Source organism: Solanum dulcamara, chromosome 6 (genome assembly GCF_947179165.1).
Source record: "Solanum dulcamara chromosome 6, daSolDulc1.2, whole genome shotgun sequence".
Taxonomy (NCBI): domain Eukaryota; kingdom Viridiplantae; phylum Streptophyta; class Magnoliopsida; order Solanales; family Solanaceae; genus Solanum; species Solanum dulcamara.
Window position 1 is genome coordinate 76,654,145 of NC_077242.1, and position 72,089 is coordinate 76,726,233.

Genomic DNA, 72,089 nt, shown 5'->3' on the forward strand with positions numbered 1-72,089 from the left:
TAGTTCACCAACTCCTAGCTCTAGCACTAAAAAGTCGTCTTCCACCACAAAGATTAGAGATTTTCTGAGGATGAACCCGCCAGTCTTCACAGGGTCTAAGGTTGAGGAGGATCCTCAAAATTTCATTGAAGAGATGTGGAAGATCTTGAAAGAGATGCATACTACCGAAGTTGAGGGTGTTGAGTTGGTTTCGTACCAGGTCAAGGATTTGGCTAAGGATTATCTGAATTCATAATTTTTGATTTAGAGTAAAATTATATGGTGAATTTTTTTTATAATATTATTATTTATTTGTATATTTGTTTTATTGTTATTGTGAAATATTGTTATAAATAATACCTATTATGATATAGCATAAAAATCGATTTCAAAAAATAATTAATTGTCTTAGTAAAATATTATTATAGAAAGATATGATTATATACATAAAAACCTACTAAAATATCAATAATACTAAAATCTGAAAGGTTAAATTTATTAAATTTAAATTATGAATCTGGTTATAGTCACTCATTTAATTTTTTTAAAACAGGTAACTTGTTTAGTGATAATAAAATAAAATTTCAAGATGTGTCTTAGGGTAAATATATCATTTCAATGAAATCTTTATGATTGGACATATGGTTTAATAATAGAGAAATATGGTAAGGTAGTTTTGGTTTCGTGAGAAGTGATTTAACACCTTTTAACTTATTAATTAGTTGATTGCAAAATTCTTTTAAGTGGGACTATCCATTGTAGATTCGTATTAGTCAGACTCCAAAGTAGGTATTATGAATAGTGGATGAAAAAGAAAAAAAAACTTAGTTCTTAGTTTAACATCATCGTAAATTATAGTGAGATGAATAAAATTTCTCTATTCTTATCCGAATTATAAATAAATAAATAATATGCGTTACGTATGCTATTACTTTCATTGAATATTTGCTAATATAGACTGAAATTTTGTATGGTACCCAAGTCATTTGAAGATTTAATATTAAAATAGACAAATACACAATAATTAAAGGGAAAATTGAACATTTTCTCTAATAAAAATAGGTAGATTGGAAGAGTGCAGCCATTTTATTTGGCAAAACCAATGGGCCAAATTGCCACTCAAGGCCCAATCTAATATTCATTCTCATGGGCCTTATTCAAATATATTGGGCTTACATATCACAAAATCTTTTAAATTTTTTAAAATTCCGTATTTAATGAAGTCACTTCAATTTTCGACTTTCGTTTGTCAGGATCGAGTCAAGAATATTGAGAAATAAAACCATCCGATTTGATTCATTTCTCAATAACTATGAGATGATCATCTTAGGACGATCCCAAGCAAGAGCTACCCTTCAAACGCGGGAATTTCACTTTTTTTTCGACAAGTTGCCTACCTACTTTCTTTTTCAGCCAAAAAATAAAGCATGACGAATTAATTAATATCTTACAGTAAATTCTAAAGTTACTCCAACAAAATTTATTAAAATTTACAGAGTAGCTAGGTTTAATTTTGTTTTCTCACTTGAATGTTAAAAACGTGTCTATTGATGTAATAAAGATTGAAAAAAAATCAAGCACTACTAACATGTGATTCTGTCATTTGGGAACAGATAAGGTTGTACATTTGGATATTCATGAAGAAAGTAGGGATGATATTACATACTATTTATTTTGATTTCACACTCGATATTTAGCACTCCTATTAGAGGTACAATTAAATTTGTATTCGTGCAGATATATCTCACATTGAAATGGATAAAATATTTTCTAGCAAAAGCTACTTTAGTCATGATTCAAACCTGAAATCTCTAATGTATTCTGCCCCTATTAATTAAAGAGTGTTTTTTACTTGAATATTCTGAACATGTCTATTGGAAAACTATTAATAGATTTACTCACGAAATACAAAAAAAATCAAGTTAATATAAAGATGATTTCGTACTCAAGAGTCAAATCTGAAATATCTTCTATTTGAACAGATATATTGAGAGTGCAAACAATTATATATATATATACACGAATCTAATGTAGTAATAAAGTTCTTTTTTTAGGTGGGTGATAGGTGGTGGGATGAAATAAAACAAGTATCAAACACCGAATGAAATATCAAATAGAAAAATAACACTTAATGACCATGAGGAACATGCTATTTTTTTAATTTTATAAGCAGCTCATTTGGTTGACTATCTGAACTTTTATCTTATTGGTGAGATTTCGATTCCCCACCTTATAATCCCCTAACTCATTTTTCCTTTCTCTTCCCCCAACTTTAAAAAAAATGCAGAAGAAGAGAAACATTTATTTTTGATTTCACACTCAATATTTGATACTTGCATTAGGGTACGATTAAATTCGTATTCGTGGAGAGAGATCTCAACTCTAAATTGCAATCTTTTTTTTGTTGGCGATGATTCAATTTTTCACTGTGTGGTCCCTACCCCCAATTTTTTTTTTTTTTAAAAAAAAAGAAAAGAAAGAAGAACATGTTTATTGTGTTTCTAATATATCTCCAAGCATTAAGATTACCAACAACCATTGCTTCACATATTATTGGCCCACTAAATTTTACCTTTTTTTGGTCTTACTCTTATTTCACTGCCTATAAATTACCTCCATTGTGTTACTGTTTATTCACAACTCTAAATTGCAATCTTTCTTATTATTAAAAAAATAAAACATTTCCAATCTTGGCATTTCCAATGGCTCGTTCCATTTGCTTCATGGCATTTCTGGTCTTGGCAATGATGCTCTTTGTTGCCTATGGTTTGTCTTCCATCATTTATTCCACTAAAACCTTATAAAATAAAATAATGTGTAAAATTACTCTATTTTTCTTGGTCAAAATAATAAGTACGTTATTTCTTGGTCAAAATATTAAGTACTTTATTTCTTGGTCAAAATATTAAGTATAAACGAAAAAAATAAAATAGAAGAGGGTTATGATCTCTAATTCTGTTCTTAAATCATAATTAAAAATATTGTAACTAAGTAGGCAGCGAATTGTTCAAATGAAGCCTAAAGAATAGTAAATTGATACATGCTTTAAAGCTATTTGTATACGTTTGACAACTATGAAAAAACTTGAAATAATTTGTTTGTTTATATTCCTCTAAAGATTATACGAGCAATATTTCTTTCGATTACGTCTCTATCGAGCAATGTTTGTTCTAACATTTGTTTCTAATATTTGTTACTACTTGTGAATGATTGTAGAGGTGCAAGCTGAGAAGAATGAGCACATTTGCAAATCAGTAAGCCAAACTTTCAGAGGAATATGTATTACCAATTATCCATGTAGAAAAGCCTGTCTTAAGGAAAAGTTTACAGATGGATATTGTAGCAAACTCCAAAGAAGGTGCCTATGCACTAAGCCATGTGTATTTGAGGAAATATTACAACCTGGAGTTACGACCCGTAGGAACAAGTTACGAACCGTAGAAATTTTTATGGGTATTAAAAATTGGTCGTAAACAAAGATAAGAGGCTCATTTTTTCATCTTTTTTCAAGGGTTGACAAGACGAATTGGGTCTACGATCGGTAAACATTTTGACGACCCGAAAGAGTGATTCGTAGGGACTTCCGATCAGATTTTTATGAGGGATAGTTTGGTCTTTTCCTGTCCTTTTCAGATCAAAACCTCAATGTTTTGGGACTATTTTGAGTCCCTTATTAGTACCCTATATGATTATACCCTCATTTAACGCTTAGTTTATTTGAGAGCAAAGATTGGAGAAGAGAAAGAAGATAGTGTTCAAGCGTTTACTCCCATCTTCCAAACTTTTGATTTTTCTTCGAATTACAGGTATGTAAGGCTGCTCATAATATGGATTGAATCCACCCATGTGCCCTACATGTTCTTTGAGTTGAATGTTCATATGAATTGAGTTTTCATGATACATCTATGTCCTAATGAGTTTTTACATCTACTAACTTGATTTTGTTATGTTGATGTTGATGAGTTGATAAATTGATAAATGCTTCATGTCTTCATTCCCATGAACCCGAGTTGATTTCTATATTACAACATTCTTATACTATGGTTGAGTCTAAGAGTTAATTGGTATGAGTTGTTATACATATTTTTGTTTTAAACTTAGATATTTTGAGTCTCCTTAATTGTTGATTTGGAATCTTGGTGAGTCACGATTTAGCCCCAAAGATTGACTGAATGAATGGAGAAATGATTGGATAGGATTATATGTTGTCATAAATGCATATCTAAACTACTCTTGAAAAATATGATTGGGATTGATTGGATAATATGATCGGTCGAGAGGTTTGATTGTGATAGAATTAATGAATTGATAAGGGTCCAAATGAGATTTGTTGAAATGATTAGATTGAACTGATTGGATAGAGTTTTATGAGCGTTGAGTCTTGAGAGAAGTATCGAGCACCAAATTGGGTAAGAGTAAGTAATAACTCAAACTCAATAATTACATTTCCAAACGTAGAGGAGGATTAAACCGTTAGAGTCAGATGTTTCCCAAATTACTGTCCTAACATGATAGGACTTGTTTGGTTATGGATCCATGATTGTTGATTCGTTCCTACCCTGGCAAGTTATGAACGAACGTGGCAACAACGTTGGTTTGTTGTACTATCACTGGCTCATAATTGATAGTTGTCGACTAAGAGAAACTCTCAATAGTACTCTGAGTCGAATTGGAATGGATTGGGTTGGATTGTATATGATTGGTATTGTCTAAATCATGTTCTTGTTTAGACTTAGGACATCTTGATTAAGTTGTTGCTTCTTCTAAGTTGAGATTCTAAGTTGAATTTGATTCTACCTTGATGTATGTTTTATTCTGCCATTTTACATACTCGTGCATTCCACGTACTAATGCCATTTGGCTTGCATCATTTCATGATGCAAAGACAGGTACTAGAGATCATTAACATGCACACCATTGAGGATCTATTCACTTCTAGCTAGTTGGTGAGTCCTCCCTATTTCTGGAGGATACCGCAATTATCTTTTCAGCTTAAGTTGGCTTTCCTTTATTTAATTTGTGGTAGCCATGAACCTATCATTGGCACCTCTTAGATTGTTGATAGAGGATGCATAGACTAGAGTATTGATGATGTTGATTTGTTTTGTTTCATTCTTACTAGTTGTTGATTGGATAGATGGTTGGCCTTTGGCCTTTTTTATGAGAAGTATTCTTGTGAGTTGAGTCTTATGCCGATAGAATATGATTGAAACAAGTGGTTTGCTTGAATACCATCAATGGTCTTCGAGTGCCGGCCATGTCTAGGATACCCTCTCGGGGCATGACACGACAGTAACGTATTTCTCAAATGCAGGATGATGTAGACTTCCTTGAGATATGTTTGATATTCGAGAATATCGGAAAGCACTTCGTCATTTTAAGTCGATCTCTGGGAAGAACTCTATTGACCACTCCTTCGAAGAACTAACATAGTTGATGTCCTCAGAAAATTATGTAATCCTCCTATTTATAGTTGTAGAAGGGATGCAGTCCAAATGTGAATGAACTCTTTTGCCTTCTTCTGATTGGTTCACAGAAGTGATTAAGGTTATCCAAAATATTCTGTGATAATGTTGTTTTTTGATTGATTGTTGAACTTTGACCAGGATTGCCATATTTTTTGAACACGTGGCATCCTCTTGTTGGTTTTGAACTTGACTGGGATTGCCAAGTCATCTTGACACATGGCATGAGCTTGGGCCTCAAGATGAAATGATCCTGGGCTTGAAATTAATAAATGTAATGACCCTAAAGGTCATTTTTGGAATTTTTTGTAAATTGACCATTTTGCCCCTCCCTGTAGTTTCCCTGAGTTTATGATTTGTATCGAGTGTTGGTTTTGAGAAAACTCTATGAAAAGTTTGGGTTTTGGAAATTGAGTTTCATAAGCCTGAAGTGTTTAAAAGTGGCATTTTAGGTCAATCGGAGCTACGAGTTTCGCAATAGAATTCTGTTGATTACAATAGCTCCGGAATAAGGAAATTGGTCTAAGAGAGTTTACGGAATCAAAATTGGGGTTGTAATGAAGAATTCAGGTCTTGAGTTGGGAATTTGATGAATTTTAGGTCAATGTTTGACTTTGGTGAACTTTTAGAGTTTCGATACTCAGAATGAAATTTCGACAACTCCGTTGTATTTTAAGGATGGTTTTTGGCCTAGGAAAGGTGTTCGTTGAATTTTTAGCGGTCCTGAGACCGTTTTGGTATTTTGGAGGCCTTAGTTGGTTTAGTTGTGACTTTTCAAGTTTCAAATCAAGTAGACATCGAATTCAAATTCTGATGGTTCTATTGAGTTTGGAACGTCGAAATTAGTGTAGTAGAATATAAAGTTTGTGTGCTCAAAATTTCAAACGATTTTCGAGGGTTGTTTCCAAGATTTGAGTGCAAGGACATGTGTTCTTCGCGATCACGTAGGCCTAGTCACAATCGCGAAGGGTTAGCTGAGTTAATCATCCCAATCGCGAGGATTTTTCCACGATCGCGACGGTCAATTAATGAGTTGATCAAAGATTACTTATCGCGATCGTGAACAGAGTAATACCTGGGCAGACTTGAAATTTCCCAAAAATCGGGATTTATCCCATTTCCTCCATTGTTGAACCCTACAAGCTCGGCCTAGGCGATTTTAAAAGGACTATCTGAGGATTTTGGTGTGGGTAAGTGTTCTTCACTAAAATCTTTCATTACCCAATGATTTTAACTTAATTTTCACTTCGAATTCATGATTTAAAAGCTTCAAAGTTGAGGGGTTTCACCAAGAACTTTTCCTTTCTTTAAATTGATGTTTGAGGGTTGATTTTAACTTTAAATTCAAATTGGTTTTCAGGATTAGTTTCTAAATAACTCGAGGCTCATTTTCAAGTAAAAAATTTCTGGATTTCTGTTCGTTTTTCAAAATAAGGTATTTTGGGTTGTTCTGGACAGTTTTGGGTCCGGTGTTAAAATATCGAATTGGGTATCGTTAGACTTGTATTCTAATTGGGATTGCTTATTTAAATAGATTATCTTAATTTGGAATGTCGGCGTAAGGGTAAAGCTTAGATTTCGGCGAAGTTCAAGGTTAAAATTGAGGCAAGTGAATTTCTAAACCTATGTCTAAGCTTGTAGGATCATGCATTCGTATTTTTACGTATTTGGAAATGATAGAAAGTGATTTTGGGGATTAGACGAGGTTAATTGATGTTTAAACAGATTGATATTGAAATAAGGGATACTATATAGCAAATGAGAGGATTTGTACATGTTGTGTTCAATATGAGTTGATACTTGACTTATCGTGGATATTTGAATATACTGTTGTGATACGAGTTGATATTTGACTTATAGTGGATATCTGAATTACTGTTGAGATATAAGTTGTGGTTTGTTGATATTATGATTATTATCATTCCATCATTGTATTTTACATGGACATTGCCTATTTGCTTTGATTCTGGTACTTTGAGATTGAATTTGATTCGATGATTATGCCGAAGGGAAATGGTTCTGACGAGAAATGATTTATGCCCAAGGAAAATGGTTCTGGCAAGAAATGAGTTATGTTGAAGGAAAATGGTTCCGGCGGATACATGGTCCATGTGTGGCCCCCATGAATTTTGGCCTGCTAGTCAGCGGATGTGTATCATATAGGAGTTATGCAGGAGGAAAATGGTTTCGAACAGTGATCCCGTTCTCTCATCTTCCATCTGTGGATTATTGAGGAGATTCGAGAGGTAGCTATTGATGATGACCATCTTTTCTTTTCCTCTTTATCTTTTACTTTGATCTATTTGAGATACAAAGGTTGAGATTTGTATTTACTTCAGTTTCTTATAATAGAAGGCTTGTACATGTGATAAGGGGAACTTTGTAATGTTTAAGATTTTCGCTTTTGATGTTTAAATTGCTTATTTTTAAACTGTTTCCACTTTTATTTTCGCATTTAGTGGGTTAGGCTGACTTGTCCTGTGGGAAAGGATAAGTTTCATCACACCCAAATTTCGGATCATGACAGTAAAAATGGACTTATGCATTTGTACAGTCCAACAAAATTTATGTGTCTACAAATGCCCCCTATGACATAGTGTAGATTTATTGAAATGAGACTATTATAGAAGACAACTCATTTTTATATCAAATGAAGCACACTTGATCAATAAGTTGTAATTTCTTAAACACGTAACTAAACCCGAGATTATTAAACCAAAGAGTGATGTTATACATGCGGCTGAATCGAAGTCTCATATCACATGGTGGATCTACCTTTCTGATTAAGTACCTTCGGAGTAGCCCGTTTTCAACACTTGAAGAGCAAGTTGCTGTCGCACTTCCTTTGCAGCTTTGCGAGAGAGACACTTGGAGTACCTCTTTTACATCTTCGGCAAGAAAGCACAACGCTCAAATCTCATGCTTCCTTTCAATTTGAAGAAGATCTTAGAGAAATCTTTTGACGACTTGATGGAAAAAAGTGGAACATCTCGTCCTTCACAGTACTTTGTGATTTCCAACTTTGCAAACTTATGCAGGAATATTTATTTCCTGATGTAGGAGTGACATAATTGCAAGTCGTTTGATCCTATCATCCAACATACCAAAATTTCAGATCAAAACTCCCTTCGGATTGATTTCTGAAGTCTATTTCTAAATCTGATATGTCAGTTTCATAGCTTTGCGTGGCTTTGGTAGAAAATTCATAACTAGCAGTAGGAGTGCCGAAATCTCCAGCTTCTTCTTCCGTTGGAAAGATGAATCAAATAACTACAACATGTGTAAATATCACGGCCAAAGGCTTTATGGATTTGCTTCAAAGTCAGCTCACAATTCTGTCCTCACGCTTCTGTGGAAGAAAATCCGTAACTCGGAGTAGGAGTGCCGAAATTACAAGATTCTTGTTCCATTATAATGGTGTACGATTCAATCAGTAATGTGCCACATCATTCGTATATTGACAATGAGGTCAAGAAATATGCCCAGCTCATTTTCATGTATCTATCTATGTTTCATTTTTATACGAAGAAAGGGTTGGATGTGCCCTCTCACCCAAAGTACAACCCGCACTCTGTTTTTGATTTATTTGACATAATTTATGTCAACGGTATACCATAACAGACTGAAGGAAGCTTGTAAGTATATTCAGTTTTCCCTCTCTTTATACTATCTTGCGAAATATTCTAACTCATTGTAAATTTATAAATTTTAGGGATTGTGGACTATATTTGGCAACTTATGCATTACATTTCAGTTCTGGCCATGTGATATCTAATTCATTCGATCTAGAGTTGATACATATGGAATACGCGCAACTACTATGGTATTATGGAATTCAGAAGATTGAATGTGAAGCAATTAGCGACAGTGAGGCACCCCCGAAATTTGACCGGAGTAGGACAAATTGTTATATTGGCGAAAGAATCACAATTCAGTAGAATTTAAGTTTTTATTTCAGTTAATGAAGTTACGCATGACTTTTATGTGCTTTTTTTATTTTTGCATAAATTGCTTGACAATATACTTTTGTCGATGTTAAATACCGACTCCTTTAGGTGCGAGGTGCGATCAACCGCGAAAAGTCAGTAATAAAGAATCCGCTCTCCGGTAAGCGAAGGAAAGCAGGTCAAAGCCTGCCAAGGCGTCAAGGCAGTTCGACAAAGGCAGAAAGAGTCTCCGTCCTGAACACAGAGCTGGTAATATTTTGAATCAACTAATATATTTAGTGATCGTACGCAATTAATGTCTTCTTTAAATTTAATTATGTTCTTATTCCCATTCAAAATATTTTGTATAATTATATAAAGACACGTTGTCTCGAATCAACTTTTGAATAGACTTATCATTAATAAATTTGAAAACAACCAGTCAAACAAAGAACTTATTCAAAATATACGAGTATAAGAATTTATACATATACAAAAAATAAAAGATTCAATTGTATACAATCACAAATATACAATATATATTTATACATATTAGACAGGTATAACAAAAGTGTATAAACTATTAAGTTCTACATATTTATATTGAATATTACTGAATGAATTATACTTATAAATAACATGCATCATAAAATAAGTTGTATATTCAGTTTTGACTTTTTATACAATTATATATGTATATAGATCCATATTCTGTATAAATATACAAACGAATGTCGTCAACAACATCATCATATTCATTTATACATTTTTGATTTAACCTGTATACTTATACAATCATAGTTGTTCCAACTTTCAAATTAGATTTATACAATTATCCTTAAATAAACATCTTAATAGAAAAACAACACTTAAACGATAAGAATTATTATTGTTTAGCTTTTCAATGAATTTATAAATTCATAATGTATCAAACAATTTATTACAATAGAAATATTCCAAATAGAAATGCAAAGCATTTTGAATTTAATAGAAGTTCAAATTATAAAACCAATCTATCACTCGTCAAATATCTCGAGGCTTGTTTCTACATGAACGCCTATTATGACCTGCAACTCCACATGTACTACATGTATTCTTTCACACCTCTCGAGTAGCTCTCTTGAACCCTTTGCGCGAGTCTTTTTCCTCGGTCTGCCAGGTCGTCTCCTGAAATGTGGAGGCAGAACTACATCATCCAAGATGTATTCCGGTACCACCCACTCTTTAATATCTGGTAAGGGATATATTGACATCTCATAAATCTTTAGGACGGTTTCTGATTTGTATAAATCAGAGCAATATTCATATGTGGTCTTATTGGCGCATACCACGGTGGGGTCTTTGACTGGGGACTGTTAGGTTTTTCAATTTCAATACAGCCCAAGCATGTTCACATGGTATTTCTTCATACTGGAACCTACCACAAGAACATATTTTTTTCTGAAGACACACTGCAAAATTTCTGCCGTCATCATTCACATTGTGCACGTATTCAGTCGATGGTACAACCTGTTATCACATTAACAAATAGTAAATTAAAGCTCTGTATATATAGTTTTATCTTTATATATGAAGAACAATATACAAAAAAATAATACATACCATCATTCTTGTGCACATAGCTTTATTCTCTATGAGTATATCCTGATACTTTTCAATCAATGGCATAAAAGCCCCGGTGGCTTCTTTTTTATAATCATGGTTCCATCTAAGTTTAACCTTCTCCAAAAATTCAAAGATTGGCAACTCTCTAGCTAATACTAGTGCAACATTTATACTCTCTGCAATATTTGATGTCATAGCCCATCCTCGATGAACTTCTGCATAACACCTACCCCAATTTTCATATCCAGCCAACTCTAAATATTCTTTCACTCTTACATCTATTTTTGCCACAGTCTCCATTAGACTATGAAATTCAACTTTTTTGCACTTCTTCGCCATTTTGTAGAATATAGCAGTCAGTTTTTCATCTGACTTTCTATATTTTTTGCACGTTACCCCACAAATGTCACATGCAAGTGTAATGAGGCACATCAATATACACTTTCGCAATAGTCTTTATAATGCTCTCATTTTTATCAGACATAACATACATATTATTACGTTCCCCATACGCCTCTTTTAGTTGTTCAAAGAACCACGTTCAAGCTGCTTCATTTTTAGGATCAATCACACCGTACTCAAGTGAAAATCTATGACCTACAAATCAATTCATATACAGATCAGTAAGCACATCTGTACATATACAAAAAAATTATATATACAAACATATATATTCAACATAAAATGCACCATACCTGCTCTATCTGTAGTACTTGCTGCAACAAAAGTTTTCTTATATGGTCCTTTTAGAAAACTTCGATCCACAACAACTACATGTCGGCAATGTCTAAATCCTTGTATAAAAGTACTCAAAGCAACAAATACGTACAAGAATTGATCATTAATAATTTTCTTCAATTGTATTTGAGATCCTGGATAAGTAATAGACATCATATACAAATAATCAGACAACTTGTTGTAGGATTCTGCAGGTGTACCCCTTAAAGATATCAATTCCTTCTCTTTAACCCTTCAAGCACACATGTAATTAACATTAACTCTGAGATCTAATCTCACATCATTTTTAATATTCGTAGCCATATGCTTTCGTTTGTGATCTACCAGCTTAGGTTTGATAATCCCTCCAATCACATTACTTGTTAGTTGTTTATGTGAATACACCTTGTCCTTCAAAGGACATGTATGCTCCTTATTGAAGGTCCTTATTTTGAACATTCCAGACTTATTAATATTCGACGCCTTCATTTGCCATTCACACTAATCAAAAAAAGAATTCTAGTGTATAGCTATAGGTGAATTTCAATCAACATATCAGTCTATACATATTATACTCAAATATATATAAATACAACACAATATGTGCATATTCAGTTCAAACATTACCTGATCGCATTTGACCTCTTAGTTCTATATTGAAATCGGTGTGAAATTGTATATTGCTCCATAACGGATTTGAGAGTTGCTTTATCCCTATATACTTGATCCTTTTCGACATACTTAAAATATGGATCTGAAATAACCTCATCACAACACGCTGCTTCAAGTCCCTCAAGCGGATCCACCAAATAAAAAATTGTCAACTAATTCTGTACAAGTTGACTCTAACATATCATTGATTTCAGTTATACAAATCGATCATTTGTTAAAATTATTACTAGCCTTCTTAAGCATTACATACACTCTCACACCCATGTCGTTGTGTATCCACATAGGTGTATTACTTTGTTCTACCTTGTAATCAATCTTCAGTCTCTTGCTAGTCACATCAATATCAAGCCGATTTGCAATTACATTATACAATTCCAAATATGATGCGTTCTCTTTAAAAAAATCCCCTCAATAATATAATCAACATAGCAATTTTCATCATCCCATTTATGAGAACGCATTATCAGTATAACTAAGGATCCCATTTCTGTGTACAGTTGAGTGCAATAAAAAGAGAATACATTATACAAATCAACAAATCACACGTTGACACAAAATATGCAATATCTAATCTTATATACAAACTAACACATACACAACTATATTTCAACCACACTCCACACAACTGTATACGTATATAAATTTGGTTACTACACAACTTAAATGGATATGTATAATTTAAACATCACACAATTTTTTTGGTACACATACGAGTACTATACAAATATTCAAGTGCTTCATGTTTAGTCCATATTTATATAATTTTTACACAGCTATAGTTGTATACATTTAGTCATAATAATATATATCAAAATTGTATAATGACACATTTTTAACAAATTGATTTGATCATTTATATATATACACTTAAGGAAGGTTATACAACTTTAGGTTACTCCACATTTACAATCATAACACAAAATTTGAATTATACAAGTGATCTCAATATACAATATACAATCGTACTAACATGAACTACAAGATTTCATATTTCTAAAAATCAATTTTTCAATTTAATATAAAAATTGAAAGGTAGATCTCATTTACGTTGTTTCTATACAAATCAGCAGTATATTTTACTCCCTAATTATTCAGAATATTCAATCTAATTTGAAATGTGATTGAAAATATATGCACATTCATGGAGAAATTATGCACGCAATTCATTCAATATACAAAAATAATTTTCGAAATCATATGATGAATTAGTATTATTTTCTATGATTGACTTACATGATTTGCTAAGTCAGATTACAATTGTTGAATGTTGCGAGCTTCAAAATCCTTTTACAATGGCGTGTTTGCTGAAGAAGAAGAAGGAAGAACGTGGAAAAAATTCTATTGAAATACAAATTGCGTGCAATCAGGGATTTGTTCCATATACGTAACTTATTTTTAGTGCCTTTTCAGTCATTTTAAAAGGAAAGAAATTTTGTATAATTTTATACTTAAATTCAATTTATACAATTTTAATTGTACCATAGCAAACATAATTTTATCATTCTAAGTAATTAGACAAACTATACCCATATGGAGTAATCAGGCTTAAAATGTTTGCCATATATAAAAATTTTCCTTAATAAAATGGACTTACGCATTTGTACAGTCTAAATTAATTATTCAACCCAAACAGTATGAATTTAATCCAAATTTGACATGATTTAAAAATAATAAAATTTATGTTTCTACAAAACTCTCTAATATTTTAATTCATATATGTTTATCTGATCAGCCGTCCTACCTTGGTAGGAGTAAGGTCTGCGTACACTCTACCCTCCCCAGACCCCACGTTGTGGGATTTCACTGGGTTGTTGTTGTTGTTGTTGTTGTTTATCTGATCAATTTATTTCACGATTCATCTTCTATACAAGTCAAGATCTCTAGTTTTGAATGAAATATTGTAATGACCCGTTTGGTCATTTTGAGAATGAGTCATCTCTCTTTCATAAAATACTCTATCCGGAAAAAAAAAATTTAAATTAAATTTTTAATGGGTTATTGGACTTTTCCATAACTATGGCTATTTAATTGAGGGATGAATTTAGATAAATCATGTAGTTAATGGACTAAAGTGATAGTTTAGTTAATATACTATACCACTTGTTCAATACATATAAAAATATATTAGTGGGATTTAGCTTTTATTTAATTATTAATTCATGATTTAACTACCCTAATTTGTAAAAGAAAACAAACGTGGAGAGAACTAGAAAAAAATACCTGCGGCGTGGAGAGAACCAGTTGTGTGTTTCAGGTAACCTTTAACTTCAATGTATATTACTTTGAAAAACTGTGTGCTTAATTCACTTTAGTGCTTGGGAAAAGTTATTATTATTTTTGAAAGAATTAGTGGAAAGGATGGTGTAATGATGATAAGTATGGTTAGTTATCCACTGAACAAGAAAACAAATCTACATTATGATTTCTAGCTATATGCCAAAAATTTCAATCTTTGCTTACCTGCACCGATTAGGGGAAAGACAAAAAAGAAGAAGTTTAATGTTCTTTTCATTACTAGTTTTTTTTACTGTAGGGGAAAACAATACGAGGAAAATATATAACGCTATTTATAATTTACTAATTAGGTTGGTTTTGATATATTGGTATATATTTAAATATTTTAGGGTATTATATTATAGGGATATCATTAGATCTATGCTATTTGGGGAAATTGAAACTTAACCCTAGGCTTGAGATTTAGGTAATTGATTATAGATTTGGGGTGAGTTTTTGAGTTTAGGCTAGGCATATTGTAATAAGGGTGTTGCTAGTTTCGAAATCTTATGATGGTTATTTATTTGATTAGATTACGTTGATTTGGAGGCCCAACGAAAAGGGAAGGCTCAAGTCCCGGAGTGATTGCTTGATTAATTAAGGCAAGTGAATTTCTAAACCTCAGTTTAAGCTTATAGATGCTTGTATTTCCGTGTCATATATACTAGGGAATAATGAGAATTGGACTGGGTTATTGAATGTATGATTGACCTTAAAAATGGAGATGAGGGGTATAAAATGGTGATCTAATGACATGTATTGGTGGAATTGATATGTTGTGATTTTGGACATGTGAAATGACTATGTTGATGTGAGATATGAAAAAAATTATTATGGTTGTCATGTTATTATCGTGAATTATATGAACATGAATTGATTGCACTGGTTCTGACATATTGTGTTGATACTGAAAATGATATGAAACAAAAGGGGTCGGGCCACACGCTCCGTGGCAGGTATTATGAAATAAAGGGGTCGAGCCACAGCTCCGTGGCAAGATATATATATTGAGGGGACGGGCCACACGTTCCGTGGCAGGTTACATGGACAGAAATGTCCCCCATGGGTTCCGGACTGTGATTCAGCGGATGTGTACCGATAGGACAGGCATGCATCATTTCATTACACTACATTGCACCTTTTTGATATTTGTGAACTTGTGTTTACCCTCATATTGCTCTGTGTGTGCTGAACTTGACTTGGTATGATTCATTGACGAGACTATTGATGAGTATTTGTGGACTGTATTATTGTTGTTATTGTACAAGTGTAGACTTCGGCTGATTTTATGCAGGTTGTAGTTAAGGAGGTTCGGTTGGGAGGACAGGAGTACTTGTATCTATTAAGTTTTGCTTAGTTTTAGTTATCCACTTGCTGAGTACCGTGTTGTTTGGTACTCACCCCTTGCTTCCACACTTGTGTAGGTTTATGAGCCCGGACTTGCTTGATTTTCTAGCATTTTCTACTACATCCGAGGCTATCATTCCGAGTGTCGAGGTAGCTGTTACATCTATCTAGCGGACACCTCTTGCTCTTTTCTTATGTTTTAGTCCTATTCTAGAGACAAAGACATTGTGACTGTATTTCTTTTCGTACTTCGATAATAAATTAGTGGCTTGTACACGTGACAACCAATCTTGGGGGATGTTGAGTTTCTTTTACGTGTTTTCGCTTAAGTTAAATTTTGATTCTTTTCTTTTCTTCCGCATCTACTTTTCATTGGGTATTAGGCTCTTTTCTGATTGAATTGCCTTTTACCATTTGGGCCAATCACATCTACATCGACATTCTTCGACGAATTTAGACTCAAGACTTTCATTATCTTGCATTAGTTTAAGTGCAATATTATATGCAAAAATATTATCCACCGTAATTTTTAATCGGTCTAAATTTATCTCATCACCGATAGAACTTATTGAAAGTTCTGCATTCACTTGAGTTTCGGGTTCACTGATTTCTTCAGAAATATCAGGATTACTCAAATCTTGACCTTCTTCAAGAGGTTTTTGTGTAGTATCATCTTTATTATTACTCACGCTCCTCTTTCTAGGATTTTTATCCTTTGAACCCAATGGTCTACCATGCTTCAAGCGTGTTTGGGATTCAGAAGCTATGATACTAGCAAATGGTCCTTTTGGGACATCAATTCAAATAGGCACATTCACTGCAGGGATATGTGACTTAGTTATTCATTTCAAATCAGTAAATGCATCTGGCATTTGATTTGCTATGTTCTGTAAGTGGATGATCTTCTAGACCTCCTGCTCACATGTGTGAGTAAGTGGATCAAAATGAGATAGTGATGAAACTTTCCACGCAATTTCTTTTTTGGGTTCTTTTTTCTCTCCCCTTAATGGAGAAAAAGTTATTTCATCAAACCGACAATCTGCAAATCGAGTAGTGAATAAGTCTCCAGTCAACGATTTAAGGTATCGAATTATGAAGGGTGAGTCAAACCCAATATATATGCTCAACCTTCGTTGAGAGCCCATTTTTGTACGTTGTGGTGGTGCTACAGGTACATATATTGCACAACTAAAAATTTGTAAATGAGTTATATTTATCTCATGTCTAAATACTAATTGTGATGGAGAGTATTTATTATAATGTATCGGTCTGAGACGTACAAGTGCTGTTGCATGTATGATAGCATGACCCCAAACAGTAATCAGCAATTTTATTTTCATTAGTAAAGATCTTGCTATCAATTGTAGGCGCTTAATAAATGACTCTGCAAGGCCATTTTGAGTATAGACATGAGCAACATGATGTTCAATTTTTATCCCAATTGATAATCAATAATCATCAAAAGCGTGGAATGTAAATTCTTCAGCATTATAAAGGCGAATTGCCTTATTTGGATAATCTGAGAATTGTGCCCTTAATTTTATTATTTGTGCCAACAGCTTCGCAAATGCCAGGTTGCGGGATGATAAGAGGCACACATGAGACCATCTAGATGATGTATCTATTAGGACCATAAATTATCTAAACAATTCACTAGGTGGATGAATAGGTCCACATATATCTCCATGTATACGCTCTAAAAAGTCAGGAGATTCGATGCCAACCTTCAGGGTTGATGGTCTAGCAATTAATTTGCCTTGATATTAAGCAACACATAAAAATTTATCATTCGTAAGAATCTTTGGTTCTTTAACTGATGTCCAGTTGAATTTTCAAGGATTCTTCTCATCATTATTGATCCAGGATGACCTATTCGATCATGCCATAGTACAAATGTATTTAGATCAGTAAACTTCTGGTTTACGATCAAATGTGCTTCAATTGCATTAATTTTTGCATAATATAGGTCAAATGACAAAGTTGGTAATTTTTTTAAAATATATTTCTGGCCTGAGACAATCTTGGTTATACCAAGATATTCAGTATTTATTTCATTTAGTGTCTTAACATGATATCCATTTTTGCGGATATCTTTAAAACTTAACAAGTTTCTTAGGGATTTAGAAGAGAATTGTGTATCTTCTATAACAATTTTTGTCTTCTTTGGCAAAATTATAGTACCTCTTCTAGAGCCTTCAATTATTTTTGAATTACCAGAAATTGTAGTAACATTTTCTTTTCTTCTAAGCAAGTTGGAAAAATATTTCTCATCTTTAAAAATACCATGAGTTGTTCCACTATCAATTACACAAATATCCTCATGATTGATTATTGATCCAAACAAAATTTGAGACATATCCATATTTTTCTTCAAAAAGAAAATAAAGTAAATATTATAATTAATACATTGTTTATTATACAAATTTTATTTATTTATATGGAATAGGAAAATACAAATATAATATTTAGTACAAATAAAATAAATAAAAAGAAAATGATTTAAATATTATTAGTCTTATCAATATTCATATTTTTCTTCTAAAAAATTAAAGAAATCAGCTACATTCAGATGCATAAGCTCAATATTATCCTCAGAGATAAAATTTATCTCTGGATTATTTTTTGCTCTTTTTGAGGATGCCTGGTATAGCTGAACCAAGCGTTTTGATGACCGGCAAGTCCGTGACCAATGCCCCATACCTCCACATCTATGACATACACTTTCTGATTTTTTTTTCGATAAAACTTCTGACCTTTTTGTAATATCCCCTAAAAACGTTGTATACGATGTTTCAATTTTTGCCTAAACATGATACAGTCTCTGTATTTTGGTCATAACTTTTCATAGAAATATCCAAATTGAGTGATTCAAATTTCTGAGTAACCACAAGATCATTACCTACAACTTTTATGAAGACCATATTTTAAGATTCGGAGGTTAAGTAGGTCAAATAAATTAATCTTTGTAAGGTAGGATGCTGTTACGAAAATGAGTGTTTATAGAAGAAAAATCATATCTCACTGTAGGTTTATCCAAATTGGTTGATTCTTGAACGATATGAAACTAGACTTCCATATCTACAATTCTTATGAAGACACCAAATCATAATAAGGAATTTATCTTATTCAAACGCAGCTCCCAAAAAGAGTATTCTGTCAAAGATAACTCATTTCACCTACCATAGAAAGATCTAGATACATTTGACATCACTCATGACATAAATTGTCCTCCATTTAACATCATCCATGACATCAATATATTCCACTAAATTTTCAGATTTTTATTTATAATTATTTTATTTATTGTTAGGTCATCTTTCCCACCTATAAATACCCACCTTATTTTCTCATTTTATTCATCAAGCTTTCTCAAGCAAATCTTCTCTCTATACACATTCTCAAATATAGTTTTAGTTCTTAGTAGTGAAGAAATACTATTCCGGTGATTCATATATTCCGGGTAGTACACAAAACGTTCCGGCAAGGAGAGAAGCTAGGACTCAAGAGTGTTCATTAAGTCTTCCGGTACCAACTAAAGCTTCGGTTTCCAGGTATGTAAGGCTTCAATGAGAGTATTCCTTCCACTCTCATGTCTAAATTATTTTGATTATATGATAAATTATATTTATTTTCTCTAAGCTCTACTCTAAGTTATGTGGGTATTTATCCATGGGTTCTTCCACCCATGTAGTCCAAAAACTCTTTCAATTAAGTCTCTTGATTTCAAGTAATATTTTCTTATGGTAATTCTTAATTTTACTTAATAATATGAATCATAGTTAAACTAATGATTATTGCTCTATTTTGATGCAACATAATTTCATATGTATGAATTGATGGTTTACAAGTAATTCTTTTATTTATCTATTTAAAGGTTCTTGAAATTCATGGTGGGTTGTTTAAAGCATGATTTTTAATTAATGGATTTCAAAGTATTTATGTATATTTATTTACATACATATTTGCAAGTTGAAGTGATTTGAACTCACCTAGTTTTACTATGTTTTTAATAAAGTTTGACTTGAAAGCTTTGACTCCAAATAAATATTTATGAAAGTAATATCTATGATAAAAAAGGGAGTCTTATGAAATGAAAGAATGATGAAATGATATGAATCATGGATTCTTTATGCAATAAGGACAATTCTTGCATATTTGAATTATCAAATGTTTTAATGAGCTATTCTACCGAATATGATGTTTGAATCCTCAAGTTATATGCTATGAATATTTTGAAGTATTAAACTATTCCGTGGGATTGACTTAGCACCGAATGAGGCATTGAGGTGGGATTCGGTAAGGGAATCCTAGTAGCAACCCCTTGTCTCATTAACTATGTGCCAACATAGGAGCCCTTGTAGGCTTAGGCTAATGGATCCATAAATAGCCCTTAAAGTTAAAGTTAAAGAAATGAATGAAATTGACGGAGTTCTACCTGGCAAGTAGTCTCCCCGGCCAACGTAGGGGGTTATGTTGGATTCCATGTAATAGCTCGCATGGTCTTAAATGTCGGTTATGGTTAGCTTCCCACAAAATGAATGTTTTAAAGGATATCCATATGATTTATTATGCATGTATTACATTATGTTCCATATTACATAAATGTTATAATATTTTCTCAATGTTCATGCATCCTTACATACTTAGTACATTCAAAGTACTAACGCATACTCTTTTGCCTACATGATATCACCATGTAGGGATCGCTGCTCCTCCTCGTTCTCCTCCACGTGGCTAGTTGATATTCCATTGAAGACTACTTTTGGTGAGTTCCCATATTCCGGGAACAATACTCCTTTGTCTTTCTAGCTTATGATATGTTAAGATATTTTATTATGGCATTTCTTCTATTATGATTGAGGGTGAGCTAGGAACTTGTCTTAGCCCCATTAAATCTAATAGTTTGAGGTATTGTTGGACATATGTAAGTTGAAGATTTATTATTATGATTTCCGCTTGTCTATTTATCATCATTACCTATGAAAGGCTAAAAGAATGCTAAGAGGCTTATTTGAGGTACTTTCGGGTTCCTCATTCGCCATGTCACGTCTAGGCCCTAGGCTTGGGTCGTGACACTTTTACTCTTCCTTTTATATTGCTGATAATTTTTCGGTGTCAGCCGAGCATTATGATTATAATTTTCTCTTCGACCATGACCACGAGCATGAGTGGGGCCATGACCTCTTTCGCGTTGGTTATAATTTGCCTGATTCACTCAGGGAGTGGCAAAGAACCAACGGACCGACTATCATAATTTTTCATTATAGTTCATTATGACGTTCAACAATAAGAAGGTGAGATAGTAATTCAGAATATTTTTTAAAATCCTTTTTGCGATATTACTGTTGCAGGAGCATATTTGCGGGTGAAAATATAGAGTATGTTTTTTTGAGTTTATCTTGCTCAGTTATTTCATCTCCGCATAAATTTAACTGAGTTATAATTCTAAAAAAGGCAGGATTATATTCAGTTATATTTTTGAAATCGACTAATCGCAAGTTTAGCCAATCATAACGTGCTTGTGGAAGCATAACCAACTTCAGGTGGTCATATCTTTCTTTTAAATTTTTCCACAATTTAAGTGGGGTCTTTTAATGTGAGATATTGTAATTTTAGCCCTAGTCAAGATGGTGGCGGAGAAATGTCATGGCTTTTGCACGGTCTTGACTAGATGCCGTATTTTTATCTTTGATAATGTCTGCCAGACCCATCGATTCTAGATGTATTTCGGCATCTAGTGTCCATGAGGAATAACCCTTTTCAGAAATATCCAGATCCACAAATTCAAATTTTGAGATATTAGACATTTTAAGAAAATAAAATTCTGAAAATTCTTACCCCTTTTTGTTACCTTCTAAAAATAGTTGATGCCTCGTGCTAATAACGTATTATGAAAATAAACTCAATTTAACAAAATGGGACAGAGAGGATAATGGAGAAGCAAGAAGAAACAGAGTAGAGAAAAAACTTGTTGCCTAATATGTATGGATCTTCTATATTTTTCTTTTTTTCCACTGCCCACATATATATAGGCACAATATATTAATTAAGTACCAAGTGGGCAAGTGGCCCACTTAAAAGTGGGGCCCACTTAGAAAACATCCAATACCTAACACTTCACACTCATGATTTGAATTTGTAAATATCTCTCGTTAAAAAAATAAAGAAACTGCAGCACCCCAAAAATTTTCGCTAAGATTCGGATCATTCTTCATGTATGTATATGATTGTATTCGACGATTTAAAAGTGCATGCATGAGTTAGGATCACTTCATAAGTAATTTAAGGATGTTAGAGTTGATTTAGGGTCATAAGGGATCCCTAAAATCAAGTCAAGTCCAAAGAATTCATCTTGGCTAAGTTTCCGAATGAGTTCGTATAAGGGTCGACTTCCAATGACCATATCTTTTTTTATATGACGAACTGGGTAGATCATGACCTATCAAATTAAAGGTCTTTGATTCTTCTTTCGAAAGCCACCAATATTGCAATTTTTGGAGTTTTGAGTCAAAAGTTATGACCATTTTACTGGAGCCGCTCTATCCTGACAGAAGTCCGACGAAACGACGCCCTCTTTATTTTTTAAGGGTATTTTTGTCCTATAACCCTTTGGGGAGTTATTCTAATATCCCTAAACTTGTAGAAAACATTTTTCCTCATTAAAAACCCTCTCATTCACTTCTAAACATCAACGCTCAAGAATTTTCAAGAAAGCATCAAGTTAGGATTCTTTTTCAAGATTCTTCAACAAGGTAATTCCTTCATAGATTTCAAGCTTTCCAACCAAAATTCTTCATCTATTCATGAATCTCTAAGAGAAATCTTAAATCCTAAACATAGGGTTTTCAAGAAAACAAATCCAAGAATTTCAAGAAAGGATCTCTTGATTGTTCTTTTTCAAGTTAAGAATTGTCATCAAGATTTACGGAGCTTTTGAGGTATGTAAGGCTAACCTAAAATATGGATTGAGTTCTTCCATATGCTCCATAGATGTGTTGGATAGAAATTGTGAAAGACTTGAACCCTCCATGAATGTTTTCTTGAATTTTCCTAAAACTCTAGAATATCTTCACACACTATTAATTGATTGATGATTTTTATGACTTGAATTCTTGAATAATTTTCTTTCATATTTATTTCACAAACCGTAATTACATATTGACTACAATGATTTTTTGTATATAAATTTATATGTATTGATGATGTTCTCGAGTTGAGTTTTGTTGAGAGTATGGATTCATGTATTCATTCACATGAACCTAAGATGAGACTTCTTTTTGTTATAATTTGTTTTGAGATTGAGATTGATAGTTTTTATGTAAATATTGCTTCCAAAGGGAGATGATGTATTTTTGTTAGTGAGTGTGAATGAAATTGAATATAGAAATAAATGAGAATTGTGGAGCAAGATGTTTGATGATGATGTGAATAATGGTTATCTTTAACATAGGTAGAATGATTGATGAAGAGGTATGTTGATGATGATATTTGAGATGAAATGGATTGGAGTCTAATATGACTACATGATATGTGATTTGCATAATTTGATTTGACTGGAGTCATATAAGTATAAATGATTATTTGAGAATGAGTTTTAAATAAATGATTTGTGAACATTTTGCATAAACTATTTATACACTATTTGAGTTTAAAGAATAATTATTTTCATCTTTGATTTAAAAAGAGTTTAAGCATGAGTTGAGTTTGAGAAGTCTCTAAATAATCATTTTTTGAACATGAGTATTTTGAGTATAAACGAGTTGAGCATTTTTACATAAAAAAATGTCTATTTTGAGTTTGAGTTGAGGAGTTGAAATTATGTTTTAAATGCATCTAATATTTTTTGCATTCATTGAGTTGAGATGGTATCAAATTCAAAAAAGAAGAGTTTGATGATTGAGATGAGTTGATTGTGAATGAAGGTCCAATGAGGCCAAATTTGATTGAGTTTTGAAAAGAATCCACTGAGACTAAATGAGTTGATTTAAAAAGAGTCCAATGAGACTAAATGAGTATTTTGAATATTTTACTCACTTGATAGATATGAGCATATTGAGTCTTGAGAGGAGTATCTAACACCGAATTGGGTAAGAGTATAGTCCATACTCGAACCAATAAACTACGTCGCCAAACGTAGGAGGGGATTGTACCGTTAAAGTCGGATGTTTCCTATTTTATTGTCCTGACATGATAGAACTTGATTGGTTATGGATCTATGATTGGTTGATCATTCATACCCTGGCAAAGTATGGATGGACGTGGCAACAACGTCGGATTATTGTACTATCACTCATCATATAGTGATAGTTGTTGGTTAGAGAAACTCCCAATTGAATAAATTGTGGTTGATATGATTGGCTTGATTGTGATTGTAGATGATTGAGTTGAATTGTAAAACATTGCATAGTTCAATTTGCATATTTATTGAGTTGAGTCCTTTGAGTTGATTATTGAGTTGATTGTATATGATCGGATTGGGTTAGATGAATTGTGATTGGATTGTACATGATTTGGTTGGATACATGATCGGATTGGATTAGATGATATGTGATTGGATTGTGTACGATTGGATCGGGTTAGATGATGTGTGATGGATTAGATTAGGTGATATGTGATTGGGTTGAATAGAATGATACATGATTGGATTGGATTGGATTGAATGATTTAATTGAATCGTATCGTACATGATTAGACTGAATTGGATGGTTTATGATTGGTCTTTGTCTAAAATGTATTCTTACTTTAGACTTATGATACTTTGATTGAGTCTCTCTTATCTTTCTAATTTTGAGATATTTGAACCAACGTTATTCTTCCTTGAGGTATGTTTCATTCTGCCATATTACATGTGACACCCTAGAAATTTTTCGCAAAGACTCGAACATTTCTTCACATGTGGGTAAACTCAGACCAGAGGACTTGTAATTCTATACATGAGTTAGGATTAATTACTAAGTATTTGAAGTGTGTTAGATGTGTTTAGGGGTCATGAGGGATCTCTAACACCAAGTCGAGTCCAAAGAACTCCAATCGATTAAGTTTTCGGACGAGTTAGTATAAGGGTAAACTTCAAATGACCATATCTACTAGGATATAAAGAACTGGATGGCCCACGACCTACCAAATTAAGGGTCTTTGAGTCTTCTTTCCAACGCCACCAAGATTGCAATTTTTGGAGTTCGGAGTCAAAGGTTATGGCCATTTTACTACAGACTAGTACTGCAGGAATTTCAAGCCTGGGCGAAATTTAGGCTTGGCGCTCCAGTGGCGCCCCACGCCACTATAGCGCCAGAAAATAGCCTCCGTAGTTTGGGTCTTGGTGCGACGCACCACTAAAAGTTGTGCAGGGTTTTGAGCCTATTTTGGCTTGGCGCTGCAGTGGCGCGACGCGCCATTATAGCGCCAGCAAGATTTTTGCCCAATTTTTCAGATTTTTGAAGAGGGGTAACTTGGACTTTTCCCTAATTATATATAACCTATCCTTGAACGTTTTGGGACCATTTTTCAGCCCCCACTCTCTCTGTAAAAGCCCTAGGAGCTTCTCTCTCTCTCTCTCTCTTCTTCTTCCTCTCCATTTTCAATAAGAAGGGTTCAAAAGTTTCAAGGATTCAAGTCTCCCATTGAAGACCCAACAACTAGGTATCTTCAAAGTCTTCACAAGGCATGTAAGTCTAACCTAAAATATGGATTTATTTCTTCCATATGCCCATAGATGTGTTGGATAGGAGTTGTGAAAGAGTTGAACCTCCTAAGAAGGTTTTCTTGAAAGTTTTCCTAAACTATAGGATGTTTTTAAGGACTATTAGTTGAATGATGTTTTTAATGACTTGAGTTACTAAATAGTTATCTTTTGTATTATTGATTTCAAATGTATCTTTGTATATAGATTTATAGATGTTGACGATATTCTTGAGTTGAGTTTTGTTGAGAGTATGGATTCATGTTTCATTCACATGAACCCAAGATGAGATTTCTTTGGTCATAATTTGTCTTGAGTTGAGGTGGATGGTTTTGTGTATATATGTATTGATTGGAATGAAAATAATGAATTGGATAGTTAAGAATGTCCTTTTGCTTCCATAAATTAAACATAGGACTAAAATAAGAATTTTGGAGTAGATGTTTGACGATTGATGTGATGATGATATTTGATAATGATGTGATGATGATGATGTTTGATGACGATGTGAATAATGATATTTGACGATGTTGTGTGATGATGTGGATTGGAGTCTAATGTGAATTTGTGGTATGTGATGTGCATAATTTGAGTTGATTGGCGTCTTACGAATATTTTGGAAATAAATAATCTTTTGAGAAAGAGTTTTAAATAAATGTTTTTTAACGTTTTTGCATAAATTATTTATACACTATTTTGAGTTTTAAAGGATTATTATTTTCATCTACGATTTAAAAAGAGTTTAAGCATGATTGGAGTTTGAGAAGTCATTTTAAATATTTTTGAACATGAGTATTTGGAGTATAAATGAGTTGAGCATTATTTTCCTTAAAAGTGTAAATTTTGAGATTTATATAGATTTTTAAAGAGAAGAGTTTGATGATTGGAGATGAGTCGATTTGAAAGAGGGTCCAATGAGGCCAGATTTGATTGAGTTTTGAAGAGAGTCCAATGAGACTAAATGAGTTGATTTGAAAGAGTCCGATGAGGCTAAATGAGTATTTTAAATATTTTACTCACTAAATAGCTATGCGTGTATTGAGTCTTGGGAGGAGTATTGAGCACCGAATTGGGTAAGAGTATAGTCCATACTCGAATCCCATAAACTACTCCGCCAACGTAGGAAGGGATTGTACCGTGTAGGATGTTTCCCTATTTTATTATCCTAAAATGATAGGACTTGATTAATTGACGGATCCATGATTGGTTTGAGCTGTTCATACCTTGGCAAGTATGAATGGACGGAGCAACAGCGTGACTCGTTGTGCATCACCTATATATAGGTGGTGGGATTGTTGTCGGTTAGAGAAACTCCCAAATTGAGTGGTTTGTGCATGATATGATTGATTCGATTGAGATTGGTTGATGATTGAATTGGATTGTAAAACATTACATAATTTAATTTGCATATTTATTGAGTTGAGTCCTTTGAGTTGATTATTGAGTTGATTGTTGAGTTGATTCTATATGACCGGATTAGGTGATGTGCGATGGATTGGATTATATGATATGTTATTGGATAGTGTACGATGGAAGGGTATATTATTGGATTGGATATACGATATGATTAAATTGAATCGGATTATACATGATTGGATGGGATCGAATTGTGAATGATTTAATTGAATTATATTGTACATGATTGGATTGGATTGTATGGTATAGGATTGGTCTTTGTCAAAAAAAAATTGTATTCTTACCTTGGACTTATAAAACTTTGATTGAGTCTTTCTTATCTTTCTGAGTTGAGATATTTGAACCAACGTTACTCTCCCTTGAGGTATGTTTCATTCTGCCATATTACATACTCGTACATTCCATGTACTGATGTCCATTTGGACCTGCATCGTTTCATGATGCAGAGACAGGTTTAGGAGACCGTTAATAGGAGCATCATCGAGGATCTATACACACTCAGCGTATTGGTGAGTCCTTCCCTACATTCGGAGGACACCACTTATATCATTCTTGCATCGAGTTAGCCCTTTTTATTTTAGTTTGAGGTAGCCATGAACATATCATTGGCACCAAATAGATAGTAGTGATAGAGGCTTCATAGACTAGATAGTGATGGGTCAATTGAATATTTTCTTTTCTTGAATTATTTTGTCGAACTATTTTAATGACAGAGATCGGAGTTTGATTTTTTGGCTCATGGCCTTTCTTTCTTGAGTTAGATCGTTGATTTGGATTGCCCGCCAAATTATTTCTTTATTTTTAAATCTTCCGCTGATTGAATGAATGAACGGATGTGTGATCAAGCTATGTGGTTCGCTTGGGAGCCAGAAATGGTTTCTGAGTGCCGGTTACGTCTAGGGTACCCTCCCGGGGCGTGACATTACATACTCGTACATTCCACGTACTGACGTCCATTTGGACCTGCATCATTTTATAATGCAGAGACAGGTTTAAGAGATCGTCAATAGGAGCACCATTGAGGATCTATTCACACTCAGCGTATTGGTGAGTCTTCCCCTACATTCGGAGGACACCGCTTATGTTATTCTTGTGTCGAGTTAGCCCTATCATTTTGATTTGAGGTAACCATGAAGATGTCATTGGCACCAATTCGATAGTAGTGATAGAGGCTTCATAGACTAGATAGTGATGGGTCGATTGAATATTTTATTTTCTTGAAATTATTCTTGTCAACTATTTTAATGACAAAGACTGAAGTTTGATTTGTTGGCCTATGGCCTTTCTTTCTTGAGTTAGATTATTGATTTGGGATTTGTCCACCAAATATTCTCTTTATTTTAAGTCTTCCGCTGATTGAATAAATGAACGGATGTGTGATCAGGCTTTGTGGTTCGCTTTGGGAGCTAGAAATGGTTCCTGAGTGCCGGTCACGTCTAGGGTACCCTCCCGGGGTGTGACAGAAACCCACAATATTTTTCGTAAATTAAACTTCTTAGTGGACCTCCCATAAAATTTGAAGGAAAAATTACTTGATTGAGTGCTTTTTAAAAATTAATTACTGATTTTAGTGATATTTTTTATTTATTACCATTTATAGCAATATATAGCAATACTATGATAAATCTACACTTGTATTAAAAGTGAATTATGCATACAATATAAATGTATTATAAGTGTTTTAAAATATATATTATGTTTGTGTAGTAAGAAACTAACATAATGTATTATAAGTCTATTAAAGTATGTGATAAATATATTATCCATCTATAAAACTTGTATTATCTATGTTTTATAAATAGTTCTTTGCAATATGTATTAAAACTGTATTATAAATGTGTTATAAGTGTTCAATAATTTTTTTTATTGCTATAAATGGTAAATATTTTCTTAATATTGTATATTTATGTAAGTTTCCCAAATTTGAATGCCACATTTTATCGTTTTATCTATCTTGATTGAAGTTCCAAATTAAATTTGTATTCATGTAGAGTGGTCTCACATGGAAAGGTAAAATATTTTCTAATAAAAAATACTTTTATTGTCATAAAATTTGAATTCGAAATTTCTAATATACTCGATCCCTATTACTTAAAGAGTGTTTTTGACTTAAATATTAAAAACCTCTCTATTGAAAAAGGATTAATAGATGTACTCACAAAATACAAAAAACCAAATACATGTAAATTTGTACTATTCAAATCGGAGATCTCGGACATATTGAGAGGTCATATATATATATATATTCAGAAGAACATGTTTATTGTGTTTCTAATATTAAAATTATCAACCATTGCTTCACATATTAAAAAAATGTAAGTGAACCGTTCATATGAAGTCTAAAGAATATTGAATTGATACATGCTTTAAAGTTATTTTCTACGTTTGATAACTATGAAAAATCGTGAAATAATTTGTACTTTATTTATATTATCCTCTAAATATTATACGAGCAATATTTCTTTCAATTACATCTCTATCTTATTCTAACATTTGTAACTACTTGTGAATGATTGTAGAGGTGGAAGCTTTGCAAATCAAAACTAATACCACTAGTATATTATATCTTGTTTGGTGCACTATAACTTTTCAACTCTCTTTTTTGACATGCCAAGTTTAGTTCAGGATAATAAACAAATATTATGAACTGGTATTAGTTTTAATGATAATAGTTAATCATATGAATAAGGTTTTGTCACGTATCTGGTGCAGCTAAATAATTAAAATATGCAATTAGAACAATCCAAGGTGATTAAGAAAATGAAAAACAATTTGTTCCAACTTTACGTGATTACGTAAAGAATGAAATCTAATTAATTAAATAACATTACGTTTACCTAACTAAGATGTTGACAATAAGACAGTGATGGGGCCTTACCACGACATTACAATATCCCCAAAGTATATCAATTATTATAGGCGAAATCCACGGTGATTCCCTAAAATTGACACCAACTTTCACTTAGACATTTCAACTAGGCTTTGTTCATTTTAAACACCTTAAGTAAGGCTTCGATGTGTCATTTTGACACTTTGTGCTGGCTTGACACATTGCGTGTGCTGCATGAATTTTAAGCGTGTAAAAACATTTTTTTTTGTTGTACTTCTTTTTCATTTCTGCCATCATTTCTTCTTCATTTCTTCTTCTTAATTGCGTGTTCTTCTTTTTTACAAATCCCTTTTACAAAACACAATCTTTCTCCATTTTCTTCAACACCCATTTGCCCAAAACCCATAAATTCCCCTCCCCCAATCTCTCCAGACGATTCAAGAATCGTTGATAGACTTGTTCACATAGTCACTAAGCCTCTTGATTCATCAAAAAACCAAGAACTTGATGAGTTCGGTTCAAACATCACTATTTGTATTGTTGAAGTTGTTCTTAGAAATCTAAGAAATTGGAGAATAGCCCAGTTGTTTTTTAATTGGACTTCGAATTTTGTTGTGGGTTCTTTAAGGTTTGAATTCTTTAATAATTTCAAAGAAAATAATTTTAGATTTGTATTAATCTTGTCGGAAAAAATGGAGGTTCGTCGGATTTTTTTATCCAATTTGATTTATATTTTTGTTTGCCATTATAGCTCCATTTTTTCCTCTTTAGATGATATGGATAGCATTGGGTGGGTGTTGGAGGAAAAGAAGATTTGGTGGGGTGGGGGAGGGGTTGGGGTTGGGGTTGGAGAGGATGACGGCGGTGTGGGTGGGGTTAATAGTTAATAATTTTTATTTTCTTAAAAAATTATTATTTGGATAAAAGAAATGCCATGTGTCATCAAATTATTGGTCATTATTTTCTATTCAAAAGTCATTATTTGATAATTATTTTTGATATATATATATATATATGCCACGTGTCTTTATTTAATTTGCTGTTTTTGACACGTCAGGTGAGTGCATTACACACACTTAATATATTTTGGTGATTGTCAAAAAAGTGTCAAAATAACACATCGGAGCCTTACTTGAGGTGTCTAAAATGAACAAAGTCTAGTTGAAGTGTCTAAGTGAAAGTTGGTGCCAACTTTAGAAGGCCACCGATGGATTTCGCCATTATTATATATACACAAAAGACATGACCATAAAGACAAAATCTGAGTGGGCCCTCCAACTTGAAGGTTATTCCACATCATCATCACTTGTTGAGTTGAGCCTTTGGTCCTTCAATAAATTGATGATGATCTAGCATATGGTTATGTTGACAAATAGTTTTTTATATACCTACGCATAATAGTATTCTTTTTTTTTTTGGAATCCATGCCTAGCAAGTGCTTTATTTCTTAAAAGTGAATTTTTTTTACGTGAATTTAAATTAATTGTGCTTCAATTCAAACTCAAAAATTACTATCATCCTCAACTTCTCAATAAAATGTGAAAATCCGTCACACAAACGGACCAAATATGACTCGAGGCTACTATCGAGAAGAATAAAACAGTAATTTATCAAGAATTTCCGAAAATGACGTCAATTAGGGTCATTGCATTCACATATTATTGGCCCACTAAATATTATGTTTTTTGGTCTTACTCATAGTTCACTGACTATAAATTACCTCCATTGCGTTATGGTTTATTCACAACTCTAAATTCCAATCTTTCTTATTATTAAAAAAACATTTCCATTCTCTTTTACTCATTCAAAGAGACTATGGCTCGCTCCGTTTGCTTCATGGCATTTCTTGTCTTGGCAATGATGCTCTTTGTTGCCTATGGTTTGTCTTCCATCATTTATTCCTTCATAAAAATATTCTCAATTACACAATTCTTCTTTTATAAACGAAAAATATAAAATAGAAGAGGGTTAGGATCTCTAATTCTATTATGAAATCATAATTAAAAAAAATGTAACTAAGTAGGCAGCGAACCGTTCAAATGAAACCTAAAGAATAGTGAATTGATACATGCTTTAAAGTTATCTGCTACGTTTGACAACTATGAAAAATCCTGAAATAATTTATTTATTTATATTCCTCTAAAGATTATATGAGCAATATTTCTTTCGATTACATCTCTATCTTATTCTAACATTTGTAACTACTTGTGAATGATTGTAGAGGTGCAAGCTCAGCAAATTTGCAAATCAGTAAGCCAAACTTTCAAAGGAATATGTGTTACCAACTATCCATGTAGAAAAGCTTGTCTCACTGAGGGATTTACAGATGGTCATTGTAGCAAACTCCAAAGAAGGTGCCTATGCACTAAGACTTGTGCACTTCAGAAAGTTTCAAATAAAGTTGAAATAACTTTGGGTGAGGAAGAAAAAAGTCTAAGTGAAAATGTGCTTGAAGAAGAGATTATGATGGTGTAATTAAGTGAGATTAAGGATTTTGAGTGTCAAAAACAAAATAAATAGTGTTGCCTTTTCTTAAAAAAGGTAGCTTATAATGTTGTGTTGTTGGCCTTTAGTAGCCATTTGACACATTAAATAAGTTGTGACACATCATTAATCCTTTTGGAATCTTGTATCAAGTTTATGTATGTTTTAACTACAATCTTTAACTTAATGTATGAAATCTGTATTTCGTTTATTTAATCGCTTTCTACCACAATTCGTTTTCTTAACACTCTTTCATAGAAATTACTAACATTCATGAATTGAATTCGAGACTCAAGACCTATGGATAATGATGAAGCAATACATATACACAACCTCACCACTGATTAATAATGAATGAGTACATATATAACAAGTCAAATTTAATATACTAGTGACCAGTTTAAAAAAAATAGTGACCAAATTTTCAACTGTATTATTAATACAAAGAATCAATTATGATTTCAGAAAGTAAATACAATTACTCAAATGACAAACCAAATATAAATGTAGAAATATTGAAAGTAAAAACTAGGGGTAAATAAAGAAGGGATATGAGAAGCTTATACTCAGAGAAAGGGAGAGAGTGCAACACACATTTTTTCTCATAATACGCATAAGCCTTTTCTTTCAATCCCCTTGTCCCTCTTAACCAGTTGTCAATTGGGTCTCGATCCCAAATAAAACTCTCTAATATTTTAATTTGTATACGTTTAACTCATCACTTTATGTTACTATACAAGTTGAATTTACTTCCGGTGATACCTTCGCCGTCTGCGTTGAAATCTATGCCGTCGATTATATCAAGGATGATCTCATCGGTATTGTGCGATTACTGATAAATAGTTGTCTTGAAGGAATTGAAAATTCTAGAACTACTACTAGTAGTACTGCAACTCTGGCTTTTAGCCTTTGGAACCTGTGAGATCTCTAATTTTGAATGAAATATAGGGCGATCCAAAGCAGGAGCTAGCCTTCTAACACGGACGAAACTTCCTCTTTTAGAAGAGATGCCCACATACCTTTCTCTTTTGAGAAAAAAATATTATTAAAGATGAATAAAATAATAATTTAATGAGGAACATTTATTTTTGATTTCACACTTGATAGTTGACACTGGCATTAGGACATGATTAAATTCGTAGTCATGCAGAGAGGTCCCAACTATAAATTGCAATCTTTCTTTATTAGTGATGATTCGATTTCTCACTGTATAACTCCCTATCCCCACTTTTAAAAAAAAAAGAAAGAAAGAAAGAACAGAAAGAACCTAAATTGCAATCCTTTTCACTTATTGAAAGAGAGAGTGGCTCGTTCCATTTGCTTCATGGCATTTCTGGTCTTGCCAATGATGCTCTTTGTTGCCTATGTTTTGTCTTCCATCATTTATTCCACTAAAACCTCATAAAATAAAATGATGTGTAAAATTACTCTATTTTTCTTGGTCAAAATATCAAGCACTTTAATTCTTGGTCAAAATATTAAGTATAAACGAAAAACAATAAATATAAAGATTATATGTTTAGATTTACAGTCAAGAGTAAGAATTTTGACTCTTGAAATTCATACGTATTATGTTTAATTATTGTCAATTTGATGAGGGAATAAACTATAAACACATCATTCTTTAGTTGAAACGGGACTCTTGCAATTACAGAAAGGAAGAATTTAATACGCATTTTTCCATCCCTTTATGATCCATTTATTTCAAAATTGTGTTGCTATATTTATGGGAATGGTTACGTCCTCTTCATGCAAAAATTATTAATCAAATTTTCCTGTAATTTAATACGAGTTGATCAGTGGACCCAGTGGTCATGTGCAGATTCCACCATAAATAATAATAATAATAATAACGAGTACACTATTATTAATAGGGCTGTACAGGGCAAATCGATAAACCACACCAAATCAATTACACAATTCTTCTTTTTATAAACGAAAAATATAAAATAGAAGAGGGTTAGGATCTCTAATTCTGTTATGAAATCATAATTAAAAAAAATATAACTAAGTAGGCAGCGAACCATTCAAATGAAACCTAAAGAATAGTGAATTGATAAATGCTTTAAAGTTATCTGCTACGTTTGACAACTATGAAAAATCCTGAAATAATTTGTTTATTTATATTCCTCTAAAGATTATATGATAAATATTTCTTTCGATTACGTCTCTATCTTATTCTAACATTTAATTTGTAACTACTTGTGAATGATTGTAGAGGTGCAAGCTCAGTACATTTACAAATCAGTAAGCCAAAAATTCAAAGTAATATGTGTTACCAACTATCCATGTAGAAAAGTTTGTCTCACTGAGGGGTTTACAGATGGTCATTGTAGCAAACTCCAAAGAAGGTGCCTATGCACTAAGATTTGTGCACTTCAAATAAAGAAATAACTTTGGGTGAGGAAGAAAAAAAACTAAGAGAAGATGTGCTTGAAGAAGAGATTATGATGGAGTAATTAAGTGAGATTAGGGATTTTGAGTGTCAAAAACAAAATAAATAAAGTGTTGCCTTTTCTCAAAAAAGGGTAGCTTATAATGTTGTGTTATTGGCCTTTAGTAGCCATTTGACACATTAAATAAGTTGTGACACATCATTAATCCTTTTGAAATCTTGTATCAAGTTTATGTATGTTTTAATAAAAACTGATCGACTACGATCTTTAATTTAATGTATGAAATCTGTATTTCATTTATTTGATCGCTTTCTATCACGATTCATTTTTTGAACACTCTTAAATAAAAATTACTTACATTCATGAATCGAAGTCGAGAATCAAGACCTGTGGATAATGATGAAGCAGTACATATATACCACCTCACCTCTGATTAATAATGAAGGAGTACATATATAACGGGTCAACTTTGATATAACAGTGACCGAATTTCAACAATATTAATAATACGAAGGATCAATTATGATTTCAAAACGTAAATACAACTACATAAATAATAAACCAAAAAGAAATGCAAAAATATTGAAAGCAAAAACTAGGGGTAAATAAAGAAGGGATATGAGAAGGCTTAAACTGAGAGAAAGGGAGAGAGTGAAACACACATTTTTCTCATAATACGCATAAGCCTTTTCTTTTAATCCCCTTGTCCTCTTAACCAGTTGTTAATTGGGTCTCGATCCCAAATAAAACTTGTTCGCAACAAATTTTCGTAGTGCTGAAAATTAACTGCAAGCAAAATAAATTTAGAAAAAAGGTAATTTTATTGATGAATCTTTGTGAGTACAATTCTGTTGTTCTCTTGATTCTTCTCTTCTACTATGTTTCCGTAATTCGAGGACCGACATGTAACACCTCAAATTTTTTTGCCAAGACTCGAACCATTCTTTATATGCGTATAGACTCGAACTAGATGAATTCTAATTGTATATATGAGTTAGTATCAATTCCTAAGTATTTGAAGTGTATTAGAAGTGAATTATGGTCATAAGGAACCTCTAGTAATAAGTCGAGTTGAAAGATCCTTTACCGATTAAGTTTTCATACTTATAAGGGTGAACTTCAAATGACCATAACTTTCATAATATTAATAGATAGGTGGGACATGTCCTATCAAATTAAAGGTCTTTGAATCCTCTTTCCAAATCCACCAAGTTTGTTGCATTCCGAGTTCGGAGAAAAGAATTATGACTGTTTTACTAATGTTTGTTAAATCAAAAATATTACGATTCGTAGAAAATATTACGACCCGTAGGAACAAGTTATGAACCGTAGAAATGTTTACGGGTATTAAACATTGGTCGTAAACAAAGATAAAAGGCTCATTCTTTCAGCTTTTTCTAAGGGTTGACAAGACGAATTGGGTCTACGATCGGTAAATATTTTGACGACCCGAAAGAGTGATTCGTAGGGCTTCCGATTAGATTTTTATGAGGGATAGTTTGGTCTTTTCCCGTCCTTTTTAGATCAAAACCTTAACGTTTTGGGACTATTTTGAGTTCCTTATCAGTACCCTATATGAGTATACCCTCATTTAACACTTAGTTTATTTGAGAGCAAAGATTGGAGAAGAGAAAGAAGCTAGGGTTCAAGCATTTACTCCCATCTTCCAAACTTTTGATTTTTCTTTGAGTTACAGGTATATAAGGCTGCTCATAACATGGATTGAATCCACCCATGTGCCCTACATGTTCTTTGAGTTGAATGTTCATATGAATTGAGTTTTCTTGATAGATATATGTCTTAATGAGTTTTTACATCTACTAACTTGATTTTGTTATGTTGATGTTAATGAGTTGAGAAATTGATAAATGCTTCATGTCTTCATTCCCATGAACCCGAGTTAATTCCTATATTACAACATTCTTATACTATGGTTGAGTCTAAGAGTTAATTGGTATGACTTGTTATACATATTTTTGTTTTAAACTTAGATATTTTGAGTCTCCTTAATTGTTGATTTGGAGTCTTGATGAGTCACGATTGAGCCCCAAAGACTGGCTGAATGAATGGAGAAATGATTGGATAGAATTATATATTTTTATAAATGCATATCTAAACTACTCTTAAAAAATGTGATTGGATTGATTGGATAATATGATCGGTCGAAAGGTTTGATTGTGATAGAATTGATGAATTGATAAGGGTCCAAATGAAATTTGTTGAAATGACTAGATTGAACTAATTGGATATAGTTTTATGAGCGTTGAGTCTTGAGAGGAGTATTGAACACCAAATTGGGTTAAGAGTAAGTAATAACTCAAATCCAATAATTATGTTTCCAAACATAGGAGATGATTGAACCGTTAGAGTCGGATATTTTCCAAATTACTGTCCTAACATGATAGGACTTGATTGGTTATGTATCCATAATTATTGATTCGTTCCTACCCTAGCAAGGTATGAATGGACTTGGCAACAATGTCGGTTTGTTGTACTATCATTGGCTCATAAGTGATAGTTATCGGATAAGAGAAACTTCCAATAGTACTCTAAGTCAGATTAGAATAGAGTGAGTTAGATTGTACATGATTGGTATTGTCTAAATCATGTTATTGTTTAGACTTAGGATATCTTGATTGAGCTGTTCTTTTTTTTGAGTTGAGATTTTGAGTTGAATTTGATTCTACCTTGATGTATGTTTCATTCTGCCATTTTACATACTCGTGCATTCCACGTACTAACTCCATTTGGCCTGCATCATTTCATGATACAGAGAAAGGTACTAGAGATCATCAACAGGCGCACCGTTGAGGATCCATTCACTTCTAGCTAGTTGGTGAGTGCTCCCTATTTTCGGAAGATACCGCATCTTTTCAGCTTGAGTTAGCTTTCCTTTATTTGATCTGTGGTAGCCATCAACCTATTATTGGGACCTCTTAGATTTTTGATAAAGGTTTCATAGACTAGAGTGTTGATGATGTTGATTTGTATCGTTTTGACTAGTTTCATCTGTACTAGTTGTTGATTAGATAGATGGTTGACCTTTGGCCTTATTTATAAGTAGTATTCTTGTAAGTTGATTCTTCTGCCGATAGAATATGATTGAATGAAGGTGTGATTGGAACAAGTGGTTTGCTTGAATACCAGAAATGGTCTTCGAGTGTCGGCCACATCTAGGGTACCCTCTTGGGGCATGACATTCATATAGACTCGAACTGAATGACTTTTGTATACATGGGTTAGTATCAATTCCTAAGTATATTAAGAGTATTAGATGTGATTTAGGGTTATAAGGGATCTTTAACACCAACAAGTCTAAAGAATTTCTATCGACTAAGTTTTCAAATGAGTTCGTATAAGGGTCAACTTTAAATAATCATATCTCCTAGAATATAATGAATTGGTTGGACCATGACCTATAAAATTACAAGTCTTTGAGTCTTCTTTCCAACGACACCAAAATTGTATTTTTTGGAGTTTGGAGTAAAAAGTGATGAGCATTTTACTGAAGCATGTCCGGACAGGAAAATTCAGCGAGCTCACCAGCCAATCATGCGACTCGCCGAATTGTTCGGCGAACCACGACCTAGCTCACCATATAGTGCCTGAAATCCTTCAGAAGCTATTGGATTGGTCTAGCTAAAGCACCCTTTGGCGACTCGCCGAATGGTTCGGTGAGGAGACCCCTAATTCGCCAAAATTTATAAAAAGGTGATTTTTATCAATCTTTCAACCTAATAATATTCTTATACATAGAGATACTCTCAAAGTCCCAAATTCTCCTTCTCCCAAATATCAATAACTTCAAGAAAGGGATTTCTCCGATATTGGGAGATCTAAAGACTCCAAGTTCAAGATCTCCTTCACAAATCCATAGATTAGTTTCTCAACTTCAAGCTACAAGGTTCCAAACCCAACACTTTTATCCAATAACTCCTAAGATTCAGGTATGTAAGGCTAACACAGCGTTGCACTGATTTTATCCACATACCCTTTCATCTTTATTGATTCTAGTTGAGTTGAGTTGGAGTTTTCAAGTTCCTTGATTTGAATTATTGAGTTATCTATTGTCTTTTGGGTTCTTCATTCATATGAACCCTAATTGAAGATTATATTTGATTTTGAGCATTGATTGTACAAGAGTTTGAGTTTTCACATAAGTTGATTTTTTCATTATTTTGAACATGGATATCTTGAGTATAAATGATGGTTTTGAGAAAAAATTTTAATTAGTTGTGATTGATTTTCAAAAACATATTTCTGAAAGAACTTGATGATTTGAGCATGAATCGAGCCTGAGTTGAATTGAAAGAGTCTTTAAGAATTTTGACCATTTTGATCATGATTTCGCTATGCATTATTTTGAGTTGGAATTGTATGTTTTAAAGAGATTTAAAAGAGTTGAGTATTTAATCTCAATGGTTGGATTTGATTGAGTTGATTTGAAAGAGCATAATGATTGAGATGAGATTGAGTTTCAATGGGAGTCCAATGAGACTAGTCGAAAGTTTTGATTGAACTGATTCATTTAAGTTGCATGAGCATTTTGAGTTTGGGAGTAGTATAGAGCACCGAATTGAGTGAGAGTAAAACTCAATAACTACGTAGCCCGCGTAGGAGAGGATTGGACCGTTAAAGTAGGATGTTTCCCTATTTCATTTTTTTGAAAAGATAGGACTTGATTGATTGGTGGATCCAGATTAGTAGATTGTCCTTTACCTTGGCAAGTATTGGACGGACATGGCAATGACGTCAGTTTATTGTACATCACTTACTTACAGGTGGTGGGATTGTAACAAGTTGCATATTACTGAGTCCTTCTTAAAGCATTATTATATTTTATACTTGCATGTTATACTGAGTTGGGTGAGTTTCATTCTATATAGAGTACCTTTGATGTATTGTTGTCATTCTGCCATATTATACTGACAGGTGTTAGAAATCATCAACAAATGCTTCGTTGAAGATCTATTTCTTTTCTGATAGTGATGAGACCTCCTTGCCTTCGGAGGGATCATATTCATTATTTTTATTGCTTATGAGTATTTCTTTTGAGGTAGCCATGAACTTGTCATTGAAACCATTTAGGTAGTAGAGATAGAGGCTTTATAGACTAGATTGTGATGGATTTATTTTGATGTATTTAACTCTTGATTAATTTTATTTCAAACTATGTGTTTGATTTTAATGATGGAGATTGATGATCGAGTTAGCCCACTAAGATTTATTTTTATCTTAAACTAAGTCTTCCTCTGAATCAGGGAATGTGTGATCAGGCCAAGTGGTTCTCTTGGGAGCCAACAATGACTTCTGAGTGCCGGACACGCCTAGGGTACCCTATCGAGGCATGACAATAGATCACAAACAAGACTTAGCTTCTGATCATTTTCATGACTTACACTTTTGTAAATGATGAAGTATAGTTATCTTCATGTCACCCTTTTTTTCTTAATCATTGATGTACCAAACTCTTGAAATATATGAGCAATAAAGTTTCTTTTTACTTCATCACAAATCTTCTTCTTCTTTCAATGATGTATGCCTCTATATTTCAAAGAGTATGACAAACACATAAATTCATGATTATTATTTTTTGACCATACACAATTTAACCTCATGCAAGTTAGGAGTAACTTGCAGTTTAGGCTCGTGTGTTAAGGAGCACATCAACTTGCACTTTAAGCTCGAATTTGAGGAGCTTTACAACTGAAAGACTTTGATCGAATTTAACGAGCTTCATGACATGCAGATTGTCCTCGTAGGGCAAAAAGCATTTTAACTTGACTATTTAGCTCAAATCTGATTAGCTTGATGACATGCAATTGAGACTCGTGTGTCAAAGAGCATTTCAACTTGCAGTTTAGGCTCGTGTGTCGAGGAGCAATTTCACTTATAATTTAGGTGTGTGCATCGAGGAGTAATTTAGGGAAGAATTCCACCAATATAACTGCCTTTCTACCCCTTTGTTATGAAGCATCATTGCCCTTCGATTAGGTGTTGGATTTTATGCGTTTCCATAGTTGATTCTGATTTGCTCTTAATCTAATATTAACTTTCAAAATTCACTGGTTAGAAGTTCCTTGATGCTTTTGTCTTTTGCGAGCGACCAAAGTACAATGTCACCATTCTTATCATTGGAGAAGTCATGTACCTTGGATGTGTTTGTTGTTTTCTTCAAGGTAGGAACTTCAACTGGTTCGAAGCTCCCAAACTGTAGCATAATGATTCTTTCTTTAATTTTTGGTGATGACACAAGGCATATAGGTCATAGAAAATCTAAAATTGAACACTTTCTATGGTCTACTTCGGCACTGATATGGTTTTCATCAGCTTTCTCACTATCATCAATGATAATCTTTCCCTCACGCACCAATGCGATGATCTTTTCCTTCAGGATGAAACATTTTGTGGGGTGATGACCGATGTTATGGTGAAATTTACAATACTTAGGATCATCGACCTTGTTGGATTATTGGTCATTTTGACTCGGGAAGTAAAATGAGTTTATTGAGAAGCTCATCAAGAATCGTAAGAACGTCAATGTTAGGAAAGGGATACACCATTGCTTGGAACTCTTTCAAGGTTAGTTGATTTTTCACTTCTCGCATAACAACTTTCTCTTTCAACTTTGGTCTTGTGGATGCCTTCGTCGAAGTCATAGTTATTGCCATGGATTCCTTAGTTTGGTATTCAGGTGACTCATTGAGTTTTGCAACTTCTTTTCTTGGATCAAAGACAAGTGATGCCTTTCCATCGCTTGTAATGCTCAACTCCATGTCATGAGCGCACGTAGCTAATTCTTCTTCAGGCTTAATCCCTTGGAGGATATACACAAGGTCCCAATGCATCCCTTGGATACAAATATCAACTCCTGAAGTTTCAGAAAGTTGATCCTTACAATCTAAGCTTAACATTTGCCAACGATTGATGTAATTCACTATAGGCTCATCCTTACTTTGTTTTATGTTTGTCAACCTCATCATGCTTATTGTTCGACAGTATTGTAAAAGCGATTAAGAAACTCTTTTTTGAGTTAATGGACTAATATTTCAAGTCGATATACCAATCAACATTTTCCTTCAACGAACGAATAAATTGGCTTACCAAAAGGTCGCCATGTGTTAGCGTTGCTACAAGTTTCAACAAAGTGAGCGATGTGTTGCCTCAGATTTCCATTTCCATCTAATTGATGTAGGTTTGGTGGTTGATAATTTGTTGGCATGGGTAAAGTTTCAATTTATTTTGTATATGGTTTGGAGGAATACAACGAATTTGGTAGTGCTCTGCCATATTGAACCCTGATGATATTTGTTATCATGTCTTGCAATTTTTGAATAGATAAAGCGGCAACTGAAGTGGTTTCATTTTCCTTTTGAAATTTGGACTTAGTAAGTGACTCCTCAATATTCTTATTTCGTGGAACAAATCCAGGTGGATAAGTAGGGAAGTGACTAGACTTTACCGGCGAGAAGGCCTCTATTTTATTAATAAGTTGAGCGATTTGAAGATTTTTATCATCAATAGACTTCTTCAAGACCTCAATGGTTTGTTCCATCATTGCGAACTTCTCGTCCATGTCAATTACGTCAACCATCAAGGCATTAACCTTTGTTGGAGTTGGAGAGTATGCTGAACCCTCAGATTCACCAAAGTCAAATTTAATATAAGAGAGTTCTTCAAACAATATAAGATTGTCACTAGGGATCGTAGTTATAGTCGTCATCCGAGACTTACTCTGTTTTCGATATCTCCAAAGAGGTAAAGTATTCAGATTTATCCAAACCACTGATTTTGAACTTACATCGTGTGATATGGCAAAAATGATTGAGCTTAGTAGATGTGGCATTAGAAGAGTCCGTGCATGAAGCATTGTTGATTTTTCAAAGTCTATTGCAGTAGTTAAATTCATAGTTTTTTGATTTACAGAAGGAAAATATAAAGAGCAGAATCGGTCCCACTGGCATTTCAAATTTGTTCGCAACAAATTTTTGTAGTGCTGAAAATTAAATGCAAGCAAACTAAATTTTTTAAAAAGGTAATTTTATTGATGAATATTTGTGAGTACAATTCTGTTGTTCTCTTGATTCTTCTCTCCTAATATTTTTCCGTAATTCGAGCGCTGACAATAGCGTATTTCTCTAATATAGGATGATGTAGACTTTCTTGAGATATGTTTGATCTCTGAAAATGCCGGAAAGAACTTCTTCGTTTCAAGTCGATCTTCTGGAAGAACTCCCTTGACCACTCCTTCGAAGAACTTATGTAATTGATGTTGTAGCTTTTCTTCAATGCTTGTAGAATGTCCTCAGAAAATTATGTAACCCTCCTAATTATAGTTGTAGAAGGGAGGCAATCTAAATGTAAATAAACTCTTTTGCCTTTTTTTGACTGATAGAAGTCATTAAGCTTATCACAAAAACTATGTGATAATGTTGCTTTTGGTTGGTTGTTGAACTTTGACCAGGATTGCCACATTATTTGAACACATGACATCCTCTTATTGGTTTTGAACTTGACTGGGATTGCCAAGTCATATTGAATAACCAATGTGTACAGAGGAAAAAGATAGATGACCCTACTAAAAAATTATCATCTAGCAGGTCGTATGATTTAAAAATGTCTCACGATGAATATGATTCGTTCAAAAAATTTGTAAGCTTATTTCATATATATATCATAGTTAATTCTTATTTTTAATCTATCATTTTAATATAGGTAAAGAAGGAGTTCAAAGGTCTACAAAAGTTGATACATGACAACTTCACAGTGGTGTTGGAGGCCATAAAGAAGAAGAACACAGATCCTAAAAAACCAAATGAGGTACCTGAGCAAGAAGTTCCAACACATTCACCATCTAATAACCAACCTCAATCTCCTCTTTTTGATCCACCATTCGATCCTGGAATAAAGCCTCCGGGACAATCAAGTAACATAAATCACCCACAAGTAAATTTTTTTGTACTATTTACACTATTTTATACAAAATGTCTGTATATAGTGTTATACTACATGGATCATGCATCATATTTTGTGACTGTGCAATCTACAGTTAATTTATATATTTCAATAATTGTATAAATAAATGCAGATATACATATTGACTTGTCATCTTGATGTTCTTTATTTGCTTATATATTTTAGGATTCAAATAATGAAGATTTATTTCTTGATCAGATCATTTCAGAGGTTTGAATAGTCATATATTATTTAATTCAATGTATACATTATTAATAAGTTGCATTTGTATACATGTTATTTTAACCTTTTTTAAGGTTGTTTGTCCAAATTTGCATAATGAAACAAATGAGGAGCCATAGTCCATGGATTAACAAACGGGGGCCAGTAAAACTCCAACTGTATGTATATATTTATACGTTGTTAATTTAGATCGAAGTTTTAGACTTATACATTTTATTGTATTAACCTTCATCTTTATTAATTGTTAGTTATATATACAGTTTATACAATTCTACATTTATAGAAATCTAAAAAGTACATTACTATTATACAACACTCTCAAATACACATTTATACATGATTAAATTATACATATACATATATATATTTGTTATTTCAATTCAGTTCACTTTTATTCATTAAAGACTTCCGACTTGGATGATCTCTTGCTCGATAAGATCATTTGAGAGGTATGATTATACATTAGTACTACAATTTCAATTATATTTAAAATATGTATAAATTAAATTTTGTATATACATTACCTAATTTTTAATTTTATAAGGTTGTTTCTCAAAATTTGAATAAGGATTCTCATGTGCAACCAAAGCTTGTCGATGATCAAACAGTTGTGAAAAGCTCCCAGCAGTATGTATTTAAAAGTTTATTAGTTATTTATTTTTATTCGATTTCTCAAGCTGTTCTTGTGTACCTTCATCGAAATGGGTCGACTACTGCTGATAATGAACACCCAAAATTATTTTCACATCAATCTGATAGTGACAAAGACCCATTTTCGGGTTATTTTCTCAAAGAAACAACACTGTCAACCTCAACTAAGTCTCGAATGTCTGATACTAAAGAAGACCCAAATCTGAGAGATTGTCCTAAAGAAATAACTATGCCATCTTTATCAGTTGAGGAGTCTGTTGTCACGCCCCGGGAGGGTACCCTAGACGTAACCGACACTTGAAAGCCATTTTTGACCTTCAAGCGAACCACCTGATTCAGTCACATCATCATTCAATCACACTCACCCAATGGAGGGGTCAATCATAGCATACTATTCACATTGCAGGGCCGAAGGCCAAACATATTCAACTCAACAAAATAAGTAAAATAGGACTCCTCAAAATAATAGTCCAACCTTCCCACACTCTAGTCTATGAAGCCTCTATCAAAGTCTAGAAGGTACCAATGACAAGCTCCTGGCTACCAACAATCAAGCTAAAGGAAGCAACAACAACAAAACTATAAAAGGAACTCAACATCCTCCGGAAACTAGGAGGACTCACCAACTAGCTGGGAGTGTAAGTGAATCTTCAACGGAGCGCCGGTTGATGATCTCTGTTACCTGTCGCTGCATCATAAAATGATGCAGGCCAAATGGCGTCAGTACATGGAATGTACGAGTATGTAAAATGGCCGGAGGAAACAACATCAAGAAAATATCAATATCAACTCAGGATCTTAACTCATATTTATATACATAACAACTCACTCAAATGTCCTAAGTCCAACAAGAATAGTTTAGACAGGACTAACTCATAAGCCACTCGACTCAACTGACTCGGAGCACTATCAAGACCTAAATGAGAGTTTCTCTTATCCGACAACCATCACCTATGAGCCGGTGATAGTACAATAATCAGACGTTGTTGCCACGTCCGTCCATACCTTGCCAGGGCATGAACGCTTCCCTAATCATGGATACCATCAATTAGTCAAGTCCTATCATTTCAGGACAATAAAAATGGGAAACATCCGACTTTAACGGTTCGATCCCATGGGAAGCATCCGACTTTAACGGTTCTATCCCTACCTACGTTGGTGGCGTAGTTTCTGGGGTTTGAGTATGGACTATACTCTCATCCGCTTCGGTGTTCGATACTTCTCCCATGACTCCATGCTCACAAGACTCCCTCCAATCATCTCAAACAAGCCCTCACGGCTAGTTTCATGTAGAACATTGCCACCTCATCAACTCGGTTCTCATTTCAACTCAATTAAGTCATAATGGCAAGTCTCATTTAGGACCTTGTCCACTCGTCAATTCTATCCTCAAATCAACTCAATCAAGCCTCATTCACATAAACATTTATGACATCTTCTCAAGATTCGGCACAACTCTATGACTTCAACTCAACCATTCAAGTAGAATAACACATTTAAGGAAATTGACTTAAGCAACATAATCACATGGCTAAAGAGATCAACAAGAAGTAAATACAAGTCATCACCATCAACTTATACTAACATGAAGGATTTTAGGAACTTCTTAGCTCAACAACATCAACACATATAACATCAAATAAATAGGAGACAAAGTTCATACAAACATGAACCATACCAAGAAACTCTATTTTCATGAACATCTAACCTCAAGGCAAGAGTAGGGCATATGGGTGGACTCAACCCATGTTTTGGATAGCCTTACATACCTTAGTGAAGACTTGAAGAAAACCTTGTGGTTGGGTCTTCAATGGAAAACTCAAACCTTGAAGCTCTTGGAACTCTTCTTATTGGAGAAGGATTTGGAGAGGAAGAAGAAGAGAGGGAGAGAGAAGAGGTTTCTAGGGCTTTTAGATAGAGAGTGGGGGTTGAAGAAATGATCCCAAAATAGTCTAGGGTGATACATATATAATTTGGGTAAGTTCCCAAATTGCCCCTCCTCAAAAGTTCTGAAAATAGGCTCAAAATGCACCTGGCGCGATAGTGGCGCGTCGCGCCATTGCAGCGCCAGGCTGAATACGCCCAAAACCTGCACACCTCGTTGTAGCGCGCCGCGCCAAAGACCAAACTACCGAGGTATGTTTCTGGCGCGATAATGGCGTGTCGCGCCCTTACAGCACCAAGGCCAAATTTTCTGGGTTCTGGAAATTTGGACTGAAAAACCCTGCACAACTTTTAGTGGCGCATCGCGCCAAGGACCAAACTACTGAGGCATGTTTCTGGCGCGATAGTGGCGCGTCACGCCCTTACAGCGCCAAGGCCATTTCCCCAGCAGTTGCAACCCGGCCAAGAATGAAATTCCTGCCGTGCTAGTTCATTTTAGGATCGTCATATCTTTTGACTCCGAACTCCAAAATTTACGTTCTTGGTGGCGTTGGAAAGAAGACTCGACGACCTTTAATTTGATAGGTCATGGGCCACCCAGATTGACGTCCTTCAAAAGATAAGGTCGTTACAAGTCGACCCTTACACGAACTCATCCTAAACTTAGCCACGATGGATCTTTTGGTCTTAGCTCGATCCTAGGGGTCCTTGGTGACCCCACATCACCTCTAACACTGCTCAGTCCCTCAGAGACTCATCTTAACTCACGAATATACTTCAAGATACTCGGGTTCGACCCCTCCCGAACACCAGAAGGGTCCGAATCTTTGGAAAATTTTGAGGGGTGTTACATCTGTTGTATATCCTATACCACTTTCACTCTTAATGCCCAACGCAGACGTTTCCAAATCTCATTTTTTATTGGCGGATCAATTTCTCTCAAGCCTTATTCCAGAAAGAAGCTTGTACTTCATAAACAGTCCATAGTGGATGACCATACACCTTTGAAGATTCAAAGAATTAGGCGCCCAGGTCCATATAACATATCACCTTACATTACTTCATTTGAATCAAATACAGGTATAAACTATTTTTTCAACAATGAATTTTATACATTGAGTTAACGCTGAAATCATCCATGCGTACATTTCAGGGAGTTCTTCAAAGTCTCCTTCAATTTTTACTTTAAAACGTCCATTTATTGCTTTGCTAGAAGATGAGGAAAAATCTACCTTTATTAATTTCTGAAAATGGTTAAGGGAAGATTTATTTGCCAGGGATCATACCAAGTAAAAATTAGATACAAAAAGTATGAATAATTTGTGCACATATTTTTATGTTGTTAATTTAGATCAAAGTTTTGTACTTATACATTTTATTTTATTAACTTCTAAGTTACACTTCTAAGTTAAATTTTTTTGTCTTACTTCACAGGAAGAATAATGAAGACAGATACAAAAAGAATAAAGAAGCATTAAAACAGTGCTTTGATTATGAGGTTGTTAAAATTGACAACAAGAATTGATTCTACAAACTTGCTAACGTAGGCCTCTGGCTCAATGACTCGGTATAATTTTCTATTCATTATTTTTAATTTATAAATTTTTATGACTGACATACTTTTAGTATATTAATTTTAACATTATTATTTTTCAGCACATAGATGTGCTCTTCTACTATATGAGGAAAAAAGCAAAATATTTCACTAGCTCAGCCTATAAGTTCAGCACAGTTGATTGTAATTTCAACAACTTAATAAGTTGCATCTGGAAAACATATAACAATGCTGAAAATGTAGCTTCTAAGGACAGTTCAGAAGAGACCATCCTCGAGTATATAAACGGATACAGGATGCACTTTACTATACCATGGCATTTGGTGGACAACATTTTCATTCCAGCCAATGTGAAGGAAAGGTTTCATTGGGTGTTGATTGTTGTTTCTTTCGACGAACGATGTATAATGGTGTACGATTCAATCAGGAATGAACCGCATCATTCGTATATTGACAACGAGGTCAAGAAATATGCCCAGCTCATTCCCATGTATCTATCTATATCTGATTTTTATAAGAAGAAAGAGGTGGATGTGGCCTCTCACCCAAAGTATATCCCACACTCTATTTTTGATTTATTTGACATTATTTATGTCAACGGTATACCATAATAGACTGAAGAAAGCTTGTAAGTATATTTAGTTTTACCTCTCTTTATACTATCTTGCGAAATATTCTAACTCGTTGTAAATTTATAAATTTTAGGGATTGTGGACTATATGTGGCAGCTTATGCATTACATTTCAGTTCTGGCCATGGGATCTCAGATTCATTCGATCAAGAGTTGACACGTATGGAATATGCGCAACTGCTATGGTATTATGGAATTCAGAATATTGAATGTGAAGTAATTAGTGACAGTGAGGCACTCCCGAAACTTGACAGGAGTATGATTGATTGTTATATTGGTGAAAGAATCACATTTAAGTAGAATTTAAGTTTTCATTTCAGTTAATGAACATACGCATGACTTTTATGTTTTTTTTTTAATTTTTGCATAAATTGCTTGACAATATACTTTTGTCGATGTTAAATACGCTGATAATATTTTGAACCAGCTAATATATTTTGTGATACTACGCAATTCATGTCTTCTTTAAATTTAATTATGTTCTTATTCCCATTCAAAATATTTTATATAATTATATAAAGACACGTTGTCTCGAATCAACTTTTGAATAGACTTATCATTAATAAATTTGCAAACAACTAGACAAACAAAGAAATTATACAAAATATATGAGTATAATAATTTATACATATACAAAAAATAAAAAATTCAATTGTATACAATCACAAATATACAATATATATTTATACATATTAGACAGGTATAACAAACTCGTGTATAAACTATTAAGTTCTACATATTTATACTGAATATTACTGAATGAATTATACCTATAAATAACATGCATCATAAAATAATTTGTATATTCAGTTTTGACTTTTTATATAATTATTTATGTATATACATCTATATTCTGTATAGATATACAAATGAATGTCGTCAACAACATCATCATATTCATTTATACATTTTTAATTTAACTTGTATACTTATACAAACATAGCTGTTCCAAGTTTCAAATCAGATTTATACAATTATCCTTAAATAAACATCTTAATAGAAAAACAACACTTAAACGATAAGAATTATTATTGTTTAGCTTTTCAATGAATTTACAAATTCTTAATGTATCAAACAATTTATTACAATAGAAATATTTCAAGTAGAAATGCAAAGCATTTTCAATTCAACAGATGTTCAAATTATAAAACCAATCTATCACTCGTCAAATATCTCGAGGCTTGTTTCCACATGAACGCCTATTATGACCTGCAACTCCATATGTACTACATGTATTCTTTCACACACTCCCGAGCAGCTCTCTTGAACCCTTTGCGCGAGTCTTCTTCCTTGGCCTATCAGGTTGTATCCTGAAAGGTGGAGGCAGAACTACATCATCCAAGATGTATTCCGGTACTACCCAGTCTTTAATATCTGGTAAAGGATATATTGGCAACTCATAAATCTTTAGGAAAGTTTCTGATTTGTATAAATCAAAGCAATATTCATATGCTGTTAGGTTTTTTGATTTCAATACAGCCCAAGCATGTTCACATGATATTTCTTCATACTGGAACCTACCATAAGAACATATTTTTTCCCGAAGACGCACTATAAAATTTCTGCCGTCATCATTCACATTGTGCACATATTCAGTCGATTGTACAACCTGTTATCACATTAACAAATAGTAAATTAAAGCTCTGCATATACAGTTTTATCTTTATATTTGAAGAACAATATATAAAAAAATAATACATACCATCATTCTTGTGCACATAGCTTTATTCTCTATGAGTATATCCTGATACTTTTCAATCAATGGCGTAAAAATCCCGGTGGCTTCCTTTTTATAATTATGGTTCCATCTAAGTTTAACTTGCTCCAAAATTTCAAAGATTGACAACTCTCTAGCTAATACTAGTGCAATATTTATACTCTCTGCAATATTCGATGTCATAGTCCATCCTTGATGAACTTCTGCATAACACATAGCCCAATTTTCATATTCAAGCAACTCTAAGTATTCTTTCACTCTTATATCTACGTTTTCCACAGTCTCCATTAGACTATGAAATTCAACTTTTTTGCACTTCTTCGTCATTTTGTAGAATATAGCAGTCAACTTTTCATCTGACTTTCTATATTTTTTTGCATGTTACCCCACAAATGCCACATACAAGCGTAATGAGGAACATCAATATATACTTTCGCAACAGTCTTTATAATGCTCTCATTTTTATCAGACATAACACACATATTATTACATTCCTCATACGCCTCCTTTAGTTGTTCAAAGAACCATGTTCAAGCTATGTCATTTTCAGGATCAATCACACAGTACGCAAGTGAAAATATATGACCTATAAATCAATTCATATACAAATCAGTAAGCACATCTGTACACATACAAAAAAAATATATATATATATACAAACATATATATTCAACATAAAATACACCATACCTGCTATATCTGTAGTACTTGCTGCAACAAAAGTTTATTATATGGTCCTTTTAGAAAAATTTCATCCACAACAACTACAGGACGACAATGTCTAAATCCTTGTATAAAAGTATTCAAAGTAACAAATACGTATAAGAATTGATCATTAATAATTTTCTTCAATTGTATATCAGATCCTGGATATGTAATAGACATCATATACAAATAGGCAGACAACTTGTAGTAGGATTCTGCAGGTGTACCCCTCAAAGATATCAATGCCTTCTCTTTAACACTCCAAGCACATATGTAATTAACATTAATTCCATGATCTAATCTCACATCATTTTTAATATCTGTAGCCATATGCTTTCATTTTTGATCTACCAGCTTAGGTTTGATAATCCCTCCAATCACATTACTTGTTGGTTGTTTATGCGAATATACCTTGTTCTTCAAAGGAAATGTATTCTCCTTATTGAAGGTCCTTATTTTGAACATTCCAGACTTGTTAATATTTAACTCCTTTATTTGCCATCCACACTAATCAGAAAAGCATTCTAGTGTATAGCTACAGGTGAATTTCAATTCAACATATTAGTCCACACTTATTATACTCATATATATATAAATACAACACAATATGTGCATATTTAGTTCAAACATTACCTGATTGCATTTGACCTCTCAGTTCTTTACTGAAATCGGTGTGAAATTGTATATTTCTCCAAACAGATTTGAGAGTTGCTTTATCCCTATATACTTGGTCCTTTTTGACATACTTAAAACATGGATCTGAAATAACCTCATCACAACACGCTGCTTCAAGTCCCCCAAGCGGATCCAGCAAATCAAAAATTGTCAATTGATTTGTCTCAAAATTGTCAACTAAATCTGTACAAGTTGACTCTAACATATCATTGATTTCAGATATACAAATCGGTTGTAACACACTCTAAAACATTGTATGTCGGTATTTCAATTCTCGATGAAAATAATAATATCTCTATATGTTGGGCATAACTTTTCATAGAATAATCCAAATTAGGTGATTTAAATTTTTGAGTAACCACAACATCATTACCTACAACTTTTATGAAGAACATATCTTAAGATTCGGAGTTTAAGTAGATCAAAGAAATTAATCTTTGCAAGACATAGTGCTGTGATGGAATGGAGTATTTATAGAATAAAATTCATATCTCGATGTAGCATGCTCCAAATTGGATGATTCTTGAACTAACTGAAACTAGACTTCTATATCTACAATTCTTATGAGACACCAAATCCTAATAAGAAATTTATCTTATTCAAACTCAGCTTCGAAAATGGATATTCCGTTAAAAGAGATCTCATCTCACCTACTATAGAAAGATCTAGAACCATTTGACATCATCCATGACATCAAAATCCTCCATTGAATTTTCAAGATCATCCTTTGTAATTAATTTTATTTATTATTAAGTCCCTCCTCCACACCTATAAATACCCACCTTATTTCCTCATTTAATTCATCAAGCTTTCTTAAGCAACTCTTCTCTCTATATACTTCTTTACTCATTCTCAAATATAGTTTTAGTTTTAGTAGTATAAAAATACTACTCCGGTGATTCTTATACTCTGGGTAGTACACAAAATGCTCCGGCGAGAAGAAAAGGCTAGGGGTCCAAGAGTGTTCCAATTCGGAGTAAAGCTTCGGATTTAAGGTATGTAAGACTTTCATAGCATCGAATTGAGTTCGTCCATGCGCCCAATATTTAAATTCATTATAATTGAGTTATAGTTGAGTTTTATCCAAATCTTAAATTCTAAATGAATTAATTCTTCTTCTATTGAGTTAGATATATTATGCATTAATATTATTATTATTGTTATCTCTCATATTATTGGAATTATTGTTCATGACTACTTTCCCATGAATCCTAATTGATTTGATGTTCATGAATATTTTTACACATGTTTTGAGTAAAGATGCTGATTTTTTAATATTTTCATTGATAAAAAGAGTGATATGAATTAATACTATATATGTATTTTATTGAGTTTTGAAAGAGCAAAAGAGTTGAGTTTAAATGAATTTGAGTAAATGATGTTTTGAGCAAGATGTTTTGATGAGATGTAAATGATGTTTTTTTGAAGTATAATGATTGATGAAGAGGTAATGATATGAGTTTGATGATTTAAATTAAAGTCCAATGAGACTAGATGATGAGATTAATATGAGCATAAATTTTAGGAGTAGTATTGAGCACCGAGTTGGGTAAGAGTTCAATTGACTCAAACTCCAGAACTACGTAGCCAACGTAGGATAGAGGCTATACCTCTTAAGTCCCAAAAAGAGGACATTGATGAGTGGATCCAAGATAGTGATGTCCTTTATCCTGGGAAGGTATTGGATGGATGTGGCAACGACATCGCTTATTGTATCATCGCTAGCTCATAAGTGATGGTTGTTGGTTAGAGAAACTCCCAACTGAGTAAGCATTTCTTATTATTATTTTAAATTTGCATTACATATTAATGTTGAGATGATGTTGAGTTCTGAGCTGAGTTTTCTTGAAAGGAGTTTCTTGATATCTGTCCTTACCTTTCTGCCATTTTACATACTCGTACATTCCATGTACTGACGTCATTCGACCTGCATCATTTTATGATGCAGATACAGGTGTTAGAGATCCTCAACAGGTGCATCATTGAAGATCATTATTTTTTAGCTATTTGGTGAGTCCTTCTTGTATTCGGAGGAACTCTCTATCCTTTTATTATTTTTGAGTATTATGTTTCTTTTAAGGTAGCCATGGACATGTCATTGGCACCATCTAAGAGTATTAGAGGCTTCATAGACAGAGTTTGATGATGTAATCGGAGTAGTTCTTCTTAGAAACTACTTCTTCTAAGAATTATCTATTTTTCCTTTGATGATGATGATGACAAGCCCACATTAGTATTCTTAATTCTTTCGCTGATGAACAAATGAGTAATGAGACCAAGCGGTTCTCTCGAAAGCCAGAGATGGTTTCTGAGTGCCGACCACGCCTAGGGTACCCTCTCAGGGCGTGACATTGGTCATTTATTAAAATCATTACTAGCCTTCTTAAGCATTACATACACTCTCGCACCCATGTTGTTGTGTATCCACACAGGTGTACTTAATCTTCAGTCTCTTGCTAGTCACATCAACATTAAACTGATTTTCAATTACATTATACAACTCCGAATATGATGCGTTCTCTTTGAAAATAATTTCCTCAATAGTATAATCAACATAGCAATTTCCATCATCCCATTTACGAGAATACATTACTAGTATAACTAAGGATTCCATTTCTGTGTATAGTTGAGTGCAATAAAAAGATAATACATTATACAAATCAACAAATCACACGCTGACACAAAATATAAAATATCTAATCTTATAAACAAACTAACATATACACAACTATATTTCAACCACACTCCATACAACTGTATACACGTATACAAATTTGGTTACTACACAACTTAATTGCATATTATAGTTTAAACATCACACAACCTTTTTGGTACACATACGAGTACTATATAAATATTCAAGTGCTTCACGTTTAGTCCATATTTATACAATTTTTACACAGCTATAGTTGTATACATTTAGTCATAATAATATATATCGAAATTGTATAATGACACATTTTTAACAAATTGATTTGATCATTTATATATATACACTTAATGAAGGTTTATACAACTTTAGGTTACTCCACATATACAATCATAACTCAATCAAAGCACAAAATTTGAATTATACAAGTGATCTCAATATACAATATACAATCATACTAACATGAACTACAAGATTTCATATTCCTGAAAATTAATTTTTCAATTTAATTTCAAAATTGAAAGGTAGATCTCATTTTTGTTGTTTCTATACATATCAGCAGTAGATTTTACTCCCTAATTATTCAGAATATTCAATCTAATTTGAAATTTGATTGAAAATATATGCACATTCATGGAGAAATTATGCACGCAATTCATTCAATATACAAAAATAATTTTCGAAATCATATGATGAATTAGTATTATTTTCTATGATTGACTTACATGATTTGTTAAGTGAGATTACAATTGTTGAATATTGCGAGCTTTCAAACCCCTTTACAATGGCGTGTTTGCTGAAGAAGAAGGAAGAACGTGGAAAAAGTTTTATTGAAATTCAAATTGCGTGCAATCAGGGATTTGGTCCATATAAGTAACTGATGTTTAGGGCCTTTTCATTCATTTTAAAAGGAAAGAAATTTTGTATAACTTTTTACTTAAAATTCATTTTATACAATTTTAAATGTACCATAGCAAACATAATTTTGTCATTCTATGTAATTAGGGAAACTATACTCATATGGAGTAATTAGGCTTAAAATGTTTGCCATATATGAAATTTTTTCATAATAAAATGGACTTACGCATTTGTACAGTCTAAATTAATTATTCAACCCAAACAGTATGAATTTAATCCAACTTTAACATGATTTAAATATAATAAAATTTATGTTTCTACAAAACTCTCTAATATTTTAATTCATATATGTTTATCTAATCAATTTATGTCACAATTCATTTTCTATACAAGTCAAGATCTCTAGTTTTGAATGAAATATAGGTTGATCCAAAGCATGAGCTAGCCTTCTAATGCGGACTAAACTTCCTCTTTTAGAAGAGATGCCACATACTTTTCTCTCTTGAGAAAAAATATTATTAAAGATGTATAAAATAATAATTTAATGTAAATTCTTTTATTTAACATATATGTGAGGTCGTACATATATGTTAGGAGCATTTGGATATTCAAGAAAAAAGTAGGATGGATGCTAAACTTCTTTTTTTGTTTTCACATTCGTACTTGACTCTCGTATCTGGATATTATTAAATTTGTATTTGTGCGGAGAAGTCGCAGAAAAATAAAATACTCTCTAATAAAAACTATTTCAAACTCATGATTTGAATTTGTAAATATCTCTCGTTAAAAAATAAAGAAACCCACAACATTTTTCGTGTATTAAACTTCTTAGTGGGCCTCCCATAAAATTTGAATGCCACATTTTGTCGTTTTTTCTATCTTAATTGAAGTTCTAAATTAAATTTGTATTCGTGCATAGTGGTCTCACATGGAAAGGTAAAATATTTTCTAACAAAAGATATTTTTATAGTCATAAAATTTGAATTCAAAATCTCTAATATACTTGATCCCTATTAATTAAAGAGTGTTTTTGACTTGAATATTACAAACGTCTCTATTGGAAAAGGATTAATAGATGTACTCACAAAATAAAAAAAACCAAATACATGTAAATTTGCACTATTCAAATCGGAGATCTCGGACATATTGAGAGGTCATATATATACAGAAGAATATGTTTATTGTGTTTCTAATATTAAAATTATCAACAACCATTGCTTCACATATTAAAAAAATGTAAGCGAACCGTTCAGATGAAGTCTAAAGAATAGTGAATTGATACATGCTTTAAATTATTTTCTATGTTTGATAACTATAAAAAATCCTGAAATAATTTGTACTTTATTTATATTATTCTCTAAAGATTATACGAGCAATATTTCTTTCAATTACATCTCTATCTTATTCTAACATTTGTAACTACTTGTGAATGATTGTAGAGGTGGAAGCTTTGCAAATCAAAACTAATACCACTAGTATATTATATCTTGTTTGGTGCACTATAACTTTTCAACTCTCTTTTTTGACATGCCAAGTTTAGTTCAGGATAATAAACAAATATTATGAACTGGTATTAGTTTTAATGATAATAGTTAATCATATGAATAAGGTTTTGTCACGTATCTGCTGCAGCTAAATAATTAAAATATGCAATTAGAACAATCCAAGGTGATTAAGAAAATGAAAAACAATTTGTTCCAACTTTACGTGATTACGTAAAGAATGAAATCTAATTAATTAAATAACATTACGTTTACCTAACTAAGATGTTGTATACGTTTGACAACTATGAAAAACCTTGAAATAATTTGTATTTATACGAGCAATATTTCTTTCGATTACGTCTCTATCTTATTCTAACATTTGTTCCTAATATTTGTTACTACTTGTGATTTTTTTTTTGATACTGAAAGATCATAATATATTAAGATAGCTTAATATGCTTCACTACAGGATAGTGGCAGAGTTTTGCTATTGCTAATATGCTGGGAGGAGGGGAGAGGAATGTTTCTAGTATTAGATTTACCTTTAAATTTCTAACAAAAAGAGTTCCGGCTTTGTCTGCGTCCAACTTTGATACGACAAACAATGAAGGAACTTCATATATCAAAAACTTGTTGACTTCAGTTAGCTTTGCACCCTCCTTTGCTAGGATGTTTGCCACTTGATTTTCCTCCCGATAATTATGCTAGATCGAAGGACTCCCCAGCTACAAGATTAGATCCTGCAATCAGACAAAATGTTTGAATAAGATGGGTGATTAGTTTGGAGGTATCGAATGATATTTGTGTTGTCTATGAAAATTTCTATTGGTGTTAGATTATGAAATGCCACTGTAACATCCCCTAAAAACGTTGTATACGATGTTTCAATTTTTGCCTAAACATGATACAGCCTCTATATTTTGGTCATAACTTTTCATAGGAATATCCAAATTGAGTGATTCAAATTTCTGAGTAACCACAAGATCATTACCTACAACCTTTATGAAGACCATATTTTAAGATTCGGAGGTTAAGTAGGTCAAATAAATTAATTTTTGTAAGGTAGGATGCTGTGACGGAAATGAGTGTTTATAGAAGAAAAGTCATATCTCACTGTAGGTTTATCCAAATTGGTTGATTCTTGAACGATATAAAACTAGACTTCCATATCTACAATTCTTATGAAGACACCAAATCCTAATAAGGAATTTATCTTATTCAAACGCAGCTCCCAAAAAGAGTATTCTGTCAAAGATAACTCATTTCACTTACCATAGAAAGATCTAGATACATTTGACATCACTCGTGACATAAATTGTCCTCCATTTAACATCATCCATGACATCAATATATTCCACTAAATTTTTAGATTTTTCTTTATAATTATTTTATTTATTGTTAGGTCCCTCTTTCCCACCTATAAATACCCACCTTATTTCCTCATTTTATTCATCAAGCTTTCTCAAGCAAATCTTCTCTCTATACACTTCTTTACACATTCTCAAATATAGTTTTAGTTCTTAGTAGTGAAGAAATACTATTCCGGTAATTCATATATTCCGGGTAGTACACAAAACGTTCCGGCAAGGAGAAAAGCTAGGACTCAAGAGTGGTCATTAAGTCTTCCGGTACCAACTAAAGCTTCGGTTTCCAGGTATGTAAGGTTTCAATGAGAGTATTCCTTTCACTCTCATGTCTAAATTATTTTAATTATATGATAAATTATGTTTATATTCTTTAAGCTTTACTCTAAGTTATGTGGGTGTTTATCCATGGGTTCTTCCACCTATGTAGTCCAAAAACTCTTTTAATTAAATATCTTGATTTCAAGTAATATTTTCTTATGTTAATTCTTAATTTTACCTAATAGTATGAATCATGGCTAAACTAATGATTATTGCTCTATTTTGATGCAACATAATTTCATATGTATGAATTGATGGTTTACAAGTAATTCTTTTATTTATCTATTTAAAGGTTCTTGAAATTCATGGTGGGTTGTTTAAAGCATGATTTTTAATTAATGGATTTCAAAGTATTTATGTATATTTATTTACATATATATTTGCAAGTTGAAGTGATTTGAACCCACCTAGTTTTACTATATTTTTAATAAAGTTTGACTTGAAAGCTTTGACTCCAAATAAATATTTATGAAAGCAATATATATGATCAAAAAGGGAGTCTTATGAAATGAAAGAATGATGAAATGATATGAATAATGGATTCTTTATGCAATAAGGATAATTCTTGCATATTTGAATTATCAAATGTTTTAATGAGCTATTCTACCGAATATGATGTTTGAATTCTCAAGTTATATGCTATGAATATTTTGAAGTATTAAACTATTCCGTGGGATTGACTTAGCACCGAATGAGGCATTGAGGTGGGATTCGGTAAGGGAATCCTAGTAGCAACCCCTTGTCTCATTAACTATGTGCCAACATAGGAGCCCTTGTAGGCTTAGGCTAATGGATCCATAAATAGCCCTTAAAGTTAAAGTTAAAGAAACGAATGAAGTAAACGGAGTTCTACCCGGCAAGTAGTCTCCCCGGCCAACGTAGGGGGTTATGTTGGATTTCATGTAATAGCTTGCATGGTCTTAAATGTCGGTTATGGTTAATTTCCCACAAAATGAATGTTTTAAAGGATATATATATATGATTTATGATGCATACATTAAATTATGTTCCATATTACATAAATGTTTTAATGTTTCCTCAATGTTCATGCATCCTTACATACTTAGTACATTCAAAGTACTAATGCATACTCTTTTGCCTACATGATATCACCATGTTGGGATCAGTGCTCCTCCTCATTCTCCTCCACGTGGCTAGTTGATATTCCATTGAAGACTACTTTTGGTGAGTTCCCATGTTCCGGGAACAATACTCCTTTATCTTTCTAGTTTATGATATGTTAAGATATTTTACTATGGAATTTCTTCTATTATGATTGAGGGTGAGCTAGGGACTTGTCTTAGCCCCGTTAAATCTAATAGTTAGAGGTATTGTTGGACATATGTAAGTTGAAGATTTATTATGATTTCCGCTTGTTTATTTATCATCATTACCTATGAAAGGCTAGAAGAATGCTAAGAGGCTTGTTTGAGGTACTTTCGGGTTCCTCATTCGCCATGTCACGTCTAGGCCCTAGGCTTGGGTCGTGACAAACTTAGTATCAGAGCTCGAGGTTTTGAATGATCCTTGGAAGTCCAACATACCGCGTCGAATAGGTTCTTGTTCATGGTTGTGAAGCGCGCCACAATTATGAATAAGAGACTATGAGACGTTTAGGAAAATTTTCACTTCTTTCAAATTCATGTCGTGCCTTAGAGTGTCCTAAGCTTTCCTTTAACTAACGACCCATTTTGTGTTCTCTAGATAATGACTCGTGGAAGACCACCTCGAAGAGCAAGGGTTGACGATGAGGACCAAACTCCTCCGATTCCTAATGCCCAACATCATGAGGACGGGGTAACCCATGCCGAGTTTCGCAGTGTTATTACTTTGTTAGCCCAAGTCGTAGCTAACCAAGGGAATCTAGGTGTTCCTCCTCCCCAAATGCAAAATGCAGCCTCTAGGATTCGGGATTTCCAAAGGATGAATCCACCCGAGTTCGATGGTTCTAAACTAGATGAGGACCCTATGGAGTTCATTAATGAGGTGTACCGGATTGTGGCCATCATGGGTGTGCCACCAAATGAGAAGGCCGAGCTAGTGGCCTATCAACTCAAAGGTGTGGCTCGAGTGTGGTATGAACAATGGGTTGTTAAGAGGGATGAAGAAATAGGGCCGATAGGATGGGAAGAGTTTAAAGGTGCCTTCTTAGATCTCTTCTTCCCATTGGAGCTAAGGGAGGCCAAAATCCAAGAGTTTATCAACCTCCGTCAAGGAAGTATGAGCGTGAGGGAGTATGCTCTCAAATTCACTAAGTTGTCAAAGTATGCTCCCTTCATGGTCTCCGACCCAAGAGCTAGAATGAGCAAGTTTATTTCCGGTGTCTCAAGCTTGGTGTCCAAGGAGTGCAAAACAGCCATGTTGGTCAAGGAGATGGACATCTCTCGGTTAATGACTTATGCAGAACAAATCGAAGAAGAGAAGCTTATAGAGAGATCAAGGGGGTTCAAAAAGGCTAGAGTGGATGGTGAAGGGTTTAACCCACAAAGGTCCGATCATGGTAACAATGGCAAAGGCCAAGGTGGGCAAAGATTTGTGGGACAAGGTTCCACCAATACTCCTCCTCCAAAGTTCAACAAGGACAAGAGTGGTAAACTAATGATTCCAAGAGAGAATGTTGCTACTCAAACTTTCCCCACTTGCAAGAAGTGTGGAAGGACTCACAAAGGGGAATGCTTAGCCGGCTCCAATACATGCTTTAAGTGTGGCAAGCTGGGCCACCATGCTAAGGATTGTAGAGATGGTGGTGGTAGGACTCAAGGACAAATTGCTCATGGTCAACAAGTCCAAGGAGGTGTCCAACGCACCAACCGCTTTTACGCCTTGCATGGGAGACAAGAGGTTGAGGATGCACCTAATGTCATTACCGGTATGTTAAAGGTCTTTTCTTTTGATGTGTATGCACTATTAGATCCGGGTGCAAATTTATCTTTTGTTACTCCATTCCTTGCTAATAGATTTGATGTTTTACCTGAAATGTTATTAGAGCCCTATTTGGTGTCTACCCCCGTTGGTGAGTCAGTTATTGCTAGAAAGGTCTATAGGGGTTGCCTTGTGTCTGTCTTGCATAAAGTTATTCCTTGTGATCTCATTGAGCTTGACATAATAGATTTCGATGTCATTCTTGGGATGGATTGGTTACATGCATCTTATGCTTCCATAGATTGTAGGAATCGTCGAGTCAAATTCCAATTTCCAAATGAGCCTGTTATTGAATGGCAGGGTCATGATTTGGTGGTGAAGGGTCAGTTTATTTCTTATCTTAAGGCCCGCAAAATGATTTCTAAGGGATGTATTTACCACATTGTGAGGGTTAGGGATGTCAACTCCAAAAGTCCTTCTCTTGAGTCAGTTCCTATAGTCAATGAATTCCCCGATGTATTTCCCGATGACCTTCCTGGTGTCCCTCCCGAAAGGGAAGTTGATTTTGGTATCGATCTCCTCCCTGATACCCAACCTATCTCTATTCCTCCTTACCGTATGGCCCCGACAGAATTAAAAGAGTTGAAGGAACAGTTAAAGGACTTGTTAGAGAAGGGGTTCATAAGACCAAGTATTTCTCCATGGGGTGCTCCTGTTCTATTTGTAAGAAAGAAGGATGGGTCACTTCGAATGTTCATAGACTACCGGCAATTAAATAAGATGACCATTAAGAACAAGTACCCACTCCCTAGAATAGATGACTTGTTTGATCAATTGCAAGGGGCAAGTCACTTCTCCAAGATCGACCTTCGGTCAGGATATCACCAACTACGGGTAAGGGAGTGTGACATTCCCAAAACAGCCTTCCGAACAATGGTCACTATGAGTTTGTGGTGATGAGTTTTGGGTTGACGAATGCACCGGCGGTGTTTATGGACTTGATGAATAGGATGTTCAAACCTTACCTTGATACCCTTGTAGTAGTCTTCATTGATGATATTTTAATTTACTCTCGGGGTGAGGAAGAACATAAAAATCACTTGAGAGTTGTGCTTCAAACATTGAGGGATAGACAATTATTTGCAAAATTTAGTAAGTGTGAATTTTGGTTAAATGAGGTAGCATTTCGTGGTCACGTAGTGTCCGGTGATGGAATCAAGGTTGATCCTAAGAAAATAGAGGCAGTCAAAAATTGGCCTAGACCATTATCTCCTTCAGACATTAGGAGTTTCTTAGGTCTAGCCGGGTACTATAGAAGGTTCGTCAAAGGCTTTTCTTCCATCTCATCTCCTATGATAAAATTGACCCAAAAGAAATCCAAATTCATATAGACAAATGAGTGTGAGAAGAGTTTCCAGACCTTAAAAGATCGACTTACCTCTGCTCCTATTTTGACTCTCCCAAAAGGATTAGAGGGGTTTGTAGTTTATTGTGATGCTTCAAAGATTGGTTTAGGTTGTGTCTTAATGCAAAACGGCAAGGTCATAGCCTATGCTTCTAGGCAATTAAAGGTACATGAGCGTAACTACCCTACCCATGACCTTGAATTGGCGGCCGTTGTTTTTGCTCTGAAGATTTAGAGGCATTACCTCTATGGGGTGCATGTGGATGTGTATACTGATCATAAGAGTCTTCAGTATGTGTTCACCCAAAAGGACCTTAACCTAAGGCAAAGGAGGTGGCTAGAACTCATTAAGGACTATGACATGAGTGTGTACTATCATCCGGATAAAGCTAATGTGGTTGCTGATGCACTTAGTAGAGTGTCTATGGGGAATATGGCCCATGTGGATGAAAGTAAGAGGGAGATGGTGAAAGATATTCACCGATTGGCTAGATTAGGGGTGAAGTTGTATGGTACTAATGATGGGGGTATGGTTGTTCAAAATAGGTCTGAATCCTCTTTGGTGGTGGGTGTTAAATCCAAGCAAGATCTTGACCCAAAGTTTATCGAGTTAAAGAAGTTGGTAAAGGAAAAGAAGATAGAGGTCTTTTCCCAAGGGGGAGATGGGGTACTATACTATCAAGGTTGGATATGTGTTCCAAATGTTGATGGCTTAAGGAGTTTGATCATGATGGAGGCTCATAATTCTACATACTCTATTCATCTCGGTTCAACGAAAATGTACCGAGACTTAACGGAGTTGTATTGGTGGGGTGGCATGAAGAAGGACATAGCAAGGTTTGTGTCCGAATGTACGAATTGCCAACAAGTGAAGGCCGAACATCAAAGGCCGGGTGGCCTAGCCCAAGACATTGAAATCCCAACTTGGAAGTGGAAAGATGTGAATATGGATTTTGTAGTGGGTTTGCCTCATACCCGGAAGCGTCATGACTCGATTTGGGTAATTGTTGATAGAATGACTAAGTCAGCTCACTTTCTACCGGTTAAAACTTCCTATAGTGTCGAAGACTATACCAAGTTGTATATTCGGGAGTTGGTGAGGTTGCATGGTGTGCCATTATCCATTATTTCGGATCGTGGTACCCAATTCACTTCTCACTTCTCGAGATCATTTCAAAAAGGTCTCGGTACTAAGGTAAAGTTGAGCACAACATTCCATCCTTAAATGGATGGGCAAGCCGAAAGGACGATTCAAACACTAGAGGATATGTTAAGGGCTTGTGTGTTGGAGTTTAAAGGGAATTGGGATGATCATCTACCTCTCATCGAGTTTGCCTATAATAATAGTTACCACTCAAGTATTGAGATGGCGCCGTTTGAGGCTTTGTATGGGAGACGATGTAGATCACCAGTTGGTTGGTTCGAAGTAGGTGAGATGACCTTGTTGGGCCCCGATTTGGTACTTGATACTTTAGAGAAGGTGAAGATCTTTAGAGAAAGGTTGAAGATGGCTCAAAGTCATCAAAAGTCCTATTCTGACACTAGAAGAAGGGATCTTGAGTTTAATATGGATGATTGGGTATATCTGAAGGTTTCACCCATGAAAGGTGTGGTTCGATTTGGCAAGAAAGGGAAATTGAGCCCTAGATATGTAGGGCCTTATAGAATCGTGAGACGTGTTGGTAAGGTTGCATATGAGTTGGAATTACCATTGGAAATGGCCATGGTTCATCCGGTGTTTCACGTGTCTATGTTGAAAAAATATGTGGGTGATCCTAGTTCCATTGTACCTATGGGAGTAGTGAATATTGAAGAAAACTTGACCTATGAAAAAGTTCCTGTGGAAATTTTGGACCGGCAAGTTAAGAGATTGAGGAACAAAGAAGTTGCATCTGTTAAAGTCCTTTGGAGGAATCAACAAATTGAAAGTGCAACATGGGAAGCGAAAGCGGATATGATTAAGAGATACCCTCATCTTTTCCCCTCTACCCAAACCTAAGGTATTAAGTTGCCCTTGCTCAATTACTTGAAATCTTTACATCTCAACTTTTCTTGTCATATGCTTGCAAAATTATGAAATATATTTTAAACGATATTTTAAATTACACTGTTGCATTAATGATAGGTTGTTTGTTAACACTCTACTCTACTCAATCTAAGTCTTTTCTCATTCGAGGACGAATGTTCCCAAGGGGGAGATAATGTAACATCCCCTAAAAACATTGTATACAATGTTTCAATTTTTGCCTAAATATGATATAGCCTCTGTATTTTGGTCATAACTTTTCATAGGAATATCCAAATTGAGTGATTCAAATTTCTGAGTAACCACAAGATCATTACCTACAACTTTTATGAAGACCATATTTTAAGATTCGGAGGTTAAGTAGGTCAAATAAATTAATCTTTGTAAGGTAGGATGCTGTGACGGAAATGAGTGTTTATAGAAGAAAAATCATATCTCACTGTAGGTATATCCAAATTGGTTGATTCTTGAACGATATGAAACTAGACTTCCATATCTACAATTCTTATGAAGACACCAAATCCTAATAAGGAATTTATCTTATTCAAACGTAGCTCCCAAAATGAGTATTCTGTCAAAGATAACTCATTTCACCTACCATAGAAAGATCTAGATACATTTGACATCACTCATGACATAAATTGTCCTCCATTTAACATCATCCATGACATCAATATATTCCACTAAATTTTTAGATTTTTCTTTATAATTATTTTATTTATTGTTAGGTCCCTCTTTCCCACCTATAAATACCCACCTTATTTCCTCATTTTATTCATCAAACTTTCTCAAGCAAATCTTCTCTCTATACACTTCTCTACACATTCTCAAATATAGTTTTAGTTCTTAGTAGTGAAGAAATACTATTCCGGTGATTCATATACTCCGGGTAGTACACAAAATGTTCCGGCGAGGAGAGAAGCTAGGACTCAAGAGTGTTCATTAAGTCTTTCGGTACCAACTAAAGCTTCGGTCTCCAGGTATGTAAGGCTTCAATGAGAGTATTCCTTCCACTCTCATGTCTAAATTAGTTTTGATTATATGATAAATTATATTTATTTTCTTTAAACTTTACTCTAAGTTATGTTGCTGTTTATCCATGAGTTCTTCCATTCATATAGTCCAAAACCTCTTTCAATTAAGTCTCTTGATTTCAAGTAATATTTTCTTATAGTAATTCTTATTTTTACTTAATAGTATGAATCATGGTTAAACTAATGATTTTTGGTCTATTTTGATGCAATATAATTTCATATGTATGAATTGATGGTTTGCAAGTAATTCCTCTATTTATCTATTTAAAGGTTCTTAAAATTCATGGTGGGTTGTTTAAAGTATGATTTTTAATTAATGGATTTCAAAGTATTTATGTATATTTATTTCATACATATTTACAAGTTGAAGTGATTTGAACCCACCTAGTTTTACTATGTTTTTAATAAAGTTTGACTTGAAAGCTTTGACTCCAAATAAATGTTTATGAAAGCAATATCTATGATCAAAAAAGGAGTCTTATGAAATGAAAGAATGATGAAATGATATGAATGATGAATTCTTTATGCAATAAGGACAATTCTTGCATATTTGAATTATCAAATGTTTTAATGAGCTATTCTACCGAATATGATGTTTGAATTCTCAAGTTATATGCTATGAATATTTTGAAGTATTAAACTATTCCGTGGGATTGACTTAGCACCGAATGAGGCATTGAGGTGGGATTCGGTAAGGGAATCCTAGTAGCAACCCCTTGTCTCATTAACTATGTGCCAACATAGGAGCCCTTGTAGGCTTAGGCTAATGGATCCATAAATAGCCCTTAAAGTTAAAGTTAAAGAAATGAATGAAGTTGACGGAGTTCTACCTGGCAAGTAGTCTCCCCGGCCAACGTAGGGGGTTATGTTGGATTCCATGTAATAGCTCGCATGATCTTAAATGTCGGTTATGGTTATTTTCCCACAAAATGAATGTTTTAAAGGATATCCATATGATTTATTATGCATGTATTACATTATGTTCCATATTGCATAAATGTTATAATATTTTATCAATGTTCATGCATCCTTACATACTTAGTACATTCAATGAGAGTATTCCTTCCACTCTCATGTCTAAATTATTTTGATTATATGATAAATTATGTTTATTTTCTTTAAGCTTTACTCTAAGTTATGTGGGTGTTTATCCATGGATTGTTCCACCCATGTAGTCCAAAAACTCTTTCAATTAAATATCTTGATTTCAAGTAATATTTTCTTATGTTAATTGTTAATTTTTCTTAATAGTATGAATCATGGTTAAACTAATGATTATTTCTCTATTTTGATGCAACATAATTTCATATGTATGAATTGATGGTTTACAAGTAATTCTTTTATTTATCTATTTAAAGGTTCTTGAAATTCATGGTGGGTTGTTTAAAACATGATTTTTAATTAATGGATTTCAAAGTATTTATGTATATTTATTTACATACATATTTGCAAGTTGAAGTAATTTGAACCCACCTAGTTTTACTATATTTTTAATAAAGTTTGACTTGAAAGCTTTGACTCCAAATAAATATTTATGAAAGTAATATCTATGATCAAAAAGGGAGTCTTATGAAATGAAAGAATGATGAAATAATATGAATCATGGATTCTTTATGCAATAAGGACAATTCTTGCATATTTGAATTACCAAATGTTTTAATGAGCTATTCTACCGAATATGATGTTTGAATTCTCAAGTTATATGCTATGAATATTTTAAAGTATTAAACTATTCCGTGGGATTGACTTAGCACCGAATGAGGCATTGAGGTGAGATTCGGTAAGGGAATCCTAGTAGCAACCCCTTGTCTCATCAACTATGTGCCAACATAGGAGCCCTTGTAGGCTTAGGCTAATGGATCCATAAATAGTCCTTAAAGTTAAAGTTAAAAAAATGAATAAAGTTGACGGAGTTCTACCTGGCAAGTAGTCTCCCCGGCCAACATAGGGGGTTATGTTGGATTCCATGTAATAGCTCGCATGGTCTTAAATGTCGGTTATGGTTAATTTCCCACAAAATGAATGTTTTAAAGGATATATATATGATTTATTATGCATACATTAAATTATGTTCCATATTACATAAATGTTTTAATGTTTCCTCAATGTTCATGCATCCTTACATACTTAGTACATTCAAAGTACTAACGCATACTCTTTTGCCTACATGATATCACCATGTAGGGATCAGTGCTCCTCCTCGTTCTCCTCCACGTGGCTAGTTGAGACTTCGTTTGAAGAGTACTTTTGGTGAGTTCCCATGTTCCAGGAATAATACTCCTTTATATTTCTAACTTATGATATGTTAAGACGTTTTACTATAAAATTTCTTCTATTATGATTGAGGGTGAGCTAGGGACTTGTCTTAGCCCCGTTAAATCAAATAGTTAGAGATATTGTTGGACATATGTAAGTTGAAGATTTATTATGATTTCCGCTTGTTTATTTATCATCATTACCTATGAAAGGCTAAAAGAATGCTAAGAGGCTTGTTTGAGGTACTTTCGGGTTCCTCATTCGCCATGTCACGACTAGGCCCTAGGCTTGGGTCGTGACAACCACTAGCTTGAGACACTTGATTAGGGCTTCCAATTCAGCTAGAAAGAGGGTAAATTTGTATACATTACCCATAAATCCTACCATCCAATTTCCGTGTTTGTCTTTAACTACCCCTCCAAGACCTCCTTTTCCTGTTTTCGCGTCCAAACTTCCATTTGTATTCATCTTATATTTTGCCGTGGGATTTCTCCAATACGCGTGTGTAAGTGAGTTAGTAATGGGGGTTGTGTATTGGTTAGTTAAGTAGATAAATTCCATAGCGAAATTGTAAGCTAATTTGGTGTTGAGAGAGACTTTTTTCCGGTTATGATAGTTATTGTTTCTAGTTAGCCAGATATGCCATAGTTAGAAAGGAAACACTTGATTCCAATGGAGGGATTTATTTATTGTATGATCGACATTTTTGAGAGATTCTAGCCAATCATTGTCATTTCCAGGCGAGATGTTATTGGTGATTTTACTAAAACCTATCTCGTCCTAATAATGTTTTACATTAGGGCAATATAAGAATATGTGCTTTATAGTTTCAGGCTCGTGGCAGTAGTAACATGATTTGTCTACATTGATACCTATTCGTTGGAGATATGAGCATGTAGGTAGCCTATCGTGTTTGCATAGCCATAAGAAGAACCTAATCTTATTAGGACATTTTAATTTCCATATCCAATGGAATGGAAGGAGTTCTGTTTGGTTTGGAGATCTTCTCCATTGTGATTAAGGAATTTGTACACTGAACTAGTTGTCAAGACACCCTTTGGGCTGGGACTCCGGTATATCTTATCTACGGAAGCAGGGTTGGATGGGATATAGATACTCAGTATCATACTTTTAATATGCTAGGGAAGTACAAAGAAAATCTTTTCTAATGACTAAGTACCTATTGGGTTAAGAATGACTCTTACCCTTATGCTGTGGTCCGTTTATGTTAGTGGTCCTTTGATAAGTTCCCTTAGTATTTTATTAGTGTTGAGCCATTTTTCATACCATAGGGAGGTTTGGTGTCCATTTCCTATTGTCCATTTTAGACCCTTAATAAATGTTTCCCAGCCTTTGTTGATGTTCCTCCATGTGGTACTATGGCTGCTTCTTTGAGTAGTACATGATGTGTTTATTCCTTTGGGACTATATTTATTGATTAATAAAGATGCCCAGAGGGGGTATTATAGTTGTAGGTTCTCCAGGCTAACTTAGTAAGGAGAGTGTTATTTTTCTTCGCAGTTTCCTGCATTCCTAGGCCCCCAGCCCCTTTGTTGTTTGCAACTGTGGGCCAATCGATCAAGTGTAGCTTCTTTTTTACACTTGTCGATCTCCAGATAAAGTTTCTTTGGATTTGATCAATTTTTTTTAGTAACTAAGGATGGTAGTTTAATGTATTGCATTACGTGTGTTGACATGTTGTTTAGGCATGCCTTAGCCAGGGTAATCCTACCCGCAATGTTAATGAATTTTGTTTTCCAGCCCACTAATCTTTGATTCATGTTATCAATGATAAATTGATAGTCTTTCCAGGAAGGAAGTTTGGTGAAGATGGGTAAACCTAGATATTTTCCAAAAGAAGAGCTGGTTTTAATATTAAGAATTGTTGTTATGTCTATTTTAGAGTCATTCCTCGTATATTTTTAAAAAATCAGCTTTGCTTTTGAGTAATTAATGGATTGACCAGGTTGATCACAAAAATCGTGAAGGACTTGCTTAATAGATTCAGCGGAGAATTTGCCTGCTCTACTCATGAACACTAGGTCATCGACAAAAAACAAGTGTGATACCCTTGGTCCTTCTTTTGATATTTTAACTGTGCTTTGTTGAATTCCTCGAGTGGGCTCAAAGAATTCTGTGCGGTCTCCATTTATCAGGATAGCCGTTGTACTAGAGGATATACAGGACATTAGTAAGTATACGAGTTTATTAGGGATTCCAAAAAAGGTAAGGGCTTCTCTAATAAAAGACCATTTTAACTTATCAAAAGCTTTTTCTAAATCGATTTTGATGATCATGCTAGGTTTCTTAACTTTCATTTTTTGGAAATGGGAAATTACTTCTTGAATATTATCGCGTTATCCGTAGCTTGTCTCCCTGTGTTAAAACTTGATTGGTATGGTCCCACTATGTTGTTCAGAAAGGGTTTCAAGCGGTTTGCGATAATTTTAGTGATTATTTTGTAAGTTGTGTTGCAAAGACTGATGGGTCGAAAGTCTTTTAGAGAGTTTGCTCCCTTGATTTTAGGGATAAGGCAAACTAATGTTTGATTTATGTAAGAAGGGGTTCGTCCTTCGTCAAAGACTTGGGTGCAAAGAGTAATAATAGAGTCACCCACTATAGACCAGTATTTTTGATAGAAAAACGGGTGGAGGCCGTCCGATCCAAGGGCTTTATAAGGTTGAAAGGAGAACACTGTTTGCTTAATCTCTTCGACTGAAGGAGGGCTACAAAGATCTATGTTAAGAAAGGTGTTAGGGTTGTTGCTGGGGTTGGAGTGGTATTTGTGGGTAGAGGAAGCACTGGTCATGGACGTTGTGAAGAGACATTTAAAGTATTTAGCGACTATTAAGAGTAGGCGCGGTAAATCATATACCCAATCACCATTATCATTTTGAAGGGCTACTATTCTATTCTTACTTTTCCTGTTTAAGGTTGTTGTATGAAACAAACTGTGTGTTCCTATCACCATCATTTAGCTAGTTTAATTGCGATTTGAGCTTCCAGAAGTCTAAATTCCTTGGTAAGATCACATTCGAGGTTAAGAAGGAAAGAGCTAGATTTGTAGTTAGGGGACTGTTGTATGCCTTCCAACCTTTTGAGTAGATTCCTTTTTTTTTTTGGTAGAATAAATTTCCAAAAGTTTGGATATTCCACTTGGTAACTTTAGTCACAAAGTCTGGGATGGCATTTTTAATGTTATTGTGTTTATTCCAGCAGCCTCATATTATATGATAAAGATCTGAATGTGTGGTCCACATTGTTTCTAGGCGAAATATTTTATGAATGCGTTGTATTTTATCTTGGAATAGGAAAAGTAGTAGAGGACAGTGGTCAGAGAGGGTACGTGGAAAGTGATGTACCTGAGAGTTAGAAAATTTTTGGAGCCATTCATTATTAGCTAGGTAGCGGTCCAATCTTTCTAGAGCAAGTTTACTTTTATCCTTAAATTGTTTATTAAGCCACGTTATTTCCCACCTTTAAATCCCAAGTCAATCAAATCACAGTAATTAACTGTTCCCCAGAAGTCATTCAAACAACTCATGTTGACTGGCCTACCCCCTGATTTGTCAGAGCTACTCATTAGTTCGTTAAAATTCCCTCCTAGTAACTAAGCACCATTATAGCTGTCTTTTACTTTCTTTAGGTTATTCCAAAGGTTATTTCGAATATTCTTGTATGTACTAGCATATATACAACTAAAAAGCCACGAGTCGTTAGTAGCACATACCTTCACCATTGCATGAATTTCTTGTCCTGTGTTTGCGACATTATCCACTTCTAAGAGGTTATCATCCCATTGGATGACCAGACCAGCATTTCCCACAGATGGAACTTGTAACATTTTAGTGAAAGGAAAGTCATCTAGCAGAGCTTGATGACCTGCATTTTTGTTTCGACCAGAGCTACCAAAGGAGGTTTGAGCCAATCTATTAAAGACCTAAAGTTTCTTCTAAAATCTGGGCCATTACAGCCTCTACAGTTCCAAATAATAATATTCATAGATCTATTGAGGTTTGGTGT

At 33.8% G+C, this 72,089-nt stretch overlaps 3 protein-coding genes and 2 pseudogenes across 3 annotated transcripts; 2 read left to right on the forward strand and 3 right to left on the reverse strand.

Moving 5' to 3' along the window:
• Positions 1-10,393: 10,393 nt before the first annotated feature.
• LOC129892228 (uncharacterized) lies at positions 10,394-11,170 on the reverse strand (annotated as a pseudogene).
• A 211-nt stretch (positions 11,171-11,381) lies between these two features.
• On the reverse strand, positions 11,382-12,181 carry LOC129892999 (uncharacterized; annotated as a pseudogene).
• A 19,474-nt stretch (positions 12,182-31,655) lies between these two features.
• Positions 31,656-32,605, forward strand: LOC129893129 (defensin-like protein). The gene is made up of 2 exons (XM_055968624.1): positions 31,656-31,789; positions 32,132-32,605. The coding sequence occupies exons 1-2, from the start codon at positions 31,726-31,728 to the stop codon at positions 32,383-32,385; spliced, it is 318 nt and encodes a 105-aa protein (XP_055824599.1). The 5' UTR covers positions 31,656-31,725; the 3' UTR covers positions 32,386-32,605.
• Positions 32,606-33,538: 933 nt separating this feature from the next.
• LOC129893000 (defensin NsD7-like) lies at positions 33,539-34,788 on the forward strand. The gene is made up of 3 exons (XM_055968495.1): positions 33,539-33,548; positions 33,693-33,760; positions 34,615-34,788. The coding sequence occupies exons 1-3, from the start codon at positions 33,539-33,541 to the stop codon at positions 34,786-34,788; spliced, it is 252 nt and encodes an 83-aa protein (XP_055824470.1).
• A 15,161-nt stretch (positions 34,789-49,949) lies between these two features.
• LOC129893130 (uncharacterized) lies at positions 49,950-50,609 on the reverse strand. Its single transcript, XM_055968625.1, has 2 exons — positions 50,412-50,609; positions 49,950-50,318 (listed from the first exon to the last, which is right to left on the reverse strand). Exons 1-2 carry the CDS (start codon positions 50,607-50,609, stop codon positions 49,950-49,952), a joined length of 567 nt encoding a protein of 188 aa, XP_055824600.1.
• Between the last annotated feature and the right edge of the window lie 21,480 nt (positions 50,610-72,089).

What these genes read in the sequence shown, in the direction of transcription:
- LOC129893000 (XM_055968495.1), top strand. An exon ending in TGATGCTCTTTGTTGCCTAT is followed by an intron (nt 33,761 to 34,614) that starts GTTTTGTCTTCC and finishes ATGATTGTAGAG; the next exon opens with GTGCAAGCTCAGTACATTTA.
- LOC129893130 (XM_055968625.1), bottom strand. Translation starts at nt 50,609, where the DNA reads ATGACATCGAATATTGCAGAGAGTATAAATATTGCACTAGTATTAGCT. An exon ending in CTATGTGCACAAGAATGATG is followed by an intron (nt 50,319 to 50,411) that starts GTATGTATTATT and finishes ATGTGATAACAG; the next exon opens with GTTGTACAATCGACTGAATA.
- LOC129893129 (XM_055968624.1), top strand. Translation starts at nt 31,726, where the DNA reads ATGGCTCGCTCCGTTTGCTTCATGGCATTTCTTGTCTTGGCAATGATG. An exon ending in GATGCTCTTTGTTGCCTATG is followed by an intron (nt 31,790 to 32,131) that starts GTTTGTCTTCCA and finishes GAATGATTGTAG; the next exon opens with AGGTGCAAGCTCAGCAAATT.